The sequence below is a fragment of the Teleopsis dalmanni genome, chromosome 2 (assembly GCF_002237135.1).
Source record: "Teleopsis dalmanni isolate 2A chromosome 2, ASM223713v2, whole genome shotgun sequence".
Classification (NCBI taxonomy): Eukaryota; Metazoa; Arthropoda; class Insecta; order Diptera; family Diopsidae; genus Teleopsis; species Teleopsis dalmanni.
The window spans coordinates 7170186-7242274 of record NC_051847.1 but is presented as its reverse complement, the minus strand read 5'-3'; the positions used below and the strand labels follow the sequence as shown (position 1 = coordinate 7242274).

General features: G+C 30.5%; 4 protein-coding genes across 5 annotated transcripts; all 4 read left to right on the top strand.

Moving 5' to 3' along the window:
* The first annotated feature begins 3640 nt into the window (after positions 1-3640).
* On the top strand, positions 3641-5561 carry LOC119682786 (putative uncharacterized protein DDB_G0292292). Its single transcript, XM_038096298.1, has one exon. It carries the CDS (start codon positions 3694-3696, stop codon positions 5227-5229), a length of 1536 nt encoding a protein of 511 aa, XP_037952226.1. The 5' UTR covers positions 3641-3693; the 3' UTR covers positions 5230-5561.
* Positions 5562-12220: 6659 nt separating this feature from the next.
* On the top strand, positions 12221-18994 carry LOC119686289 (centrosomal protein of 131 kDa). Its single transcript, XM_038100841.1, has 14 exons — positions 12221-12334; positions 12446-12685; positions 13096-13376; positions 13441-15005; positions 15111-15234; positions 15286-15423; positions 15481-15718; positions 15776-15958; positions 16720-16937; positions 17020-17245; positions 17315-17526; positions 17653-17824; positions 18647-18768; positions 18823-18994. The coding sequence occupies exons 1-14, from the start codon at positions 12308-12310 to the stop codon at positions 18953-18955; spliced, it is 3879 nt and encodes a 1292-aa protein (XP_037956769.1). The 5' UTR covers positions 12221-12307; the 3' UTR covers positions 18956-18994.
* Positions 18995-22574: 3580 nt separating this feature from the next.
* Positions 22575-51330, top strand: LOC119686288 (late embryogenesis abundant protein ECP63-like). 2 transcript variants are annotated; one of them, XM_038100839.1, is made up of 5 exons: positions 22575-22764; positions 49779-49961; positions 50093-50283; positions 50341-50550; positions 50633-51330. In XM_038100839.1, the coding sequence occupies exons 1-5, from the start codon at positions 22746-22748 to the stop codon at positions 50717-50719; spliced, it is 690 nt and encodes a 229-aa protein (XP_037956767.1). In that variant the 5' UTR covers positions 22575-22745; the 3' UTR covers positions 50720-51330. The 2 variants fall into 2 exon arrangements, with proteins under 2 accessions (XP_037956767.1, XP_037956768.1); XM_038100840.1 differs by lacking the exon at positions 22575-22764 and adding an exon at positions 47523-47573.
* A 13178-nt stretch (positions 51331-64508) lies between these two features.
* LOC119678771 (alpha-amylase 1-like) lies at positions 64509-69145 on the top strand. The gene is made up of 4 exons (XM_038090822.1): positions 64509-64916; positions 65891-66445; positions 66560-66672; positions 67826-69145. Exons 1-4 carry the CDS (start codon positions 64545-64547, stop codon positions 69051-69053), a joined length of 2268 nt encoding a protein of 755 aa, XP_037946750.1. The 5' UTR covers positions 64509-64544; the 3' UTR covers positions 69054-69145.
* The last annotated feature ends 2944 nt before the right edge of the window (positions 69146-72089 follow it).

Sequence of the window (72089 nt, the reverse complement as noted above, 5' to 3'; positions counted from 1 at the left end):
AAGAACAATAATTAGTGAAGAAAACAAGTGAACAAAAGGGTGCGGATTGGAATTGTATTGAACTGTTTAATTTTTCATGTTTACCCATTTTTAGTGCTGTTAGCTATCACTTTTACCTGTTTTTTCTTTCTTTTCTATTTCTTATTCCATTTATGGTAACTCTGATTTGAACTTGGTTTACTCTTATATATAAGTTGTTCCCTAGAAATGACCCGTAAGTTCCGCATTTGATTTATTGCTTCAAGAGATTAACACAATCGTATAAGAGGAGGAGCCCATTTTCATTATTTTCGAAAACGGGCACTTTTCGCTTTGTGGGAATACCACCAATATCAAAAATGTGGTCAGTCAAATAGTTTAAATTATATATCAGTTTTTAGTCCTTTGAATATTCTTTAGTTCGATATCTAACACATCGTTGGCCAAATGAGCTCGAAAATTATAATTATTAATTTTTTGGAAAATTTTCCATCAGTTCTGTGGAAATCTATAATATTTGTTTATTGTATAAAAATACTTTACAATTGAACTAGCTTTTTTTAACATAATTTATCGTTTATGACGCACTCTGTTTCACTTATCATAATTTAAATCGAGTTTATGAGTTTTTGGTCGAATAAAGTAGTATACGTCTCGCGTGAAAGAACGACTAATGGTAAACGGTGTAAGACAGATTTTCGTCTTCTTTAGAGAACAAAAAGTTGTGACACAATAATGTATTAAATTAAGTGAACCTGATCTTAAAGATACTATTACTTATCCAAGTAAACATGTTTTGATTATAACTTACTAGAGCATCGCATAGGGTCTGAATAAGAGAAGAGTTTGCCAGAGTGCAACAGTCAGAGGACGCCAAAATTATTCGAAATATTTCAATTTACTACTATTTATAGAATTAAAATATTATTTTTTCAGACGATATGGGGTTACTGAGTGTAATTAGAAACATTTCACAAAATAATTCAAATAGTTAAACGAAACCTTTGAAATCATTGTTTCTCTAATAATAATACTGTTTAGTGTATATACTGTATAAGATAATAACTTATTAACTTATCTTTGACAAAAAAAAAAAAATAAATTTAATAAAAGATGCAAGACAGACAAATTTTTAATTTAAACAGTAAAAATATATTCAAAATATTTATTTATATAAGATAGATTAACAGTACAATATTTTACAGAGGAAAGAGCGGATAGTAACTTGAGAACAAGTTCTCAGTCGTATATATAAAATTAAATTCCAAATTCACGATAGTTTTTAGTCTTCTAGAAAAATAAATTATATATATAAAATGATAAATGTCTTTAATTAACCATTTACCAATCTTTTGCAATTAGTGGATATTACAATAGTATATATGTTTGCTGGTATTTTTACGTCCCTGGCAAATATTATGTCCGCTTATTAAAATAATTTATTTTAATTATAATGAAAATTGAAGTGGAATTAATTAAAAACAATTGCGCTGTTATTTTATTTGTCGCTTTAGAATTATCATTTTTTATCAATTCTTCAATTCTCTTCAATTTAATTCACGCCGTATCTTTGAAATATATATGTTCTTAAAGGAATTTTAATTCTAATAGAGACGAAGTGTGAACACAATTGAAATATTTTATTTTAATTTATTTTATTTAAAATATTTTAACTTTAGTGTTATTTTTTTAAAGTTCTCTATTATTATAAATAGAGTATTTATTACAGAATTCAAGGTCAAAACTAAAAGTGCTACCATTTAAAAACGAAATAAAATGAATGTATTTAAATAGCAATTATCGCATTTAAAAATGACTAATTAAGTTATGGTAGTTTGTTTACTTCAGAAAAAATAAAAATAAAAATAAAAATAAATAAATGCACAATACAATTACCGATTTAAGTAGGTCAATGGACTTCAGGCACACATTGTACATTTTAATTATATTTTTAAATTGACTTTAGAGGTTTGTAATTGAATTTAGTTTAATATAAATCATCTCAATTTTGTAATGTAATTTGTAGATGGGGAAATGAACTTTATCTAAAAAATGCTATTATTAATGAGAAGTAATTTTGTTTTTTAATAAAAATTTCAGGTTAATACAATGCTATGGTAGAAGAAAAAAATCACGTGTGCTAATTACTACTACCAGTATTAGCTTCTGCAGTCTGTTTTATAACTATCAGTCATCATAAAATTGAATTCTTCAAGTATTGTGATCTTTAATTTACATTTTAAAAAGTGTCGAAATCCTTTTCCTTTCATCCAAAACAATAGGCGATTGAGATCACATGCTGTGATCTCTAATTTGTATTTTAAAAAATCTCGAAATCCTTTTCCTTTCCTTTCTTTTCCTTTCGCCCGAAACAATAGCCGAGCTACTAGATTTGCAACAATAACGGCAATAGTATTATCATAATGCAAATTAAACCCTAAACTAAGTATTGCAACCTAATTATGTCCAACGCTAAATATGGTACATTTTCCTGAAGCCAATCATTTATATTTGTCTAAAAATAATAATAGTACAACCCCATCCGTTTGTGAAATTTTTTTGTTCTAATATATATATTGAATCCTTTAACTTCTAACTCCTAGTGTAAATCTTTTCTATCAGAATATATTTTAAGTTCTTTTGAGAATTCTTTGGAGGACGCTCGCGATATGCATTTACATAGCTATATTCTAGCTTTCGGTATGAATCTGAAATACTAGTATCATTTGTTATAAATGATTTAATTAATATGTATCACTTTCAAATTTTTATGGACGGATTCGATATGGAATTATGGAACATTTTTTATGAGAATGAAAGAAAATAAAACAAAGAAATTTCAAAAATGTTCTACTTAATCTTTTCAAAATTTAAGTTCTAATCGACTTTAGTCTATGTGAAATGCCTTTTTTCCTCTATCTCAACGTTTATTATCAATTAAGTATTAATAGCTCTAATATAGCTTTGCATTATAGAAAATAAAAACCATATAATTTTAATTTAGAGATCTAAATATTATTCTGACAAAATCCGACTTCATGACTCAGTTTTATTTCTTATACATATGTAGACTTTCACCAAATCCCTTTGATATAAAAAATTGTGCTATTTAAATACTTAAATGCTTTTATTAATTTTTATCATTTTTTATTTTTTCTACGACTTTCTGATAAAAATATTAGACATTATTGTCGCCTTAAGAAAATATTGTAAATTTTTATCATTTTACACATTCCAGTCAGTATTAGAAATATTTAATTTTATCAAACATTGTGTATATTAATATGTATCTAATAAGTTTCGAAAAGATATAAAAAGCAAGATACTTTTATGACATCATAATAAATTATAACAATAATAAAAACTGAGAAAAAATATTTACATTCATTAATTTAATTTTAATTTAGCGACTTTGAGGTGTTTTTTAATTGCTGGAACTATGAGAGAGAATCGCTAATTGCATTTGATAAACAGTTTTGCGACACAAAATATTTATTTTTAATGAAAATAAATATAGAAAATAAATTATAATGTTTAAGATAATAAATTATAATTAAATATATGAAATTATACATAGAAAACACTAATAATAATGACATAAAATCTATAATTAACCATATTTAACTAAAATCTTTTAAATATTGTCTTTATTTGCAGTTTGAATTTAATTGCGGTAACTGTCAAAATCGTTGGAAAAAACTAGAAAGCAAGAAAATGGCTGACACCATTAACAAACCAAAATTGCAATTACGTACCGGCGTTTCAGTAAACGGCGACAAAACACCATCACCGGCGACGAAGCTCTTAATTAATCATGGTAAACCCAATTTCACCATTTCGCGTAGTAACAAGTTGCAACAAAATGGCGACAGCAACGACAGTAACAACAACAATAACAACGAAAATGGGTACACAAATGGCAACAACGTTAGCAACGACTTTATTGTGAAGAGTACCAAATTCAACGGGGTCTTCAAACCTGCCAATGTTACCGTAGAGAAACAAGTGTCCACTGAAAATGAGGGCATCAAAGTAGTGCTTAGGCCGACAAAAGTCACGGAATCTGTAGCAGTGAATAACGGCACACAAGAAAATGAGGCTGCCAAAGTAGTGCTGAGACGAGCCAAAGTTTCAGAACCCGCTCTTAAAGATGGTGAAGATGACTCTGTGCCTGAATTTATACGTAGACAACGCAGAATACAAGAACGTTTGACTAAAGAGAATATTTTGGATTTCGAAAATAGACGTAGCGGTTACTTTACACATGTAATGATATCGCCTACTGCTACTACAGCTAATCGCACATCTTTTGTTGAGACTATGTCAAGTCCAGCTATAGTGCCCGCATTAGAAATACCACCACCAATCCCAAAGGCGCGTATTGACCCATCAACATTGTTAGAAGAGGAAGAAGAGAAGGTTGTAGATCAACGAGCAGAAACAATCGTACCAGTCGCTACAAATGGTTATATCAATGATGAGGAAGAGGTTGCTAAAGCTATAGAGGAAGTTAATAAAGCTGTAGCTGGTGAAGATGATGATAAAATAATTGAACTCGAGCAAGAAACCGGTGAAGTGAAAGAAGAAAGCCATGAAAGGGTATTAGAGATCCAAGCTGAAGAAAAACCTACTGCTCAACCAGTAGTTGATGCAGTAGTTGTTGCTGTCACAACTGCAGCAGTCATCGATGAACCAACCAAGATTGTAGAAAACGAAGATACTGGTAAGCCTGCAGTGATTGAAACAGCAGTGTGCATTGACGAATCGAAGAAAGAAGAAACAACTTACGAAAATGCAACAACAGAAGCGGAAGCAATACGCGCTACTGTAGCAGCCGTGGCCACTTCCTTGCCAATTGAGGAAGTTGCAGTTCAAATTGAAGAAACACATCAAAATGGACATGTTGAAGAAGTCAAACACAGTGTACAAGTCGATGAGCATAAGCAAAACGGTGAGCCAGAGGTAACCATTTTACACACTAATGGCGTCGATGGACCCAGTATACCAACACCGGACCCAAGCGGTGCATTAGGCGTTAATTTTGAACCAAAAACTGTTGTATCCTTTTCCAAAGATTTGTCAAGTGAACCCAATAAATATCCCGATACGGTGAAGGTGGTAAAAGATGGTGAAGTTGTGACTAAAGAAACAAATGAAGATTTGAAAGACCTAGCTAAACTGAAGTTTGATATTCAAGCGGATGAAAAGGATGTACAAGTAACACCTGTTTTAAGAACGGAAGAGAATTAAATGAAAAGGATATGTAAAGTGGCTAGCAGTAGTGTAATTAGTTTATTTAATCTTATTATTCAATGACTTTTTAAAAGTTATTAATTGCAAAAATTTTATTAACTTTTATTCAATATGGTGTGTATATGTTGAATACAGCGCAAGAAAGGGACAACAGTGCAAGACAGTTTAAGCAAAACTAAGGACCTCAAGTTATTTTTCGTTACGCACATCACAATGTATATAAGCAAAACTTCGGCGTAATTGTTTACAACGAACATAGTCCATTTTATCCTATTATATATTACATATTATTTAATTATTATAATTATTACATACTTTAAGTCTAGAGTTGCCAAAATATTAAATTTATTTTAACTATTATAAATTATTCGTGTACATTATGGTATACATACATATATATGTATTTAATATACGCTATATACAGAATATATGCATCTTGTGCAATATAAACAGTATCTAGATGTTGTTTCTAAAATCTTTGTTGATTGCATTGGTATTTGTACATTTTTTTAAACTAAATGTTTCATTTTAATAAAATTAATACATTTTAAAACATTTTATTTTTTTACATAAATTTTGTTATTAAAAATATTAAAATAATATATTTGAAATGGAAATACATAAATAAATATATTTTAATAAATAAATATAGTAATTTAAATATATATTTTATAAAAACAATAAATATATATATAATAAAATATATTATATTAAATTGTTAAAATTTAATTTTAACTATTATACATTTATTCATAAAAACCGTAAATAAAAAGGTATATATAATTAAATATAAATCAGCTTTATCATTTTATTGGATTTTTAAAACATTTGTTTTTTATTGAGATATGAGATTGAGATATTTATTTGAGATATGTTTTATCTCAAAGTATATGTGAGATAATTAAATACAAATAAATAATTTTAATAATAAATATGAAAATAATTTATTTATTAAAAATAATATGTTCTATAATGAAGCTGAATTCTTTTTAATATTTGAACACGTCATCGATATCAGATATGGGTAACTCTTAAATGCGATTAAACAAGCATTACGAAGATATTATTTCATAATGGCAAATGATTCGGCTATAATCGCATAACAACAAACCAACTGATTGGTCTTGACCCTCTCTTGGCCCTCTCTTTGTTTAGGACATATAATTACTGTAAAAATAGCGTATTAATAGATACGTATGCCGATCATATAGGGGTTTTTTTAACGACTATTCTCAAAATTTAAGTCAGAGAAGCGTAAAGGAAAACTGCTCATCTGTTTTGTTTGTTTCGTAGGGCCAAAGTACATTCCGGAATAGAAATATAAAATAATATAAAAAAATTTGATCAAAAAATATAATTGTTTATAGTCTTATAGACAAATAATTATGTATTTATATCATGATTGCATGTGACTTCAACATGCAATCAAATGGAACCAATAATATGAAGTGGTACGCAGAAGCAGCCTATTGGTTATCTCACTTCGATAACTTAAACTGTTCTTAAGCCCCTTTATTATTTTTTTGGCTAAAGGGGATATATAAATATACGAGTATTAACGTAGTTGTAAAGAAATATAGAGTGATAAGTGAAAATAAAATGAAGGAGTGTAAGAACATAAAACGGGAGAGTAAATGGAAAGAATAGAGATTTAATCAGGTTGTTATCAAGTGGAAAATTAAAATTTTTGAACACTTAGAAGTTGCAATGAGTGAGTATTAGAAACGATTAACTCAGTAATGTCCAAATCTAATATAATATTGATGAGATATATATATTTATATATTATGCATTTATATATTTTATCATATCTCTTTTGCTTTGGTAATAGAACTTTTAGTTAATAATTATTTCTGAATTATGATTTGTGTTATTATTAATATAGTAACATAGTTCATTCAATATAAGATTTTGGATCATAGATCAGCACTTCTAGGACTGTAAACTCTATATTGTAGCAATATTAATTTAATATTTAAAAGAGTAGATATGTAAAGGTGTAGGTTAGGTTGGAGTGGCATCCATGTGCTCCAAAGCAATATTAATTTAATATTTTAAATTGTAGATGTGTGAAGATGCATAGTTGGTTAGGTTGGAGTTGCGTCCATGTGCTCCAAAGCTCGCTTAAATATCAATTATGTCCCATAATGTTAACGTAGATCAGATACCTTCCTTCGATTGCTAGACCTAAACAAACAGCTTGAAGGTAGAAGGCTCAAGCATTAAGTTCACGAAAGGGAGTGTCTTTCAGAAAGCTTAACTTCCCTATTTAGCTAGAAGTGAATGAATCTGATAAGAGTATATGGTATACTTAGCTAAAATGCATAGTAACCAAGGAATGAAAATAAACTATGCAGCATCTAATTTAGTGAACGGTTTTGTAATTTTATTTAAAAACATTACGTTTGTTGTCATCTTGGCTGATGAAAAAATTATTTCAAAACTAAGCACTGATTTGTGTTTCAAAAAATTGTTAAATAATGCATTTTACATTAAAATTGAAACTGTGAATGTTAATAATTTATCATTAAATTATTAAATCTGTGGAATATTTTCTTCTTTTGTATTGTTGACGGGCTTCACAGCTTATAATGGAAATAACGTATAACAAAAAGTGAATATTGTTATATCAATTTTAGATAAATAAAAACTTAATGGAATATTAAAAATTTAAATATGTTAAGTCAAAATGTATTTTTTTTTAAATGTGAAATGCAAAATTAAGAAATTTATGGGGATCTTTGTCAATGTGATCATGCAATAGGATTTTGATCATTATAGTATATTGGCAACTTGCAAATTTGTTAAAAAAATTAATATCTTTCACCTTTTTGAATTTATTTCAGTATATCGTATAAATATATTTTATTACATATATGATTTATAAGTATTATTTTATACTGTGTTAGAGTAAATAACTTTTAATGATTGCAGTTCCACTTTTAATCTGCTCTATTATTAAAAATAGTATATTTAAATTTAATTCTTTTTGACTTTCGTTTTGACTTTGTGATTATCTTTAACTTTTTCGAAATAAATTAAAGATGTCGGACACCTTTCCAATTTGTTATATATGTCATATTTCAAAAAAAAATTAATAATTTTTGTTTTATATAGTTTTTTCTGTGTATTCAATAAAACTAATTAACGATGTCTCGTGATTAGGCTATGAATATGTTATTTATCTACGTAATAGATAATACAAAAATGTGAACAATTAAAGAAGAATTATTATAAATTATTTTTGATAGCTTTTCAATAGAAAATTGACCACAAAAATCCCCACTCTTCAAGGTGTTATGAATTGCTTAGAATAATTGAGTGTGCCAATCCCATTTTCCCTAATTGCCTTGGCGTTAAACATGTGAGCTGTCATTAACATTTTGTCATTCTGATATTGTTTGTATAGATGTTTTTCAACTGCTATATCATATTTGATAAAATAACAAGTGGATATAATTGAATAAAATTCAGAAAGAGTGATAAAAATAGTAAATTAAAACATCAAAGACTTCAGTTACAGACGATCAAAGACGAAGCATAGCTTTAACTGCTGAGAGCATATGTTTTCTATTCCTTTATCACTGTTTAATGCTGAGAATACAATCAACGCCAAGCGAAAGTTAGAAAAACGATGATTTGATTGCTAAGGCAGATGCTTTTCTCCCTAACATTCACTTCTCAGATATAGGTGTTCCAATTGCTACAGTTAAACTGGCAATTAAACAAAAATACCTGAGCATAGCCAAGCAATACTGGGCTGATGAACCTCATTGTCAAATACCTAGGTTGACTTGGTCTAATTTGGACAAGAAACGAACTAATCAGTTACTTCAAGTAAGACGGAACCTGCTTAGCACCACGGTATCTGTGCTGACGGGCCAGTGCGAAATAGGAAAACATGCTATTAAACTGGGTCTACCCGACAATGAATTTTGTAGAGGTTATGGCTCTGAGGATGAAGAGGAGACCGTGCCCCATGTCATGTGTCAGTGTCCTTCTTTAGCTAGCAGAAGATCAAAAGAACTGTTAGGTTGGTTTTCTTTTACCTAATGGAGGAGTCGTTACCTTTTTCGGCGTTAGCTGTATACTGACTTAAGTGTATGTAAGTACAAATGCTACTCCTGTGGTACCATAATGGGTGGGCTACCTACACTTTTTATGTCTAATCTCGTAATAATTATATTTTAATCATTATATGTTTACACTTACAATCATTAAATCATAGCACATTATTTGTATGCATTTTGTATGTATTGACTTTTAAATGTATTCAAATGCACTATTAAGTGCTGATTTGACGGTAATTGATATAGTTTTAAGTATTAAGTATTACTTTTGTGTTTTATATTGAATATTTAAGGATAGGAAACTAGCCTTTATTGCTGCACATTTGTCGAGTTATTTGCCATCTTATAAAAGTATTAACTGAATGAAGTGGTAGACCGTTACATACCTATTTATAATGAAAGAGTAAACATGTATTAGCTAATCTATATAACATTTTATATGCAAAAAAGATAAATTATATTTATTATTATAATTTATAATTGGGTAGAGTTGAAAACAATAAAAAATAAAAGTTCAATGTTCAATAGGCATACCTTCAGTGCTCTAATTGAAATGTTGGAATATTTTTATAGCTTCCATATATTTCTGCTAATGCCTCTGATTATTTATTTTGGCAGTATTGTCTAATTTTTTTAATCAGTTACGATTATGGCGCTTATCAAGCCATTCCTTTTTGTTGCAGATAAAAAATATATTTTTTTGACAATTACTGCTGACATTGATAGTGGTTAACACGTATTTTTTCATTTTAAATTTTTGCTCGTGTTTTTATTCTACAATATTTTATTTTTTAAGGTTGTTATAATGGTTCATTGTAGTCTCACTTACCATACATACGAGCATATATCAAATCTTATTTATCTTTGATTTTGAATTGTATCGAGGTTACGAATGCTTTGCTGTTTAACTTTGTCGGCGCCTGACATTTATGATTGATTACAAATAATTTCTTACATAATATAACATATATACGAAAACGAGTAAATATCGGAAGAGGTGCGTTAGAGTTGAGGGTGCACTTTGAAAATTAGAATAGTCTGAAGTTCAAAATAATTAGTAACCAAATCTTGTAATTCCTTATTTACCTGATTTAGTTCGAAATGAATAATTATTAATATGAGTCATATATTTTAATCAAATAAAAAGAAAGTTAGCATAAGATAGCATTACCAATCATTCATGTTGGAACTCATGTTGGAAAATGGATTTTTAACTTATTTTTGTGTGTTGTATTTTGTGCTGATTTTAGACAATAAATGATATTACTTTAGATCCTTTTTTAACTATAAAACATTAATAAAATTTAACATTATTTAAATATATGTTAAGGTTTATATAAGTTGTTGAGTCCTTCACGCAACAACTTGTGAAGTATTAAGCCCTTTCTGGAATCTTAGATATAGTATAACAATTATCTCAGTGTAAAACAAATAAATCTTCTAACAGTTCTTAGTATGATTATTTGCAAATGATTACTTCTTAGCAAAGAATATAGTGTTGAGATTGTTTATATAAATACTGAAAGTCGACTTCAATTTATATTTAAATAATATTATGCTAAGAACAGGATGCTGATATATAACCAAATAATTCGTTCGTCACTTTTATATGGATGTGTAACGTTTAGCAAAGCTTCAAACACTATTATCGCCAGCTAGAAATTGTACAAAGCCAGGCTTTGAGAAGAATTTTCAAGCTATCATGGTACATTAGGACGAATGACATTCTCAGGGATCTCAAGATTGATCCGATCAAAAAATACATAAAGGATAGAGCCCTGAAATTATTTGCGAAAACTGACCTTGCCACAAAAGTACATGAATATCAAATGCAAATCCATTGGACGTAGGGCCTTCGTTTTTATGGAGTGGAATGTTACTTATTAACTTTATATAAATACAAATATGATGTAATCACCTGATCATCATATTCGTCATTTCAGTCTTACGGATGTCATATTCCATGTTTTTCATAGGGAGTAGTTTTGCGTGCTGTTTGCCTGAATGATTTAGATTATGTTCGTTAATGGGTGAATACCATAGAGGTATAAATGTTTTTGAACTTTTAATACTAATATACTTATCGAATAAAGTTACTAAAAAGTTCTTTAAGTTATGTTGTCATAATTGAAATGATACCTTTAGAACTGTATGTGTACTAATTATAGTAAGCATTAATGATCATATAGAATATGCTTGAAAGTTGCAATATTTCTAGGAGCAAACAAGTCGATTCTCGTTTCTGGGTTAAAATATAAAATTCTGTGAACCGGTTTATCTGAAAGAACAATTTTATCTTTACTAAAATAAACAGAAAGTTTTATGGTTAAAGTTTTTCAAACTGCAAACAGAAGACTGCCTAAGTGAGCAAAAAGTTTTTAACCGCATTTTGCATTAATGCGAAGACAAGAAATGGAAATCCTTACAGTAGGTAAAGAGCAGAACTCTCACTATCACGTGAAAAAGTTTTGGACAAAATAGAATGAAAATAAAAAAATTGGAAAAGGTATAGTTAATAAACGAACACCTGTCAACTACTTCACGATATCCTTGGCAACCAATGTTAGCGGACAAAGCACGTGCAACACATGACGCACATTGTTGTTGCATTGAAGTTGGTAAACAAGGGATTTTGTTTACCTACCACACGATGAAATGCATTTTGGGGTTGCAGATGCATTTATGTTAAATTTGCTGTCCAGTGTATGATTTGGCCCACTATAAGGCGCTTAATCGATATAAAACAAGCGGGCGAACCCATGCGTTAGCAACAGAGCAGAAAAGTAGCCACAACAAATGTCCTCAAGAAAGTTTTTATTGCTAAGTTAGCAGTCCAGTTTCAAACGTCAAATTGTAATGATAGTAAAAAGCAAAATTTTATTTCAGAAATTCTGAACATTTATTAGATATTTATTTATTTTGAATATTAAATTTTGACAGCAGACAAGTTTAAAATTTTTTGATATGCAAGTATATAGAGAAGAGCAAGTTATTTTCAATTTGATATGGATTTTTGTCTCAAAGGGTCACAGGTAAATATTAATTTGTGTGCTTAAAAATATTGTCAAATTTTAAAAGTAAAATAATCAAATGGAAATGATATTCACCTTAAGATACCCTTCAGTAATGTCTTGATATTTCAGATAAACCTTGCGAGACGTCAACAACCAAAACCGAAGTATTCACATATTAACGCTCTTCCAGTAAACATTCGTCCACATTCGGCTACTCTATTCTTTAGGCGTAGTCACTCGTCACCATTCTTGAGGCGTCCACAATCAGCTGATCCAAAATTTGGGCGCACAAGCAGGTGCGACAGCGTTTGCGGTGCCTATTGCAATGACAAAAACTATCCTTCGAACTTAAAAAATAATAAAAACAAGGTATGTAGAGCTAAGTATTTATTTGATAAAACATTTGTTCGTAACTAAGTTGATTATTTCTTGAAGATATTTAAGTGAATAAATCTACATAGTTTGCTAGTTTTAATGTAATAAGACTAAATAATTTAATAAGTAAAACAAGTTCATATTTAATATGCACTATGTGAGAATCATGTAGTTCTTTTAGTAGTTACCAAGTTATGAAGAGGGTACTAACCGCTTATTCTCACACAAGATCTATCTAATCCGATTGGTTAAGGAAAAACCGTTCTTAATATAAAAAATATTTAAAAACAAAATCACCTTAAATATAAACCAGTTAATATAATATATCTGCATTATACATATTAAATAATAAAATTACATATGTGCTTCTGCTATTACTTATGAATGTTTTCTTCTGTTGACAGCCAAGGTGTATACATTCACTTTCATCATCAAATCTCTTGAAGCTATTGTTGGAAGAACCAATTAAAAGATCCTGGTTACTTGACAATCCAGTAACAACACGTACGCCTTCAATTGACTGTCAATCGGAATTGAGTACACCTCGAAGAAACTCTAGTTTATACAATATTGATAGAAAATATTTACGAACAACTTCAGTGGATAGTAGCAGTGTGGAAAGCGAGAACTCAGACAAGCACACCAAATCGTTACCCATAGATATACATTTAAAAACTAAACAAAGGTTAGCGTAAAACCGGCTAAAGAAATATATATTATTAAATTTCTAAATAAAAATTTTTTTACAGCTCTGCCTTGGTAATCAACAAAACCATGCACAGCTTTACAAGAGAAAAGTCAACATTAAACACAACTTCCCGTTATAGCCAACAGCATAATGCAGATTATTGGCTGCCAACAAGCAATACGACACAACTCTCTACCACTGCCACTATAATAAATAAATCTACTAAACCCGATCTTCCAGGCCGTGTTTCGTTTTCAAAGCCCAGTTTGCAAAAAGATGTGGACTCAAGTGATTGTGATAACGACAAAGGGGACGCATATCTAAAATATAGCACTGAACTAACAACAACTTCTAATACTCACAGAGATACTATAGATGAAAGTATATCTGCACCAGGGCCTATGAAGTACAATTTTTCTGCTGAACACTTAAATGTAATAGACTTTCGCCCCAAAGAGCGTCCCACTAGTGCAGGTCTTAAGAAATCTGTTCATTTCGGCGGTGCCAATGGTGATGAAGAAGTTTTAGCTGAAACTTATGAATACCCAAAGTGCCCTTCCGAGAATTGTTCGTGCAGTACACGAAGCTCTTCTACGACAAGCACACAGGACGGTTTTGATAATGCCAAATGTGCTTGCGACTCGCCAACCTGCAAATATGCTGTAAACGATAACAGAGCTACTAATTTCTTAAAACTGGATTTGGAAACGAATCAGTCTTTAAGTGTTACTGAAACAAATAATACAAATTCTTTTGCTGGTATTAAAAATTTGGAGGAATCTGAAGTCATACGAGAATACAAAAGTACAATAGCACAAACATTAGTTAACCCTACGACTAGAAATTTAACAGAAGATAGTAAATCAAAACTGAGCAGCTTCTCTAATCTCAACAATATGGAAACCAGCACGTTTCTTAGTAAATATGCTGCACCCCCAAAAGCGGATATTTTACTAGAAAAACAAAATAACTTGTCTGAATCAAGGAATGGTTCAGCCTATAATAGTCTTGCTGGTAGTAAACGTAATTTGATGGTTGGTGCTGACAAGGAGCCCAGTAAGAGTCACAACAACAATAATACTAATTTAGAGAACTTAAAATCGAAAGTAGCCTACACTTCAACTAGTGATTCTGTCATTAATAATTATTTAAAGGTAACTGCAAGTGTGCCTGTCATTACTAAAAAAAAGGAAAATAATAAGAGTGAGTCCTCCGAGTCTAAGTCAGTAGGTGCGTCGGCGAAAAAAAAGAAGTCTTCTATGCCGGGTATATTAAAACCAAAATCAGTGAGTGCTACTACGGATCGTTCGAAATTGCAAAAGGCGACTAGTTTTAATAGTTTGAGCGAAGATAAAAATTTGAATGAGTTCAATTTGGATAAAGTAGATACGTGGATGTCCATGCATGAATCGACATTGCCGAAAAAGACTACTAAACACTCTTCTTTAGAAGTAGGTATAGATAAGTTGAATGATGTTAGCAGTGAACAAGGGAATGACGAAGAAGAATTGGATGATGATAGCAATTCAAACATTTCTCTAAAATCAGACGGAAATTCACAGGATGATTCCACCTATAATGAAATAGTTTCAGTTATAAAAGAAATCGATGAGGAAAAGAAGAAAGGTAAATCTTTAATGTATTCACAAAATTACAATAATACTATATATAATGTACACCGATGTCGCACCAATACTTACATTTATATATTTTGTATAATATTATCGATAGATAACTATGCGGAACGTAGTATAGTTGACATGGAACTCAAAATTGATACCCCCACCGAAATGGGAGATACCCCGCACAGCACAAACGAATTACGCGAAGCAAGAGAAACACCAGATAAATACAAGTATGCCTTCGTTTTTGTCTTCAGATGTTAATACAATGAAATTGTTTTCAGAGATATACTAAATTACTTGGATAATGTGGAAGATAGTTGTGATAAAACGCTAATGGAGACACGTCGATCCATGCCAGAATCTAATCGTTCTGAAGTTGAGTTTATTGTAGAGCCTGACATAGTTGAAGACGTGCCAAAGTAATTAAATACTGAGATTAATTAATAGTTTATATGTTAAAAAATTTTTCTTGCTAGACTATCGGATCTACTCATGTTACCTAATCACCAATTAGCAAGACGTGTGGTTGCTCTGAGTCTGCGGGCTAACGAACTGGCGAATGCAGTTTATCTATCCAAAGAAAATGTTGCTAAACTGCGAGAAGAGAAGCAGAAGAGCTTGCGAATGGAAAAAACAAATGCAACTAATCGTTTGGCGGACCAAAAGAAGCACTACGAGAGCATCGTACAACGTCATCAGACATTCATTGAACAGGTTGTTACTAGTCTGATTGAAGGAAAATTTTTGCATTATTATATTATTTCTTTTTAGTTATTAAAAGATAAAGGTTCTTTGTGCGAAAAAATAGCTGCACTTACTAGACGTTTGGAGAGTCAAAATCAAGCTTGGGAACACAAGCTTGAAACAGAGACAACGAGAGTGAAAGAAACCACTTTAGCGGGTGAAAAAATTAGACGTGAACGTTGGGTGCGGGAAAACACGAAGAAAATCAAGGTATGTAGAACCAGGATGAGAATTTAGGTCAGGAACACAAACAATTGGAGAATTTGTGAGTGTAGCGAAAGAGAGTGAGTCAAGGACATTTTAAAACAGTACAATTCCCATGTAATGAGAGATAAAGGTTAAAACAGAAGTTATATTGAAGAAGTGAGATGAAGTAAGATGAAGTATACTAAGTATGTGAAAATAAGTGCTAGTGTAGAAAGATTAATAGTAGATATTCAAGGATGTATATACGACTACAAGAAGTATTGTAATAACAATGTAATTGTTTAGACTTGGAACGGATGAGAATGTTAACGAATGAGAAGTAATATTAGTCTAAATAATAGAAATCCTTCCAAGAATCGGATAATTGCTGTCGAAATATAATGAGTGGTATTAAGAATACAATATAACGTGAATATGTGAAAAAGTAATGTAAAGGGAAAGAAATGTAAAGGGAAAAATTATTAGCCCATAGAATTATAATTTATAATTACTGCGGAAATAGGAATATAATATATGAAGTATAATAATATAAAGGAATAAATGTAATGTGTACAGTTAGAAAAGAAAGGATAAAATATTATTAAGTGAAAATAAATAAGAAAATGTATGAAAACGGAAGGAAGTAGTATTAAAGGAGATTAAGAAAAGAAAATAGCAACCTCCACATCCTTTTCTTGTGTAATCATTACTTTCAGACAGTGTGACTGAGATACTAAATTTTAAACTGGATATGCGGTTTAATTGTGAATTTAATATCTCCACAGGAACTCACAGTTAAAGGACTGGAGGCCGAAATTAATAAAATGACATGTGAACACCAACGTGAAGTTACTGAATTGAAACGTTTTCATCAACAACAACTATTGGATTCGCTAGAAGAAGCGCGTATAAAACACGAACAGATTGAGAACAGCATACGTGAAACTTGTGCACAGGATCGTGAGTCCATAATTGAAAAAGAACGAACTGCCATACGAGAAAGGTAAGGATATTCTCTTTCTGAATAAGAAGAATACGAATATTTTTTTCATATGATTGCGACTGTAACATCCTTATCCTTTTAGGTTTGACAGACAAATGGAAGAAGAAAGAAAATCATTTGATGAACAAAAACAAAAACTTTTGGACGATTTATCTGCACAACGTGAAATTCATAAAAATGAATTGAAAGCCAAAGAAAAGGACTACCAGAACAAGCTTTTGGATGTACAACGTGAAAGTCATAATGAATTGGAGCAGAATGTGCTTGAATTGCAAGGAAAAATGTCCAAACAGGATGAAAAATATCAGGTTGTTTTAATATGCTATATAAAAGATCGATGAAGTGTGACACATAAGTTTTAAATGTCTCTTTTGTAGAATCGCATAAATACCATTGAAAAGCAATATGAAGCAGATTTTGAGATATGGAAAAGGGATTATGAGAGCAGCTGCAAATTGGCACAAGTGGAGAAAGAAAACGCTGTACGGCAACATTATCGCGCAGAACGTGACAGACAAATCGACGCTATAGTAGTACGTATGGATGCAGAGGCATTAAAAAATGGAGAGGAATTTGATATGAAAATAAAGTGAGTCTATCATATATATTTAAGAATTATATTGAATGATTAATAACAAAGTAGTATGATATCTATTTTAATGTTTTTTTTAATTGTTGCTAATTTACTACTTACTTCATTTTTTCTGAAAAACAGTCGTTTAAAGGAGAAGTACGAAAGGGATATACATGAAATCGAGTCAGTAGAAAAGTCACTGAGGGAAAAATATACAGACACACGGACTAGACTTGCAGAATCTGATGCTCAAGTTCGTAACTTCCAGGCAGAAATTAAGCAATTACAGATCGAATTGGGGCACAGTAAAAAAGTAAGTCACAAATATAAATTGAAAAAGAAAAGCTTAATTTTACAATATACATCAGCGTGATTATACTTCTTTGATTCCTCGTTTGACTTAAGCGACTTTATGTCTTTCCAGTTATTTAACATTTAAGCATGGGGTTAAATTCTATTTCTTTATCGTATGCTACTAAGTTTAGAATTATAATGCCGTAGTTACTAACTCATAGTGTTGTTACAGCTAAAATAATATCATTCAGCTAATGCTATTTCATTCATCTATGTGTTGTAATCCCGAACGCTATATAAAACATCATCATCCAATTAATAATATTTAATGCGTCATATTTCTCTGCCGAGTGCTGTAATGCCGCTGTTAGAAACTTCTGGTTTTCTCAGATCTAAGACAATAATATCTTATCAAAACTATTTCTGTGGTCCATGCTTCTCTGTTGAGTGTTGTAATGCCATAGTTAGAAACTTCTAGTGTTTTTACATCTGGGACATCATCTAGTTAATGGTACTTCAATCGATTAGCATCAATCTAGGCACATTACTCGCTCAAAGTAATAATTACTCTGCAGCAACAAATGACACTCTGCTATAATTTAAAGTTATAAAATATCTGAGAATAAGATTAAAGTATGAGTGAGACATATACTCTTTGGACTTCTACTCTTCTAATTCTACTTTTAGCATTTCATTGCTTTAAACGCTATGTTAAACACTTTCATTGAGAAAAACTTTGGGGTTAACAGCTGTTTCGCTGCATCTTTTCAACAATAATCACAAAAAGCCTATAATTTTTAAATAATAATGTTTTCATTATTTTTATTATCACATCTCACAGATGTGTGACGAGTTTTTAAACGAACGCGATCAAATGCGAGATAATCTACGTAATGAATTGCAATCGGAAGTGACTTCGTTAAAATCGGAACGCGACGGTGAAATTCAAAAAATTCATAAAAGGTTATTTAATATACATTACAATTATTCCAATATCAATTAATAACTTTTCTTTAGAGTACAACAAGCCATCGAGAAAAAGGATGTGACAATAGATATATTACAGAAGGAAAATGGTTGCTTACGCGAACGTTGTCTAAAACTGGAGGCAGTCATTCGACAACAACGGAAGGATTATTGTGTTAAATAAATTTCAATAAAAGAAATAACTTATGAATTAATAAATGTACTTTTAAGCATTATTTTAAGTTATATATTATAAGGGACTTAAGTTTCTTTCTGAGTGAGACAAAATCTATTTCAGTCTAAAGAGAAAAGGAAGAATTACTGAAAGACTATAAGTTGAAGTCTCCTTTTTCTTAATGGAAAATAAACGTTTATCGATTAAGCTTGAATTTAAGTTTAAGTTTAATTAAGTTATAATTATTAATATCTTAGAAATTAATTAATTCATTATTTTACTTTTTTAAAGCTCTTATTCCTTTCCATAAAAGGAGTAATTCATACCTCATATAGTCATAATTTTATAAATAAAAAGCATCCTAAAGGTATGCTTTGAAATTCATACAAGAATAAAAATACAGCCAGAAATAGACTGCAAAAATATTTTAAGATAAAATATTGAATTCCATTGTCATTTTTAATAATACATAAATAAAAATATTTAGAATTTAAAAATATTTAATTTTTGACAAAAGCCATAAGACTACAACTATGAATTTTCTACAATTTTAATAAGTCTTATAATTCAAAAAATTCAAATTTTTATTGTATATTTAAATTCAAATATTTATTCATTCATTTGCAACATTCAACATTACATTCAGGAAAATATATTCATTAGAAGTGAATTGGCGCAGTTAGTCAATTCCACCACATCATCAGAAAACATTTTAAATGGGGTTAAATATATTTGTGTTTATTTTTCAATCGTAATGTTACGTTACTTGAAAAATCTACAGATGAGTCATCTTTATGTGGGTCTTATTGCAACAACAAAGTGTAATCATGTTTCTATACAAAAGAATGTTGCAAACATTTGTTTTATCTTTGTACTACAAAAACCTGTTGATTGCCGTCTGCGTACGTAGATACAAGTGTGGCTAAGAGGTTAACGTTGTCAACATATGTTGGTTTAGATGGTGTTGAAAAGATATACTGCAGCAACATGCTTGTGGGTAAACATGCTGCTATGTTAAGTCGTTTTGTATGAAGAAAAAGACAACAAACAAATGTTACCAAAGCAAACTAAAAACATTAATAATAATTATTATTCAAGTATTTTAGTACTTTTTTTACTTTTTAATACTTTAGTTAATATTTTTACATTTTAATACTTTCATTCATTGCCCATTCTGAATGCATCCAAGTTGTCAATTACTCACACTAATCGATTTGGAAATGATAAAATGAAAAAGTGGTAATGATTTGGACAAGAATGATCCAAGAAGGTCCAGAGATATTCTACCATGATGAAAATATATAGTCATTGCAAACTCACAGACTTCACAATTAGTCCACAAGTATATTATCACCACCATGGTAAATTCTTCTATGCTCATTAATAAAATGACATTTTATACATATAGAAGAAGTTCATATTATATCGATTTCATTTCAATAGTTCCATGAATAGTCCCAAGAACACAGTAAACAGAGACCTTATGATGTTAGTTGTTCAATAGTGTGGTATTACGTTTCATTAGAATATTCAATTTCGCCTTATTGGATTCGATTGTCTTTATAGCTGCCTGATTATCTATGAAAATGGAAGTAATATTCGAAGGACAAATTGTACTAACTTGTATTTATTAGATTGTTTTTTCGATTGCATGTATCTCAGCCAGAAAGACGCTGTAAGTGTCATAGAGTCGGTATGAACACCATATATCTTGCTTCCGTTCCACACTCTATTTTTAAGCCATATGTGTGCATAATTCTAGAGTTACCTATCTCAGATCCTAACTTTTAGTTTTCTCTGCTCAAGAGAGTGTAGGAATTCAAGTTTCGAAATCCCATATTGTTAACATCCAGTTAGCAGCTGATTCCAAATCATTCTTGTCCAAATCAAAATTGTGTAGTACTCGTAGTTGACTGCTTTTTACTTGATGTTACTTGATGTTTCTGGGTTCAACTTCAAGGTCTTGTGCATATCTTAAGAAGAGAATAACAATAGCTTAAATTTTTGTTAATACCATAAGTAGTTTTAGTAGAAAATGTCGTAAGATAAAAATTAAGTGCTAGTGGCTTAGGCTTTTTTTTTGTGGACAATATTGTCACATCACGACAACCAAGTTAATGAACCCAAATTAATGAAACTGATGATTTCTTAAACATATTTTAATTTTGGACAGCCGAGTAATTACTACACTTTCTTAAGAACTTATTTTACTATTTATATAACTACTTATATACGTTTTATTTCTTTTAAATGTGTAATAAACATATCCTACCATACGCATTTGATCTTTAACGAATGTGTTTTACATACAAAATATTCTTAAGTTAAGTTTTCTTTTATAATACTTTTGCATCATGCAGACTGAATCACAAATTAAAAGCATTACTGCCTATTATTTATAAAAATATAATATAATATATTTTATTTTTTTTAAACACAACAGCAGTTCATTTTATTTCTTTAATACTCTAATGTATGTTGATAATGCATTGAGTATGCAAACATATTGATAGTCGTCACAATGTTTATATACATTTGTTGTTAGCAACATTTAAGTCATCAATATAAGATTACAATCCACAATATACATTCACAATACTTAAGTCGTTACTCGTTAAATATTTTTTAATATTAGATTATGTATATCAATTTTATATAATTATTTAGAAAAGTTTTTACGATATTATAAAAAAAATAAGACTTCTTTCATCTTAATTTATTATTAATTAATTATTTATTCTTTTCCATCATTTTATAGTACACGCCGGATATCAAGAAAGATTTAAGACAATAGATTAAATAGGTATTTGAAGAAAAGGACAGACTTCTAAGCAGGGCTTCGAATTGTAAATTTTTCCGTTTCGGTTGAAAAGACAAATAATATATCGGCTTGGTTTCGGTTTTCGTTTCTGCAAAAATATCGACGCTTTTCGGTTAGGTTCCGGTTCGAAGCCTTGGTTCTAAGGATGAAGAGAATGTATACTTACTAATTTTTAATGTAGTAACGGCTTTTTCTTTATTAGTTATTCTGAAAGGTTTTATTCAATAACTGAAACATATAATACAATATTTTTAAATAAGTCGAGCACATTTATTATAGAAAAATATCTTCATAATTCAAATTGAATAACGATTTTCCTTAGCTAAACCTTATCTTACTAAAATTATGAACTATATTCTAATAATTACTATGAATAGTTATAGTAAATAATTGTAGTTAAATAATTATTTTATTGTGTTGAGCCTCTTCCGAGTTAGTGCATCTGGGTAAATTTACTTTTTGATAGCTGGTCTGCGTGCGGTTCATGATTACTCTGAGATTGGATAGTGTTAAGTAAGGCGGCCTGCCGGCTTTCGCATATAGTTTCAGGGCTTTGTCCCATAAATATTTTTTGACCGGATTTATTTTAAGATTTCTTAGCGTGTCATTCGTGCGGATGTATCATGACTCTTGTTTATATTTTAAAATTAGTTTTTAAAAAAGTTCTTCTAGATGAGTTTACACAAACGACTACTCGTTTGGATTGTATTCCCTGCTACAGCACTAAATTGTGAAGTTACAATCCACACACAAACATGATGTCTAGAGAAGACATCACTCATAGTTATTGCGACTTATTCGTGCTTAAACTGTTGACGGTTGTGGGTCGAGATTTGATTGTGCGCGCATTTAGCCAGAGATTTGGTGAACATTCAATTCAAATAAAAAAATAACAAAACGAAGTGTTCATTTTCTAAGTGAAATATTCAAAAAATTAAATTTATTTTGTTTTAATAGCAGAGAATCTTAAGTAACAAAATGTTCAGTTCATTCACAGGTAAAGCAAAAGTTTTTTTTTTAAATAATAAAATTAAAAAAAATAGTTATTAAAAAAAACAAATATGCAAAGAGTAAAAAGTGCTTTTAAAATGAAAGATTAAATTTGCTATAATTGAAGAACTGCAAAACTGTTTAAAGATAAAGAAAAAAATTTTATTTTGTAACCTATTTAAAAAGGATTTTATTGATTATCAAATAGCACGAAAGACCTCATAACATTAGTCATCATCTATGCCAGTATGAGCTTCTCATATGCCACTTATTCATACTTTTATTTTACTGGTTTTCTGTTGTGAATTTACTCGTATTTGTTGTGAGCAGTTCAAGGATTATTATGTCATCCTGCTGTATAGCTATTCCTTACCTCCAACAATTGCCATATCATCACAGTCAACAATAGCGGCAACGGATATTGCTTGGTTGTGTCCATATAATTTTATGCATTACATTTACTTATTGGTTTTTGTGTTCTACAGTAACGATCCTTCGCAATTCCGTCATCATCCAAACAATTTATGTACTTAACCACCCCAATTGGCATACCCACTATTGACGCAGTCCACCGCTCTTCAGTACAGTCCACCACACACTTCATTACATCGTAGCTTGCACAAATTCATGTTCCCAAAATGCAGAACGGCAGATTCTTCATGTTTTCATGTTTCAGTTTCGAAAATATATTTTAAATTTATTTATGGGTTATTTTCGAAAACATTGTTTTTTTTTAATATTTTACATTAATTTATTTTTAGTTTTTGTTGCTTTTGCTGTGTTTTAAAATTGAATAGAAGCACAAAATTTTATTTGACTTTGGAAAACATATGCTTAACATTTCAACTGAACGATTCTAATCGGAGCCGCAAGTGGGACACAGATTTCTGTCAGTTGAGCTAGTGGAAGGGTAGTGTTTATTAATTTATTTTCATGGTTGTCGAAATTACGCATCAGCGAAAAATATTAATTCGAATAGAATTGAATTATGCCATATGCAAGCTGGAAGTGCGGCAGCAGCTCGTCTCACTGCGAATAGCACGTACACACCCTGATTTTCGAATTCCTATGAAGATATTTTTTAATTATTTTTTCGATATAAGAAATTGCTCTGAAGATTAATAAAATGTTCAATTAATTATATTTTGCATTTATTTATATTGTTTCAATATGTGCAACAAGCGTATAAGAAACATTTATGGATCGAAATTTTTCTAAAAAACAGAGGCGTGGCTCTTTTTAGAAAACTAACTAATAATCAGGCAAAGTCTGTTTATCGTATGCTGCTTTAGGCTTTATGGCTGAAGCTTTAATTTTTTAACTGCTTTTAGGATTTAAATATTATTATCTAGAAAAATGAAGATTTAAAAGATAAAATTGCTTACCTGGTTCTCCAATAATCCCTAAGAGCTACGAAAAAATAGAAAAGGTTAGACTTTCTGGCTGATATTTTTGATTTGGAACTATTAGTGAAGTCATATTAATAAAAATACGTATAATATATGTAAGTTATATACATATATAGCAATTTACTCAGGGATTAAATTCTGAAAAATTAAAAACAAATTATTCTGTAATTCTATTACCTAAGCGTGATGTGCTCAGATTTTCTATCTGCTGTCATTGCTTCCATGACTCATCCCTTTACGTGTGAAATAAGTTGAACATTCCAATAGATAAATAATAGTAATTGTTTATATAAAGTCTCAATTATTTCGATGGATCGGATTTTGCAAAAACAAACACGTTTCTAGTGGCAGTAAATAAACAAATACAATTTCAATTTTAAAATAAAATTATCGTAACAATAATTTTACGACGCCTACATTGTAATATGAAATTGTTTATAATTGAATAGAATTTTTAATTTTTATTTTAATTTAGGCGGCATTTGTTTACAAATTTAGTTAAGGTATATGCAGTGGGAGAAAGAGTGACCTATTTTTCTCGTACCGCTTGTTTTCGCGTACATTTAAAAGTGTGCACAACTTTCATATACAAATATAGTTGAAAGTAGTAACTCTTTTACACTTTTGTGATATAAGATAAAATGAAATAAAATTCAAGCATAGTAGGTCTTTTGTCCTATGCCCTATGCTCCATTAGGAGAAGAGAACAGCGGTAAGTAAGTAAGAGCCTTTTGTGATCCAATAACTTAATGGAACAAAAACACTCAACCTTTCGAGACAACGACAGAATAGCCTTCGTTGGTGACTTTCTAAAACGAAACCAGGTCAGGAGCACCCGTAAAAACTTTGTCTTTCCTGGTAGAGTTTAGGTGGGAGCGACACTTCGCATACTTTGTGGTTGTAAGAGCAAAAAAATTTTATTTTGTATTAGCTCATCCAAGTACAGGATAATAATGTTTACTGTGATATAGCGGCTACTGTAGGTTTAAGGGAGACCTATGTAATATAGGTATACTAGCATCAAACCCCTTGTGCAGATACTGCAATAAAAGACTGACTCGAGATAGCAAATACTAAGAAAACACAATGCACTGATGCACTAGGTCAATATACATACTATGAAATTGCAACGAACTAATGTAAAGAGGGTTAGAGAGAATTAGTAATGTTAAGTAACATAAGCGCATGTTTTGAGTTCTTGCAGACAACAGGACTGAATAAGTTTTTTATTTAGATACCTTGTATTACCAGAGCATAGTTTACTGATTCTATTGGTCGCAGTACTTCAAATACCCCATTCTCAAGCATTAACATTAACCCATTTCGTTGAGATAGTAGCGCAGATTAGTAACTCTCGCCAGTTAATCTGCAAATAACCTCAGTACTATCTTATTATTAACAGAGTTGAGATTGCTGGTGGGATATTTAACGGGTCACCATGAATTGCGTTATCATTTTAAGAAAATGGGTTTGTCTGAAGAGATAGATTGTCAACTCTGCTTAGAAGCACACAAGACTTCCAGTCAAATTTTTTGTGACTGACCTTGATCTGGGCCAGGAGGAGGTCACTGCTGTTCGGTTAGGATCTGTTGCAGCACAAAAGATCAATCAAGGTCGTAGTGCTCCGCTCCATTGGGAGCTAGTATCACGTTTATTTCTATTCCTATCTTATTATTATGTCTAGTTAGACAAACCTATCTTGATTAAGTAATGCGGCGTAAAATACCTAAAATACTATAGAGTATGCTAAACACTATAGTATCTTAATTTTTCTAAGGACGAAATTTAATAATAACTACATACTTGTTGTTTTTGTATATTTGTCTTTTAAAAAAATAGCCTTTTGTATGATTATTTGTTTGTTAGTGATAAATTATCAAGATTTCGCACACGATTTTAAGTGATTACGAAATACGAGTACTTTTTCGCAAGCGTTTAGCACAGTACTGCGCATGGGAATAGGCCCACGGCTTGATGTTGTTGTTTTGTGAAGTTACCGTAGCAAATTTGATAGAATATTTCCGTTATTTATTTGAGCTACTTATGCTTATAACATTATTTTTATTAGCATCACGCTTAACATATGTCTCCCACCAAAAGTTTTTCTAAAATTTTCCCCAGAGAAGTATTCAAATCAATTTCACAATATCTTAATCGAAATGAAGCAGTTGGCAACAGCAGCAATTTCTCTCAAAACACAGAGCAAAAAAATAAAAAAAAAAAAATAAATAAATAAAAATCATTTTAGGCTATTAGAAAGTATCTATAAATTAAAATTTGATAGTTTTGCTCTTGGAAATTATTTATGTTTTCTTTTTAGTTTATGTGGAGATTTTCTTAGGAAAGCGCCTATAAATTTTTCTCGCTAGCGTTGCTGGTCTTTGGCTATTCTCGGTTATGGATTTCGGTTTGGAAATGTAAACTATTAAAATATCTGCTTGTAATAATGTTTTCCATTTGCACACTTGCGGTCGTCTTAATATTGTTTTCATTTATTCATTGTTTTTGTTTTTGATTTTTTCATTGATTCGAGATACAAATATACTTAAAATTCCACCACGTAATTTGCACAACTAAATTTAGCAAAATGAAATAATAAAATTTAAGTTTGCTGCCTTTTAGAAAACGTGTTTGGCACAAAATTCAAACTTTTCAAATTTAAACATAAAATTTTTTTAAAAATATTCATATATATATAAATATTGAAAAAAAGTTTATGTTAAAATAGTAAAATAATTTATATGTATAAGTAACGATAATAGCAAAGTTTGAATAAAATAAATTGGCTGCCTTCAAAACTTTTGTTTGGTAAGGTTTTGCTAATTTTATTAATTTTACTAATTTCTAATATATATAGATATACATATATATCTACATATATACATGTGTATATATTTTAGAAGTTTTCTATTAAAATTTTGTATTTTGCGCAACAAAATTTGGCAACAAATTCTGAAACAATAATTTTTTACAATCAGAAATTTACTATATTACGCATTTTATATAAGCTATTAAGAGGCAATTTTTCTACAGTTTTCATTTCTTAAAAGTGATCTATTTAATATCTGAATATGCACTTCCAGACAATTCACTATTTCATTATTGGATAAAGATAAAATGTTAATTAATAAAATTTCAGATAGCTTTTCTTTCGAAGTCTTTAAAATATTTGAAATAATTCACTGAAATAATTCTTGTAGTCTCGACTCATACATATTATATACTGAAATGTATTCCTATAAACTTTTTTTATTAATAGAAAACTTAGAAAATATTGCCATACGTGATTCTAGCACATTGTTCTGATGTTTCAATTTTAATTCCTTCATTTCGCTGTTCAGGTATTTCATTAGCTCTGTTTGCTCTTATTCGAATTGTTTTTAATTTCAAACGTTCATTAGGTTGTTAAACAATATGTTTGTCTTTTATATTTTCCGTCATATTTATTATCACTGCACTTATTTTGCTATATATGTTATCCTCATTTAATGACATTTTTATTTTTATAGACGGAATTTAATAATAAAAATGTTTAATTTTATTAAATCTTGCTTAATATAAAGTGGAATAAAATTTACTTAATTCAATTTTCGATTTGAGTTATTATAACTTTATTTTCAAAACATTGTAACTAATTTTTTTTTTCATTGAAAATATGTATTAAAAAATATATAATGTTAGAATGCTCAGCTCCCACTGGTAACGTAAGGCTGCCGTAATGGGAAATGGGTGTGTTTCAATGGAAATGTTGATATACTTCCCCTCAACTTAACTTAATCTAATCTAATCAAAGCTTTAAATCTTTAATCCCTCTTCAATAATATTCCATTAGTGTGCACCCTCACTACTTTACCTAATCTCAACTTTTATTATATTCTATAACTCTCAATTATCGTTCAATAATAATCCATTAAAATTTTATCAAAGGCAGTTCTAGTCCTATTCATATATACACATATATACATATATATAGATTATTTTAAATATTATTAAAGAAGATTAGAACTTTAGAGGTTCATTTTCATATAAAATTAAAAAAACGATCCTTTTCAAAGAAAAATTTTTTTGTTATAAAGTTGATATTTATATTATTTTATTTAAAATATTGAGATATTAATTTACATTATATCTTTGGTTATTAAGCTAATTATACTGATTCCATATTTCATGCTTTAACTGTAACAAAGTCACGTCATTTAGAAACAATTTTAGGCACACGAAGTTCTCATAAATATTATGAATTATATTTCTTTCATCTTTTAATACATAAATATATATCTATCTTTTAATATGAATTCTTTGCGTAATTAGTTTAATTTATTTGTTTTTATTTTTTGAAAGAAAAACATGAAAGCTCTCACTTTCATTTGGCATGTGAAGGAAAATACCTCATTGCCTCTCAGAAAGTGTCCATGTTTATTTATATTTATGACAAAAATACTATTTAAATCACATTTTTTATAGCTGAATAATATATTTATATATAGTTTCATTATAATTACATAAAATTTTATTAATAAATGTTTTTGTTTAATAAAACAACAAACAAAAAATTGTGTGCAGAGAGCTCCAAATGTAAGTATTTCAACGCTAATTACTTTCACTCTAATTTTAATTAGTTTATTAGCTAGAAATTAGCGTAGTTGGAGCACAAAATTTTAAAATTATTTTAATTATAATACAAAAAATTATACTATATACATTATTTTCAAATTATATCTAAATGGCTCGGAAATAATAACAGCTTATACATTGCTTAGTTTGTCAAGATGTTTTACATTATCTTAAAATTATCTTATAAATACAATATTAATTTAAACTTTAAAATATATATATATAAATATATAATATCGAATTAAAATTTAAAACATAAATTAAAATATTTTATTATTTCGGATATACACATTTCCTATTATATAAAATTTAATTTTTTTTATTAATATTATATGTGATATATAAATAAATTGTGATTTATACACAATATACATAGTCTTCGTTCTTTTAAAATATTTATGTAAAATTAAATCTTAAAAAATCTTCTTAAAAATAAATTATTATTATTATTTTTTTCATATATTAAATTTTTCAAATAAGTTATAATTTTTTAATTAAAATTTTATTACATATATAGATATTTTAGTTAATGTTTAGTTAAATAAAAATCTAAACATAAATAAAACGAATGAAATTTGATTGAGCTAATATATGAACTAGTGTAAATCTAATATCTTCTGTCCACAATAGTAATCGTAGATACAAGTATATGGATTTTGTATTTCTCTCCTTACTATTGTCTTTTCTACAATTCGATTCACAAGCACTTTTGCTACTTATGTTGTATGTATTTAATTGTGATAAGTAAGTAAACTAATAGATTTCCAAAAAGTTAATTATGAATGAGTTAATATTTTAAAGCGGGTTTTAAACCTATAATAGCAGATAGAAATATATGTTTCTTTTGTTTCTCCCATATTACTATCATCTCCTCTATTATGCTGTAGTATGTACAGTAATCCCCCCTATAACGCGGTACCCTTATAACGCGTTTTCATATTACGCGATTTCAAACCCCCGTATAACACGGGCATTCCACCATATAACGGGGGAATTTGTACGGTTTATAATTAGCTTCGCGTACCTTTGCACGTGCAAAAAAATAAAAGATAGCAGCGTAATCTGATAGCGGGTCTAATATAATAGTTCTCTCTCTTCTTACCAATTTCTTATCTACCGTTCCAAGCAGAATTCGTTTCTATTTGTGTTGTATGTGTACTACAATAAAAACATTCCTTTCGTCAATGCGCCTCTTACTGTCAAATTCTGCCTTGATCTGGTAGTTTATCTCTAAACTGTAAGGACAGAATAGTTAATCATGTAATTTGAATTATATATTTTAAAGATTTTTATGAGCGAATATCAACGAATAATTATTTAGTGCAATTACTGGATATAAATAAAACATTCCACTAAAATCTTATCCAAAGAGGTAGTTCGGAATCATCCAATCGTGTGATTCATTATGTGTGGTCTTATATGTTATTTTTTGAAAGAAACTGAATAAGCAATAAAAACCGCTTACAGACATTAATTTTTTATGATTTAACGTACAATTTTTATTAGCGAAGTAGAGTTACTTCACCAAAGGGAAGTAGCCGGTGTACTTAACCAGTGAAACCGTTTTCTGCAACTGCGTCTTTATTAATTCTTCTACTCGGATTCTATCGTAAATATTGTTTATATACCCGTATTTGCTACTGTAACACAAACCGTGCACTGCGAATCGCTGTCGCTAGCAAAATTAACAGATACAAAATTATAAAAAAGGCAAAAAAATAAATATCTACGTAATTTTTATTGATTTTATTCCATAAATGATTCTTGTCTCGTTAAGGCAAAATGCGCATTTCGTATTAATGCCAAGCTCAAGTAAATATCAATACGATAAACTGCAGAAGTTCGCATTGACTGACTTGTATCTTAAGCATACATAGTAGATACGGTTTAACTAAATGCGTTGCTTGCAAATGCATAAATAAATATTGGAAGTATATCTCTGAACACATCTTCGATAATTAATAAAATCTTGTGAATACAAACCTTCTGCTGTCTTTTTTTTTGTTTTTTTGTAGGTAAATATCTTAAATAGTTTAAAACAGATTCATTGTGTAAACGTCACACATTTACCTGCTCGTATTTACAAAAGAAATGGCACTGCCGCTGTTTTATGTACTCGTATGTTTACATGTATCTTACAGATACAAACTGCCAACGCAACGTCAATCCAACGTTAAAAGTGTGAATTTTTTATTTATTTAACATTTGTGTTTTGATTTATTTTTCAATTTATTTTTCTACAATTTATTTTTTTATTTCGTAAATGAATTTTCTTATATACAAATACAATTTTTTATTTCTGGCACAAAAGTGCATTGACCCGCTCTAATGTGCGCTCTACGTGCATCTCTGCTCAGCTTCTTGTGCTGCACCACACATTTTATATCTTTTTGTATCTTTTTCGTTTGTTGGTTGGTTGGTTGATTGGTTGGTTGGTTCAATTGATTTTCTCCGCATCCCATTTGTTGCTCAGTGCTCATTTACTCGGGTTTTGTTAATTATCAAAAGTATGCCACTAAAATTACTATTGCAGTCGCTGCACTCAACTCGGATTTTAACAACTTGTCAATTGCACTTTTTACAGCAAACTTCAATTTCTTCGGATGCAATTTACTTTCGCTTATTTTGTAGTGCGAACATAGATATTCTTTCAATTAATAGTAGAAATTTTTGTTAAAGATTCGGCATGAAAACTAATAATAGTTTCTTTCGGCTTAACTTAAAGAGTGTCTATGATTTTCGCTTTCTTTAGCGGCATCATAGAAGTATCTACTGAGGGCATAACACATAAATTTTATAATCTCCTAAAGTGACTTGTCCCATTTGTAAAGATTTTTAATATTCATATTCATAAGTTTTGGGCTTGAATTTTCATAGAGTAAGTGAAAGGCTGTCTGTATGAACTGCATTATTAATTATATGAGCATAATGCCACGATATACAATGTTAGTGTGTTAACTATAATATTCAATATAACAAGTCTAATGATTATACAGCTTTAATCCAGAAACGAACATTTGTCTACAAAATGTTTATTTCCAGAGAAAGAAGTCAAAATAACTATCTTTCGTCGAGGGTTCTTGCATTGTTGGAAAGTTCTTGAGTTGGAGCGTACGGCTTTGATATCAGTTATTTGTTTAATGATTAAATTCATATAGCATTTTTGAAAATGAAACTCTTTTTAGTATTTTCTATAATGCACATCTAAAGATTATGATGTCAGTAGCGTCATGATAGCTTATGTGTCTCCGGACAAAATTACTTTTTACGCTTTTTACCAGGATTTCGTTTATTATATGATGAGAAGATCAAAAATGAACTGAATCACTATGCATTATGCTTTCGTAGATTAGTGTAAATGTTTTGCTTGGTGTATAAGTCGCTACTTCTATTTTCTTCTGGAACTCGTGCCATCTTTTAGGATGTCGTGCTGAGAATTATCAAACATGAACTGAATCACTATGCATTATGCTTTCGTAGATTAGTGTAAATGCTTAGCTTGGTGTATTAGTCGCTACTTCTATTTTCTTCTGGAACTCGTACCATCTTTTAGGATGTCGTGCTGAGAATTAATTAAATCCCTTATTTTTAATTTGTTTAATTTACTTTCACAGATTTCTTCTAATAACATTTAAACAGATTCAAGTGTCTATTAGTTTCTTCTATTAGAATTATAGGTTCATCGTTCAATTAAGTATAACACTAATAATGTAGAGAATATAATGTTCTATAAGAAAATATAAAACATATATAATATATAAAACAGACATAATATGTTACATAAAAAGACACTAATACAAGTTGTATCTTTTAAAAGTTTTAATTCTCGTGAAACTAGAATACTAACAATCAGATACTAATTATACTGTAGTATACTAAGAATTTGTTTTGGGTGTAGTTTGTTTTATGTACTGAAATATTTCTTTATATTTTTCTTATAAACGTTTCTTTATATACACACATTTAATGTTTAAAACTTTCAAATCATCCCAATTAATTTTATTTTCATTTTTTTATTCTTATTTTTAGTGCAATGAACTTCTATTTAATGAATTTAGAAAATAAATATCAGTAGAGTAGTCAAAAGTTAAATAAAATCTATTCAAAATTTAGACTCAACTTGAACAATACACCATTATGGTTTATTGTTTTAAATGAGTGCCATGCTGTGAGTCTCTTGTGTCTTTGATTAATACCAGTTTTCAATTTAAAGTCCATATTTTGGAAAAGTAACTAAGAAGTGATTAAATGTTGAGAAGAATCGTAGAATGCAGAACAGAGAATGGACAAATAACAAATAGTAGTATGTAAATAGTACGTATATAGGAAATCTGTTAGACACTTCACTCGTTAAAAGCCCTAATTTCGAACCACACTGGTGATTTGTCGAATCAATGTTAAATAGGATGACGAAAAAGGGCTCTTATTATTTATCCCAATTTTATATTAGTTCATCTCATCTTACAAGCATCGGAGTTATTCAAACATTAGATTTCATGATTGCAGAAATATACCAGTAACCATGGTTGTATTTTTCGGGTAGTAAAGATTTTAAGAATCCCTAAATACTATTAAATTTTTCGTCTATTTTTTGTTTTTCGCAAAAGAGCTTATTATTCATACAAATTAAAAGTAAAATGAAGTGAAGATAATGTGTTGCAAAGTTGACCTTTTGACCTTAAGTATAGTAGGTTTTCAGAGCTGTACATTACTCATGGATTACGTAAATTCGAAGATATTTCTATTGATTTTATAAAGAAATTTTGCTGTGGTGGGTTTCATTTATAAATCACGGAAATTAATCTATTTGATTGCTTTACCCGCATTCTGTTGTGTGTTGTATTTTCCATGGATGAAAGGGAAAACTATAGAACAGGAAATGTAAAAAAAATTGTATGTAAAACTTTTACGAGTATTACAATCCATTAAATTTGTGTAAAAAAAATTTAATGATTCTTTGAAGGTTTGCGTGTGCCAAACAATTACCAAACAAATAATTGTTGTTGTCTAAGGTCACTTCAAGAAGTGTGTATAAGTTCCCACAGACATAGATATACGTATGCCAAAAAAACTTTGTGGATGACGAAATACGTCATGAAGGTTATTTCTGAAAAGAGGAAGAGTAGCAGATGATTAAAGTAAAATTAGCAAAAACAAAAAAAATAAAATAAAATTACAATTTAATTAATAATGAATGAAGTCTTTCAGAGACTGAAACAGAAAATTAAAAAAAAATTAATTTATTACGATTTAGTTTAGTTAAACTTTTAATGGATAGTACCTTAGGATAGCATAATGGATAGCATATTTTATAAAATTATTAAAAATTTATAAACTTTAAAAATGTTTTATAGGAAGTCGTTTTTGAAGTTTATATATTCCTATATTATTGTACCTCGATTGAATGGTACTATTATTTCCCTCTGTTTTAATCAGCAGCAGTGCCCGCACGTCTTCCTTCTGTTTCTATTCTTCTCCTGTTGCTTCTCCTGTTGAGTTTCTTGTTATTTTAATATTTGTTGCATGTATGCATAGATACGAATGTGAGTAAATATCAAGTTCAATGAGAAGTTGAACAAATCACTGCTTTAAGTCACTGTTGTGCTGCTGATATATAAATTTATTATTTTATATTAATTTAAAAAATTTTTAAAAATAGCTATTTTTGTTGTTTGTAGTACCTTCTTTTACCTTTATTCAATTAATTATTTATAATTCCAAGTAACTTTCAAAAACATTGATTCTTCCAATATAGATTTAATAAACTAAAATTATGTATTAAAATTAAAATCTCACCCATCCCCAATCCATACTTATTGTTAAATAATGCCCTCCCCTCTCACATTACCATAACCTATCCACATCCAAACCCCTGTTCTGTATTTCCTTTAATTGCTTTAATAAAATCTGCCTTATAGATCCCTACGGGCTACGACGGCAACCACATACAAACGAGAACTACAAAAGTTAGCGATTAATAAGGATATACGATGTTATAAAAAATTAATATTTAAACTGATATAAATATAAGAGTACTATTTTTTAACTATCAGAATATAGTTAAAATAAAAATCAGAATATATTATTATATATTATTTGCGAAATCTGACAGACTTACCAACACCGCGTTATCAAATCTCAGAATGGTTACAGGCTCCTCAGGGAGGTATGCAGATCTGAAGTCAATTCTTGCTTAGTCTGATGAAGTGATAAACAATAATCTAGTCAAGGCGCAAGAGGGGTTTTGAAGAAACCTCACAGTTAATAGAGAGTAAAAGTGCACAGGTGCACTGACTCAACTAGCCTCAACATAAATTATACACTCCATATAATACTGTGTAACCTACATATCCGAATATTTCAATGAACTTTTATTACCCCTTTTAAAAAAAGATGGAAGGACCGACAGTTCTAAGTTCATTTATATTTAATATAGTCTAAATTTATTTTTTTGTTTTTAGAGTGTACAATATATAAATTATTGTAGTCTCAACATATGACTTGATACTTACTTAGCGTTACTATCTCTGGTATATGTGGAATAACATATAATAAATTATATAATTAATATAATATGATTTATACAACATATGATTAATATAATATATAAATTGTGGAAGTCTGAAAGATTTGTATTATGATTAAAGAACAGTGATTATGTTATTATTAAACATTTAATTATTAAATTAAATATTATTTAATTAAAACAAATAGATAATTTGGTATTTATAAATGTGTTAATGTTTATCAAAAAAAATCTAATATGTATAAAATGCTAGTTTCGGTAAATATTTACTCGATGGACTGTGTTGATACATGTATTATATTTTATGCAGCAGTTAAACCCCAGCACTCACTACCTAATCCTGGATGATGTCACTTTCGTGAGTGGCGCCAAGCCAAAAATCAATACAGTCTGCAAATAAAAATTGAGCAGGTTAGGGAAGAGTAAACATTGACCTTTGATATTGTAATATGAAAGTATTTTTATACAAAAAAACAAAAAACAAAACAATTGTGAATTAACAAAAACAAAAAAAAAAATACTATACATAAAATTGTTTTTAAAATTTTCTTTATTGTACACATTTTTGGACCTAAAACATATTTTCAACAAGACCAGCATATCAAAATAAATTCATTTATTATAAATAAACTGAAATCAATTAAAAAGAAAAATAAATTTTCTATACTGACCGCATTTGATGTTAATGTCACAATAAAGTCACCCATTGAAAGACTTATAGACATAAGAAATATTTTCCCAGCGTGACCGGCTATGACTTCTGCTTACAATTTTAATGTCTATTTAATGTGTCAAATATATACTTTTATGTTTTCGGCAGCTATCAAGTGTTCAATTGAATTTTATTAATAAAATGCCTACATTTATTACTGAGTCAGCATCCGAAAAAATTATAGGGCACTACAATTATTTGATCTCCCCCAGACATTTTAATTGGCATCATCACTTTAAGCGCATTCCAACAACACGCAATTATGTAAGGGTAATCGCCATTTGAGCTGTAATTTAATCAGTTGTTTTGTATAGAAACAGTAGCGAAATTAGTACATTGGGGCCTTAAGAAAATGTAATTACGGTTGTCATGATATTCTATTCTTTATAATAGTAAATTTTTTTTCCATATACATAAAACGAGTTATTTGGGAAACATAGTAGAACTTATATTAATAAAATTTTATATTAATAATATTTAATATTTTCTAAATAATACTACGCGTTTCATATACTATAACATAGTACATCATATAAACCGTAATTATACTATTTTAATGTGTCAATGTATTAATTTATATACGTATTTATTGTAACGACATTAAAGATCTATTTCATAGTCGTATCTTAAGTCTCAAAAATGACTTAAGCACGAATTAAGTCAAGAGAACTGATAACTCAAATACGAGTTAATTATTGAGACTTAAGTTAGGATCATGAAATCGGCACTAGAAGTCGTACTTATAAATTTTGTTTTGATTCCGAACGAACTTTATAACTTAAGTATTTTGACGGAAAGATGATATCTTGAACTACGTTGGAAATGTAATTTGTTGTAGTTCATTAGTTAATTAATTGATACCCGTAGATGAGAAGTTGAGTAATCGCGTTTGTTCCAACTTAGTTATTGTTGTAATAGCCTATAGAGATATACATACATATATCGTAGATAACATGGAAGGAATAACAAATATATATACACAGGTTAGGATATAGTTGGATAAAGAAAGTGTGAAAAGGGAGTGGACTGTTTAGGAACTAGAGTGAATTAACGTTAGGTCAGATTTTATTTAAATTAAACTGGACTAAGGTGGAGAAAAATTACTACTTCAATTAGATGGAGTTAAAAGATCAATTGTATCTAAATTGTTGTGAGTATTATGACTTGAAAGCAGACATTACATTAGTGGTTGCTTGACATGCAACATCGAGAACAAATTTTTAATGGATATATGAATGTAAGCAAATATGCATTTATATAATATGTAAATTATTATATAATTATGTATATAATAACTTAGAAATTAAATATTTATAGTCCAAACCTGAAATAAATGTTATTGGCGCCCTTTTTTCCAAATATATAAAAATTAAATTTCTGTTTTGAATTCAGCCATGTACACTTTTAAAAAAATAATGATGGAAAGAAATAAAAAATTATCAAATTACTGAACTTGAATTTGACCCGTAACTGAATTAATCAGCATTGAAATATTTAGATTCTTTACGAAATGGGACTGACTCAGAGGCTCAAATGGTAGTCTATTAATAACATCTGATTATGTAAGCAATATGGGTCTGTTTTCAAGAAACAGTTTAGATTTACAAGGTAACTATAATGAAATATTTACCCAGATATTGGTTTAATAACCACAATTCGAAGAATAAATTTGTTTATATTTTTGTTTTTATATTGCAAGTGCGCTTTTTAAAACATATTTTAAGATTTATTATTTAAAATATATTTATTTTTCGTCTTAATCTTAAAAAATATCCATAAAACGTCCATAAGAATTCAAATCTCTGAAAACAATCCCACTATTGTCTCCGTAGGTATAGGTATAGGTTGGAGTGGCGGCCTTGTGTCCCAAAAAGCCCACTTAAGCACAAATAAAGGCCCGTTGTGGTACCACAGGAGTAACGTTATTTGTATATAGATTTAATCAGTATACATTTAACGCCGAAAAGAAAGGTAACGACTCCCCCATTATGCAAAGGAAAACCAACCTGACAGTTCTATGAACTTGGCTAGGTCCCTAACATTACAGGATGACAACTCAGTCAGGTCAGTTAGAAAAGGAGATCCAAGGATTTTTAATCTTCTTCTGGCTAGGGAAGGGCACTGACACATGAGATGGAGTACAGTCTCCTCCTCATCCTCAGAGCCACAGCCTCTACAAAAGTCATTAAAGGGGAGACCCAGTCTCATAGCATGCCTTCCTATTACGCAGTGTCCCGTCAGCACAGATACCGTAGTGCTGAGCAGGTTCCGTCTTAGTTGAAGTAGCTGACGGGTTCTCTTCTTGTCAAAGTTCGGCCAAGTCAACCTAGAAATCTGACATTGAGGTTCGTCAGCCCAGTATTGCTTGGCTATACTCAGGTATTTTTGTATGATTGCCAGTTTAACTGTAGCAAGAGGGACGCCTATATCAGAGAGGTTAATGTTAGGGAGAAGAGCACCTGCCTTGGCTAAATCGTCTGCCCTACAATTTCCTGTGATATCCCTGTGACCAGGAACCCAAATAAGTTTGACCCTAACAAACCTAGCTAGGTCATTTAGTGAAGCACGGCAATCTTGAGTTGTGATTGACGTGGCTGAGGTGCCCATCAGTGATCTGATGGCAGCTTGGCTATCAGAAAAAATTGAGATTGGTAAATCGGATGTTCGATTGCAAAGAACCCATTTTACAGCTTGGTGAATTGCCATTATTTCGGCTTGAAAGACGCTACAGTGGTTCGGAAGTCGGAGCGAGATGCTGAGACCCAGTCTTTCAGAGAAAATGCCACAGCCGACTCGTTTATCTATTTTGGAGCCGTCCGTGTAAATGTCAACCGTTTGGAGAGGGATCGCTCTTTCAAGGATCCAGTCCTCCCTGCTAGGTATAAGAGATTCGAACCCCCTAATTAGGTCTGGGTAACAACACATGTAGTCAATAGAGACGGGAGTTGGCAGATCCTGATTCAGTATGATCGCGTGGCCTATATCAGTTCTTGACCAGCAGGAAAGGGCGTTGAGCCTAGTTGCAACTATTTTGGCTTGCTGTTTTACCAGAAGCCGAGATGGCAACCAATGAAGCATAGCGAAAAGAGCTTGCGTGGGAGTAGAGCGAAGAGCACCAGTGATTTGTAGTGCGGCTATCCTCCTAGTTTTGTCAATTAATTTGGTGTGGCATGCTTTTTCAGTTGCTTGCCACCAGAAAGCAGCCCCATACAGAAGAATTGGTTCGATAACAGCTGAATAGAGCCAGAGTATAATGCACGGTTTGAGCCCCCAACTACGACCTATAGCTCTTCTGCAACAGTAGGTGGCGCATACCGCTTTGCGGGCTCTCTCAGCCAAGTTGTCTTTCCAGCTGAGTTTAGAGTCCAAAATTATACCCAGATATTTGACGTTCGAACTTAAATTTAGAGTAACGCCCTTTATCTTTGGTAAGGAAAATGTCGGAATTTTGTATTTCCTGGTGAAGAGAATAACCTCTGTCTTTGCAGGGTTAATATCCAGACCGAATTCCCTACACCATTCAGTTACAATGAGGAGCGCAGAGTTAATAACATTGGATAGAACTTCGGGGAATTTGCCAGATGAGGCAATAGCAATGTCGTCCGCATAAGCTATAACACTACATCCGGATTGTTCCAAAAGTTTTAACAACGAATTAACCGCTATGTTCCATAGAAGAGGAGAGAGAACTCCACCTTGTGGCGTTCCCCGACAGACTGCTCTGGAGGATTGAACACTTCCGATGTCGGATGTGATAATCCTAGTTTTGAGAAGGGCCTCTACAAATTTAACCAGACTATTGTCGAGATTTAACTTTGAGAGGGATTTTATGATACCATTGGGGCAGACATTGTTGAAAGCGCCCTCAATATCGAGAAAGGTGGCAAGTGTGTATTCCCTGAGAGAGATGGAATGGTCAACTTGCGAGATGAGTGCATGAAGCGCAGTATCGACAGACTTGCCTTTGTATAAGCATGCTGTGATGGAGATAAGAGCGCTGGGTTTATCTTGTTCCTGATATGCAGATCAAGAACTCTCTCCAGTACTTTCAGAAGAAAAGAAGACAGACTGATTGGTCTATAGTCCTTGGCACTGCAGTGAGTTATTTTTCCTGCTTTGGGAATGAATATTACTCGAGCCACTCTCCAGCAGCTTGGAACATACATAAGCTTAATACAACTGTTGTAAATGCTTAGAAGCCAGGGGAGGATTACGAATTCACCCTGTTGAATATCTGCGGGAATAATTCCGTCCGGACCTGGAGATTTATACGGTTTAAAAGTTTGGATAGCCCACTTTATTTGAGTGTTGGTCACTTGAAACGGATTAGGATTATTTAGAGGGGGTAAGCTGATTTGAGTTGATAAGTCAGCATCAGAGGCTATACTCCCTGGGAAGTGCGAGTCCAGAAGGGTGTCGAGAGTTTCCTTACTGGAGTTGGTCCATTGACCATTTGGAGCCTGGATACAATCGAGTGTCTTATGGGTAGAATTGAGGATTTTGCGCAGTCGGCTTGACTCGGAAGATGATTCTATGTTGCCACAGAAATTTTTCCAAGCTGCCCTTTTGGCCCGCCTAATGGCGTATTTAAATTCTCTTTGTTTCACTTTATATGGAGTCCAGTTACCTGTTGATTTAGCATCGTTATTGTCTCCGTAAGTCTACATCGAATTAGCATAACCAATGACGTAACTGCAGAAAACAATACACCAATAAAAACTTACATACATACATATTTATAAGGAAATATGAAACAACAGACTGAACTCACCATCACATCACATCACATCACATCACATCGCTATCACCATTCACACCTTTCGGCAAGAGACCACAAATTAAATTCCCACCACTTTTTTCCCGAAGATTTTGTGTGGCGATTAAAAGTAAGGAATTTAATTGCAGTAAATGCTATTTGCAATTTGTTTTTGTTGTATTTGTTGTACTTCAGTGCAATTGTACTTGCTGCATGTAACAACAAGGTACATTGAAGCGACCTTGAAGTCGGTCGGTTGACTGCGATATGACATCATCAGTTAAGTTATGAAGTTGTACTTTCAAGCCACACAACATTACAGCCAGCAAAAAAAGAACTTACGCTTTTGTTGCAAAGCTTGTTTGCATGGTTGTTGTTGTTTTTGATGTTGCCATCATAAAGTTTTGTTCGCGTTTAAGTAAATCACATTTTAAAGTCGTTTTAATAAATTATTTGTGCCTGCTGCAATTAACTGATCAGCAAATATAAAAACAACAAAAGTACTAATGACAACTAAAGCAACAATAACAAAAATAGAATAACAAATAACCAAAAAAAAAAATGGAAAAAACTTACTAACACGGAGCACACACTCACTCAAGCGTCGCAAAATAAACCAACCAAAAAAAATGAAGAACGCAAAAAAATGATTTTAATAAAAAGAGCAAAAAATTTAATGAATAATGAAAAAGCAAAGAAGTTTGTTTGTAGAATACACAATGTATAATACATATATGGTATAAACCTATTTATACATGTATACATATGTATATTTATACAAATGTATATATCAATGAATGTGGAAAATATATGTATGTTCCCTCTATGATTTGTTTGAAAAGAGTTAAAAGGTGTAAAAAACAAGCTGCGTGTTGGCAAATGCAGCAAAAACTTTATTGTGTAAATTTAAGTTTTGCTTGTGTTATTACACAAAATTAAACTTTAGCCGAGAATTCAGAAGATGCTGTATGTGAGTACATGTGTATGTAACATACTTGTTTCTAAACAAAAAAACACAATAACAACAATGACTTCAGTTTTGTCGTAAATCAAGACTTGGCATCTTTGAGGCGATTTATTAAACATATGCGCACATTGAGTTCTGTGTTGCTGAGTGGCTTATACACATATTGCAGCAACATTTTAAAATTTTTTGTTGACGTAAACAATGTATACTCGAAAATGTATTTTGTTTATGTTTAGCAACTCCTTAAAGCCGGTTTTTGTTTTTTTTTACTAACTTATAAAAATATATACAGAATACTCTTAATTAAAAAAACGAGATTTTTGTTTAGACTTTATATATTGTATATAAATTCTTTCTTTTTTATTGTACATATGTAAACTATCTGAAATAAGTAGACAGAATAACGAAAAAATGAAAATAAATTTATAATCTAAATTTATGACCTTCGCTATGGTACAATATATGCGTCATCAATATCTAGTTTGAGTATTCTAAGCTTTAATTTAGAACTCAAACATTTGAAATTAATAAAATATGTAAGCCACTCTTCTTGCCCTTCGTCTGTGTAAAAGCGTTTTGAATAATAATTCTGTGGTTTTTGCGTTTTAAAAATTTTTAATTCACAGAAAAAAACCTTCTACGCGCTCTGAACTGTAAGTTTGTTTTTAAATGATGATGCGTAATATCTACTTTTTATATTTAAGAACATATTTAACAAATGTATCTTATTATATAAAAATCTTGTGTCATTATATTCCTACACGCCCATTCTTAAAACCGGTTAACCGATTTTAGGAATATGTATGGTTGGTTCCCACTTCAAAAATGGGATAACGTTGGATCCGGTGGGTGGACAGGTGGTGCTGTTGTTAAGACAACAAAAATTTTTAACGAATTTTTTTTTTATTTTTTTTGTAAATTCCTTATCCAAAAATACATACTATAACAAATTTTGAGTTCCCTGCAAGCTCCGTTCAATATTGTAAAACTGATTTTAAGTGTTTTATATAGAAAAAAATGGTTGAATAAATTAAGAATTAAATTTTGTAGAAATATTTTAATAGGTGAAAAAGTTTTTCCTATAAGAACTTGTGTTGGAACCATAACCGTTCTGGATGAAATTGCACTATTATAAATATTATACACATATAAATCACATACCCAATCTGGACTTAATCGGATTATATACTTTTTATGGTAACGATATGTCCCATTGGTAAACAGAATGTTATCATTTGATAAATATTTATGATCTGTTGATTTAATATAACTTAAAACGTGTTAGACTATTGTACATTTATATTGTCATACTATGTGTAAGGTAGGTATTGCCATGATTGCTTTGTTAGCGGGTTGGCCGTTCTTCGCAAAAAGTTCAAGATATAAAAAGATAAAAAAAGTTAAATCCAAAAGAGTTAAAAGACCTTTCATCTTTATCAATGAACAGTCCGACAAACTGTCAAAAAAATACTTTTGTCAACCTATTTCTTCTGGAAGTCAGAGTCGGGCATTTACAGAGAAAATGCTTAATACTTTCTTTTTCTTGTAAGTATCCACAACTTTTGTAATGAGTATTAAAGAGAATGCGTATAGTTTCTCTGCGTAGTTTCCTATACACCAGTGAACAGAAAAAATCTGCAGTGAGCCTTGCGGTATTTACGCGGTCCTGGTCGAGCAGTAAATCGCTAATACTGAGCACTTGATACGGCCAAGTCAGGTTATTTTAGTGCACGTTTGCGTATTTTATTTACCTATAGGCTTTGACTACAGTATGGTTATAAGTTTCATCATTTATAATGTATATGCATCATTTTATTTGTGGATTATGTTTTCAGTTTCTGCTAAACTAAATATATGATCATATATAAGACTTTGTCTTGATTTTTAATATGACTTCCGCAATCCGATTGTCAAAGCAAACCGGATTCACCCCAATTTTAATGGATCTGAATTAGTGGAAGTCTACTGTAGCTCGAAACTTTTGAAGTCTTGTATTTTTTTGTTATCTTCTTATAAAAGTCTAAAAGTCTAATAGAACTATAAATTCCTAAACTTGACTCTGATACCTGTGACCCTCACATTTATTTATAAATTAACTTAATTTGCAATGTAAAAATTTATAACAGAATTTAAAATATTTAAGCAAATTACTGTGTCTTCTATGGAGAACCTGCTGTCAGCTGTACAGCTGTACACTTCAGTTAATTAATAATGATTACAAAAAATTAAAATATTAAATAATTAAGAAATTCAAGCAAAAAAATTTAATAGAATTTCAAGAATAAATTCTATTTAAAATAACTGCGCCATTGCACTAATGTGGTCATCTCAGCCGCCCCTGCAACGAGCAGTGCCAGTTGACGAGATGCAATTGGCATGCGGTAGACTTCATACTTATTTTAATTGCATTACTTTTTCGCCAAATAGTCGTACTCTCATACGTGTATCTCTGTATGTCGCCGTATGTTTGTAAGTAAACTAATGAATGAATTACTTGAATGCATACTAGACTTAGAGTTAGTACACTTACTGTAGTTTGAACTGATTTTGAATTGTGATTTTGAATGGCATTTGCGTTAGTGGCCATGGCAGTGCGAAGTATCTACACTTACGAAATTTAAAATATCTTTTTTTTTTATTTTGAATTTATTTCATTTCTGCCTTTCTTGTACTTATAATTTCTTTTAATTAAGATGACGTTGTTGTCAGTTGATCTCCTCAACGATAAATTGACAGTTTCTATTTGTTACTTTGAGTGGGGTTTGCTGTTGGAAATTCATTATTAAAATATCTCTTTTGTTCGCGTTTCTATTATTTTTAGTTGTTGTTGGCTATTAATTTTGCTTTATACAATTTACGCTTGAATTTCTCTAAAATGAAAAAATATCTACAATAAACTAGAAATTCTTGGCATGTGATGTCATTAGCGTTTGTTTTGAATTTTGACTGTTAAACACGACATGAGTTTCACTCGTATGCTTTTATAGAAGCACTGAACCCCAGCAGAAAACAAATGAAATTCGAAAAAAGTCTATATTTCAAAATATATTGCAATAAACAAATAACTAAAAGTTATAAAAATTTTAAAAATTTTAAAAATATTTTTTGTACCATTAATTGTAATAAAATAAAGTTGTCTTAAATAAAATTCTTATATTTTTTTTTTAAATTCTTATAAGCAACAAAATTACAGAAATTAGTTTTAGAAGTTTAATTCTGTTGAGTTAGCATTTATTACGATTAGTAGATTAAAACTGGCTGGTTTTATTGTGAAGATGTCGGAAACCACACCACAGCGCAACATTTTTACCAGCTACGTACTAAGAAACAGTAGTAGAGGACATTTACAAAGAGTATGGATGCTTGGAGTAAACAATAATCTTCTGAGAATAGGCAGCAATTATATTGAAAATAAATGCAAAAATCAGCAAGATTGTTAGGAGATCATGTGATAGGCTTAGATCCATTGATAAATATTACACCACGACTGAAAAAAATGATGAACAAATATTAAATAAATCTATTCAGCGTATTATGCACTATGGTTTTTCTTAACTGAATTGTGTAGTTTTTATGCAAAATGTGACTTAAACATACCATAAGTGCTGAGTTACTGTTAAAATGTGTAAAAAACGGAAAAATTCATTAAATGGAATTTCTACCAAATTTTTTTCACAGAATTCGCAAAAGATTTCTGCTATGATATTACAGTGAGGAACTAGAGCAACTGCTCGAGTCTACAGATTTAACTTTTTCGCTCCAGTGTTATTGCTGAATTTCTCTGTTTATACTGTTTTGCTGTGATTTGGAGCCTTTTAGTTTCTTCTGGTCACTGGTATATAGGAGCCCACCTAGAGAAAGTGCGCCTTCCGTTCAACATTAATTGTAGAAGTTGTGGCAACTTGGCCGAGGAAGAGATAAAAACCCTATTTTAGCAATTTTTTAGTTTTGGTTTTGAATAGATTTTTAGTAAAACACTTTCCTACTTTTGGATTTGGTTTACCTATAGAGAAATCCTGAATGAAATATAAAACGATAAATAATTGCTTATTATGAAAGGTAGAATAGTTACTCCCAATGGGTCACTGCAACCAACCTACCATGGCACTCATTGAACTTCCTCACCATGACAAAGCAGCTTTTTCCGAAGGGAATATTTTACAAATTTTTTATTCATAATAATAATACCAAAAACTATTATAATAGTGAGTGTTAGGTTGTATAAACTTCTTGGTAAAAAATTAGTAGTTTGTACAAACTTCGTATTGCGAATAGATTTTTAATTCCATATCTCTCTCTCTTTCTCTCTCGTTTTTTTCAGTATTTGATATTAAGTTTATTTTGTTATATTAAAGTCTTATATATCTTGATGACGTGAATTTGATTTGACCATATAGATATAATTTGACAAACACGACAAAATTAAATTAAAAATTATAGATACTTTTAAATATTTATACGTGTATTTTAAGAACAATCACTTTTATGTTGATTGATGCGAGTTTAGTAAGTAAAAAAAATTAAAAATATTATGTCATTTTTTATTAAAAGTTGTTTATTTAATTAAAATTTGCTGATCATTAGCAATTAACTTGAAGCTATGATATAATGGCCTAAGAAAATCAAGCAAAATTTTATTTATTTTTTTATTATTTTTTTAATATTATTTTATATTACTCTCTTAAGTTCATAATTTTAAAATTATATGAATATATCCGAAAACAATTTTAAGTTTTATACCAAACAATAGCAATAGAAATATTGTTCTATAAAATATGGATCCATTACATCAAAGATGCATTCTTACTATTGAAAGAAACCTTAAATTACTTAACAGTCATCAATGATTCCGGGTTTTTTATTTGTATTTGAGAATAAAAATTGCGATTAAAGTTATTTATGTTCAAATCAATGGATTATTTTAAGACTGAACAAAATTTGGTTGTAAACGGATCAGCGGGTTAGTTACCCGATTCTACTTCATTTTGCTACATGACACATAAGAATGTTTAAGCGATTCTTTTGCTCTGTGGTTCTAGTCTCATGTTCCTGTGTGTGATATTTTCACCTCAGAAGTATTCACGGAAAAATGAATCCAACAACAGTAATTTCAAACCCCCAATAGAGCGTGTCCAGGGCCTAAAATGTTTAATCTTAAATTAAATTTTTGTGATAATTCTTTACTTTCTGTCGACAAGGGTAAAAGGTATAGGTAAATTAAAAAGATCTTTCCATCTTTTCTCCTGCTTTCTTTGACTTGAACTGATTACTTTATTTCTAGCCTTTTTTATCCTCATTTTTCTTTCTATTTTTCTCTCTCTCTCTCCATCTTTACGTTTCCTTTATTTTGCTCCATTTTTTCCTACAATGGTTAGAGATTGGTTCGACAAGAGGCACAGCATAATTTATTTATAATCCCATAAAATTGAAAGAGTCAAATTCATATATCTGTTAATATGTTCAGATGAAAAAAATGTTACAAAATTACTACAATTGTATGCTAATTACTTTTAGAATTTGCATAGAGAAACTACAATACTATCACGGATATTTCATGTTCCAAACCGAAAAAAAAAATAGTGTAAAAGTATTTCAGTTTACGAATATATTTTTTGCCAATTAACCTTTCAGGTTGTGGCTAGCTATACTTTTTTTATATGCGCAAAATAACTAAAATGCTCGAACTATTATAGTAGAGGCAAATAAAAGATACGAAACTGAACACGAAATCAGTTGAGAGTTCTGATGATATTTTCATCATTGAAATCAGTTTTAAACGTGATTTAGTCATTGGCGGTTGATTTTATTAGCGCGAGATAATGTCATTTAGTGGTAAAATTAATATTTTAGCATTTGAGAGAACAAGTGAAAAATAATATAAAATCTGAAAATAATACAATTTTAAATAATAAATAAATTTAAATTTATATATAGATTTATGTAAATTTATTTGCTAAGTTAGAGAAGCTTACGTAGTAGTATTGTTTTGTTAATAGAAGATTACTTCAATCTTGATAATAATAAATTTAATTTAAATGTTACATTAGAAATTATAGTTTCAATGAATTTTTTATAGTTAATAATAATAAAGTAACGTAAGCTTCTCATTTGCGTACGTCATCACTTTTATGTATAAAAGTGGGATTATGTTTAAAAAAAAATTGTGAATGTATGAAAATGCCAATGTATATATACAAATAAATAAAATATAAAATTTGAATAAAAATTTTTTATTTTATATTCATATGTTATTATAATAATACAATACATAATATTCTACAATAATTTCATTAAGTGGAATTAAAAGCAAATATAAACAACAGATTAATACAGTTTATTTAATCTATTTTACCTATGACGCAATACCAAGGGAATGGACTAACGGTATCTTCGTTATTTGTTTCAGATATTTCTATAATTTACTAATTTTTATATGTGGAAAATTAAATTTTTGCCCCTTTTGAATCAAGTGGAAAGATTAATTGCTCAGTAGCAGTATTTCGTATAAGTTTTATTGTTGAATTCTTAACGATCACTTAAATTGCTGGCTATGTTAAAATCAAACTTTAATCATATAGTTTATATATAATCATCGCCAACATATATAGTCATTACATACATGCATACATATATATACTAAATTAAGAACTGAAATAGACACAGGTATGTCTAGATCCTCTTATTAAGTTGAGAATGTGTTTGTTTTTATGATCGCTGATATATTTTTATAACTACATTATAAACGGTATGGTTATAAAATTAGGAATTAAAATAGTTGAATTAAAACTATGTGAAAGGTGAAATATAACTTTCACCTACTTTTTGTCAAAATTAGGAATAATAATAGACAAAATATCTATATATCGCCGCGATGAGTTAAAAATATTTATATTTTTATAATATCAAATATGTTTCATGATTCTGATATCTTGTTTCTTTTGAGTCTTTCTATACATAATTTATAAATATTATTTTTTGTTATATTTGCGTTCTTTTTCTCTTAAAAATTAACTGATTAACTTAGTTTTTCTTTGCAATATATTTCAGTTCAATGCTTCGGTATACTTTATATTGTGTATGTGTGTTATATGGTCTTTGACTTATCCTTCAGTTTGATACAAACGTCTGTCTTTTTTCCCAATAATTAAATACTTCATTAAGAGTTTCATTGCAATTTTGAGTTGAGGGTTTATGCCAATTAGGTCTGACCCGATATTTTTAAATATGTGATGACGGTGGGTTTCACTTTCACAATATGATTATTTAATATGTCGGGTGTTAGTTTATTAAGCCCTGTTATATCCAGATTTTTTTCACCTATGTTCTTTTAAGTTGGGATTCTAAAATGGTAGCTTAATTGATATTAATTCAATTTTGTTGCATACTTTTATGCGCAGTGGAAAGAAACTTAAGTTTATGTATAGATTCTGTTCATATTCGCAACATATTTTATAATGAGGTTTTTTAATATTTTCTCGTCAATCGTTTGTTAATATTAAAAAAAAACCCTTTTGTATATAAAACCTATTTAATGGGTGATCGTGTAAAATATTTTGAGTTGTCTATGTTTTAATGGGAAGGTTTGCAGGTGATCGGTGCAAAATGAGTTTTATGCTGTTTAAATACATTCACACATATGTACTATATGTATGTATATATGTACATTTTCTATTATGTATATACGTATATATATAGTTATATGCAGTTTAGAAAGAACTACACAAAACTAGTGATTAAAAGGTTTACTGTCTTTATATAGGTTATTATCAGAATAAATCTTGTAAGACTCTTACATGATTGTAGCTGCATATATTATATTATATATAATATATTGTATTTAAAATATTTTTTCTTTATCAAATTAATAATATATTTTAATGAAAAATATGTATGTATGTACTTAACTTGCACTTTTAAAATAGTTTTATTTTGTTTGAATTTTAATGGAATGTACTTTTTTATTGATATTTTTTTAAATGCTAGTTATTATTTTGATATTGATAAAAATCAATAACTAACTTTAAATTTATGTTACAGCTTCTCTTAAAAGTTTCGGTGATAAAACCGCTAACCTTTTCAGCAAGAAAAAGGATGAAGCCGAGAAATTGGCTAAGGAAAAGGCCGACAATGCACAAAAGATGGCTGAAGATCAGGCCAAGAAAGTAGGACAAGCAGTGCAACAAACCAAAAGTGAAGCTGAAAATTTGGCTGCTAGTACAGGTAAAAAAAAATTTATAAATTAATAAGTAAAAATATTTGAAAAATATTAAATATGTTTGTCAAACGCTTCAAACGTTTACGCTTCAAAATAAAGTACTTCAATAAATTTTTCTTTCAAAATAATTTAATAGCCAAAGAAGCTGCTGAACTTGCTGCCGGTGAGGCTCAAAAAGCCGGTCAAGCCGTTGATCATGGCGTTAACACTGCTGCTGCCGCTGTAGACAATACTAAGAGACAAATTGATGCAACAGTCCAACATGCCAACACCGTGGCTCAGAATACCAAACAAGCTGCTGCAAATTTGGCTGATCAATCTCAAAAGGTAGGCGTTTGCAAAACTTACAAGTAAACCTTTTTTAAATCTCTTTGAAATAAACAGGCCGCTGCCAATGCTGTTGATCAAACTAAGAAAGCAGCCAATGATGCCATCAACCATAGCGTAAAGGCAGCTGAACAAGTTGTCGATCAAAAAATGAAAGAAGCTGAACACGCGGTTGACGGTGCCATGAAAGCCACCAGTCAAGCTGTCGATCAGAAAATGCATGAAGCCAATCAATATGTTGATCAGAAACGTGAGGGTTTGGAGAAGGTAAGTGCCAGCATTTATAGTATATGAAGTATACGAAGACCTCTTGTTATATACTCAAATTTTGAATTTTTCAATTTGACAGACCATCCATGATTCAGCAACTCACGCACAGGAATCTGCTGGTGCACAGGCTACCCAACTGCTTGGAAAACTTAATTTGGGCAAATAAATTTAATGCAATTATAATATATAAATTTAAATATTTGACAAGCCTGCAACAAAAGTTAGAAATTAAATTGTCCATTATTGAAAATTCAAAACAAAAAAAAAAAACAAAAATTGCGAAAAATATTGTGCTTAAAAAAAATTAATTGAAGGAATTGAGAGATTTGCTTTATAGAGAAGAGTCCTGACAAGTGCCAGTCTTGTGATTGTAAAAGTTTATAAAAATGTTAAAATTCTTATAATATGGGGGTGTGGCATATTTACACTACTTACCAGCTAAGATAAAAACGAACAATTATATTGAAATGAAACAAAGTCAAAGCATATTATACTATTTTTAAACAATATTTATATTAAAAAAGAGAAAAATTATTTTATTTTAATTTCATAAAATCAATTAAAAATTGCCTTGAAAGACATAAAAACCAGAACGTGTCCTTTTTATATTTTTATATGCAATATTACTTTTATATAAAAATCTTTTAAGCACTTGTTTAGAATATTTCAAACTCACTCCCCATCTTTTCTTAGCAATTTCTATTATTGACTATTAGATATATATATATAAAAAAAAAATTAAAAAAAAACTATTTCTACTTTTGTCAAATTGCGGCTTTATAAAACTTTTTTTTTTAATGTGAATTTGTAGTTTGTAATTTATTTTATATGATAATTTTTTAATATATTATATAAAAAAGAGAAATGATGCGAATATTTTATTATTATTATTACAAAACAAATAACAAGAGTCTTAAGCAAATCAATTTAATATTTTAGATGTAACTAATTGTTACGGCAAACAAAAAAAATGTAATTAAAACTTTAAAAATGTAATAAAAAATATAAAAAATAAATTTAAAAATGTAAAAAAATTAATTCTATTACTTTCTATATATATTTTCAATAAAATTAATAATTAATATTAATTTGAAAGAAAGTCTTATAATATAGAATAGATATATATATATATATATATATATATAATGCAGATCTGAGGTAAATTATTGCTTAGTCTGATGAAGTGATAAACAATAATCCAGTCAAGGCGCAAAGAGGGGTTTTGAAGAAACCTCGCAGTTAAGAGAAAGTAAAAGTGTTCAGGTGCACTGACTCAACTTGCCGCAACATAATAAAAAAAAAACAAAATTTAAAAATTAAACTAAAAAAGAATAAAAACATAGATTATTAAAAAAATAATTAAAAATAATTAAAAAGAAAATAAAATTTATTAGTTGAGCAGAAAACTGTTTCGGAAACTTTTCAAATATCTATTATTAGCTGATCTAACTATATATATATTTGTTGTGTTATTTATTGAGAGATACCCTACCTTTCTACCTATCAGCCCTATCTATTTTCTATAGATACCACTGAAGATGAACTAATACTGTCTTTATAAATACCACTGAAGATGTTGTCCAAACCCAACAAAACGTTAGACTAAAGGATAAAATAAATTATGACGTTTATTTGTATTTAAACTAAAATACAGAATAGTCTAAATAAGACTCATCGAAACAGCATTTGAAAAAAGTCAAAAATAATATAAATATTTTTGCTTAATTGTTCAGATATCAACATTTTAAAGCTTGAATATAAATAGCTAAAAATATAAGATTTTGTTATATGAACTCTAAGTCAGTATTCTGCCCGTTAGACGTATTTAGTTGTATGTATACCTTTATTCGAAAATGCATTCTGCCCACTTATGTAGTTTAATACTTTCCAAACTATGTAACTTCTGAAGAACTTTTACTTACTTCTGGAACCAGGAACTAATACAGCATAAATCTGTAAAATGACATAAATTTGCTTAATTACATAGAACTGTAAGAAGAAAATACATACTGATATATATATTAAAAATAATTAATATGAAATACTTTATTTTCTTGATTCTTTCTACTGCTACATTTATTAATTGCGTTTTAGAAAGAAAATTGTTAAAACCAAAATGTCCTTCTTGGGATAATGATACATATATTATAATATCATACAAGTAAAGAAGTTTCTGAAACCCTTTAATTGAATTCTTTTTAAAAAAGCATTCACCAAATAGTAACTTTAAGATAATCTTTCACATTTCCAGACGTACACTTAAAATGATAGAATGCTTTTAAAAGGTCTTCATGTTAAAAATCGTAAGGAAGTTTTACTAGGTCAAACTTATCAGGAAAATCTGGATATTTGTTATGTATACGATGGTCGCATTAACAGCTTCAATCAGCTTATAGTTTTATAACAACTAATTCTTTATTACTTATATTAAAATATAACTTCAGGTAATTAATCCAGAAACTGCAGCTGGAACATCATTCAAAATTGTGTACTTCCACATGTGATAATAGATTATCACCATTTCAAAAAACTTTCAACAAGTCATAAATCTGTATAAAATGTTCTGTAAGCAAAAAGTTCTTGTATACACCATCACTCGTTTGTGCATAAAACAGTTTAATATAATTATTCGGGTTATTGATTTTTCGAAGTGCCCTTAAATATATTTTCTTAGAAATATCGACCATCAAACACGATTATCGGTTACTTGGATGTCTGAAAGGAACATGGTCTCCAATAATCTTATCTCATTAAACTCATAATTCTTTAAAATGCACAACAACCCTGTAGGAAATGTTGAGAATAATTTTTATTCCGAACTATATTCTTCGGGGGGCTCTAATGAGAGTTCATAGGGATTATAATATTCACCCTTATATTTCACAATGAGTCCTTTATTAAGGCAACTTTGTATTGCGTTATAAACCGCTCGCTTGACTTCACGAAAGCTCCGATTGTACTTCTTAGAGACATATTTCGTAATAGTGTAGAGAGATCCGACATCTTCCATCTCATCTATATATCTCAACATTTCCTCATCGGATATGTGCATTTTGATGAGATTGTCTTTCTATTAGCAGCAAAAATAGAAAATTTTTAAATTTCGTTTTATGTCGACATATTGTTTAAAAAAAATTGATTTTTTTTTGTAAAAATATTTTTTAAATTTTAAAAAGTCACTAGTTTCGTCGCCTATTAAACAATACGTAAAAAATTGTGATAATTATAGGAAGTGTGGAATGAGAAGGATAAAGAACGATTACATGTTATCCTCATATATAAGTTGCTAAAATTATGCTAAATTAATGTAACTTGAGTATAATTTCATATCACATATAATAGGGAGTAAACTAGATAAAGTTGGCCTCATAGTACGTTACATCGAAATGGTCCGTACTGATGCGAACATAACACTTACATTGGTGACAAACATTGTTGTTCAAATTGGCAGGAGCGAGTTCTACTAACAGTTGTTATAGAAATGTGTCCACTTGCTAACTCAGCTAGTTCAGCGAAGAAGCGGTATTCTAGACTTTGAGGTTTTGACTCTGGCATTTTATATCAAGAAACCATGATGTACGAAAAAGATAATAGTAGACATTTTTTGAATTTATCTAATGCTATAGTATTGAGTACTTTGTTATTAATGGCTGTCGTTGACGGCATCTTATCAGCAACTCGAACATTTTGTTCTTATATATAATAAAAGTTTCACTCTTGTGATAAATATGATCAAAGTATTGCTGTAGAATTTGAAATCTATATAGCTATTAATACATAGTAAAATCAATATGTCTGAATGTTTGATTCATATTATACTAAATAAAACATGAAAATACCGATAAGGTAGCTAAGATGTTAATGTATAATATGACATTGTATAGTGATGTCTATGTAAATTATGCCGTCAACTTATTCACATAAATATTAAGTCAAGAGCATATAATGACTTATGGGATAAGTAAATCGAAAAACGCCCACCTAATTTGGATTATGGGTCACACCAATATTGTCAAAAATTGTGTATCTGATGTTCTGCACAGTTATGGTACTACTTATTCGGATAACAATAATACTATAACAGAGATATAACAGTAAAATAACTGCAGAGATGAAGTAAAATGGGAGTGATGAACAAATCACCCCATATCAAGACAACTTTTGCAAGAAGTGGTGTATTAATGTGTATTTACGGGACTAGATTGGATGCTAGTTGATTGAATCCAGACGAGATTTCTATAGATACTGAAGTATTTTAATTTATTTTTTAATTGCTCAAAAATAATTATTTATTTTTTATTAATTATTAAAAGAGCATTCCGACAATTTTTTACAACAGCAGGAAGTAATAATTATAATATTGATTTATGGGATTTAATAGTTGATATTGTTGATATAAAAGCTTCTCATAATGTTAAAATAAAATTGCCATTTATTAAAAAAATAAAGAAATGTAGTAAAAGAATCAGATGAATCTTTGATTCTATTTCAGAATTTATTGTGTGGTTGGATAAATAATATTTTTAAACAAAATGTTCGAATTATTCACTTTTTTATAGTTTAAGGTGTAATGAAACGGTAGCTACATTCTTTAATAATGTTTTCTTAAAGCAATCCAGTCGTTTACCTCAGAGTCTAAGCTATAGTATAAGGCAAGTGAAGGTTTTGTTTGCCACAACACATGCAAAGGTGCAAATGGTCAGCAGCATTAGACTGTTCGTTCAATAATGGGTTCCTATTATAACGTTTTAAGATTAATTTAATCGGTTTTCTTGGCGTTGGATTTTCGACTTTAATTGAACGGTTATCAGTTTTCTTAGATATAGACTCGTCCGGCTCCTTTACACTCACTGTCTCTGTTTTTAATGACACTGATTTTGATTTGTGTGTTGAGACAGGTTTTTGTACTTTGGCTGATGTTTTTGATCTCTTACCTTTAACCTCTGTGTTAACCTTTGCACTGGTCTTGGCTGTCAGATCACTGGGCATATATGGAGTGAAATACGAATTTTTGTGCTTGAAAATTATGCCACATTTCACACACCTTTCCAAAGCTGCAAAAAGTTCTGTGATCACTTCGAACTGTACCATCTTATATTTCCGGCAGTAATGCTTAGAAATAGTATCCAGAGTACTCGGAACCTTCAGCTGTTCCAGACAAGATAAAATCTTAGCATTCGAAATTGACATTTTGTATTGTTTAATATTGTTTTTAATATTTAATATGCAAAATGTTGACTTTAAAATTTTGAATAGTCTTTCGAACCATAATTTTGAAGATTTGGAATAAATTAAAATTTTATCAAATTTTATTTAGAAACTCTTAATTTAAATATCGCCTACTATTGTAACCAAAACAATATGTCACATTTATAAAACAATTATTTTTATAACATTAGTAGGCTATATGACACTCAAAATTCTTCTTTCAAATCTAAATTATAATTTAGTCATATAGAATTTTTCAGTTCTAGTGCAAACACACATTTGGAAAATAATTCAAAATTAATATTCCTATTTTTCGGCATCAAATTTGAAATTCTATTTAACAAAATGTATGTCTCAGATGAGAACATACTAGAGTATCTTACTCAACTTGAAATGCCTAGTAGTCTGAATACAATTACTGAATATGTCTCCCAGTTGTATAAGTTGCCGGAGAAGAATTTAACTTCAGACCTGTTAGTAGCTCTAGAGAGTTGTGTAGATCGAGGCGTAGTTCTCAAACACAACAACGCATATTTTCGTCCAGTCGTCAATATTAAATCGTTTTTGTATTTAAATGACTCAGGTTGTGTGAAGAAGTCTGCATCGAAACGGATTACAAAATCAAATTCGCAACGGGAACTTGAGGTGTCATCATCGAAAACAGGAAGTTTAACTTCAAAGAAAAGTAAACAGTCTCCATCAAATACAGTCAATTATATTGCTATAAATCCAGTTTGTCAAACTTGTGGGAAGAAGCAACTGAAGTTTAACTTCAGTTAAGCGAAAGCGTTTGCTGTGGGGCTTTATTTGGCTTGCGCTATCCATTTTAGATGGGAGCTAAGGCTGGTGTGTGATTTGCTGACTGAGGAATAGTCAAGATGGTGATATGTTGGAGTTAGCCTACTTAAGGACTACATGAGTTTCTATTGTTAAGATAACATTTAGTATGCTTATAAAATAAATATATTGGAAGAACTGAAATTGAAGTTTAATATTTTATTTTCATTTATGAAGCATTTTTGCTAATTGTAATTCTTTTTGATTAGTATTATAAATTGATATTAATACCTTATGTCTCTCATCACAACAATTTTTACGATAAAGTACAATATTTGATTGGTTGTAATAGCGGAAGAGCAATATTTGGTAGTCTTATATGAATGAATTAAATGATACCATAGTCTCATGTGAATATTACAACCTATTTTTGAATTTCTGTCTGACCTAATACACGTCCAGTTACCTTTTTTCACAAATTACGCACAAGTATTATTATTTACGAAAACTAACAGGCTTACCAACACCGCGTTATCGAATCTCAGAATGGTTACAGGCTCCTCGGAGAGGTATGTAGATTTTAGGTCAATTATTGCATAGTCAGATGAAGTGATAAACAATAATCCAGTTAAAGCGTAGAGAGGGGTTATGAAGAAACTTCGTAGTTAATAGAGAGTAAAAGTGCACAAGTGCATTGGCTCAACTGGCCTCAACATAATAAAATATTTCTCATTGCCAACTTAATAAATATAGTATATTCACTTCAAAAATTCTTCTGTTAAATTAAATGAGATAGAGACATCACACAACGCTGCACCAGGAAAAGTTGTGACTGGTATTCGATAAATTGCCGAAAAAGAAAAAATATTGATGTGTATGTATCGATGTGACAATATTATAAAACCTGTGTCATTTGTTATACTATTTGCTTAACTCTAATCTTTGCAATTCTAATGGAACGGGAATGAGTTCATCTTAACACGAATATTGAAGTTTGGGTATTAAAATTTTGTCAAATTACCTGTCAACTCATACAAATTTTTTGAATTCGTTTGCAATATTTGCTTAGAATGCAAATATTTTTTAACTTACTTGAAAAATTTTATTTTAACGTCCTTAAAACTGACAAGTATAATTTGAGAAAAGTAACGAATTTGCAATTCAAGTTGTCAATAAAATCACGTTTTTCTAATTAAATTTAAAATATATTTCTTAAGTTTTCATAAAGCAATAACTTTCAGTAGATATATGAGATATATAAAGAATTGATATCGAAGCATTAGTTTTCTATTAAGCTGATAGAGGTTGATTACTGACACTGGCAGTGTGTGTGTAAATGGAGAAATTCATTTAAAATCTTTTAAATGGAGGATCAGTGACGGCGAGGATTTTGCAGCATCCATACCACTTACACCATTACACAGTGACTCTAAGATTGCGTTGAAATCATTATAAAATTGTTCAAAAAAAACATTCTAGTTTAATCTTTGAGTCGCATAATTTCTTACCTGCACATCACAATAAATGGATAAAGGTCAGTTTATTCCACTACTTCGCATACATAAATTTGCTGATATATTGTGAAAATAAAACTTAACTTTATTATTGGCCATACAAAATATTCTGTATTGCCTACGAAAGTCTCCTTCAGCAAATATGAAGTGTATGCGTTATTATCCTTTTTATGATTTAATGCACTTCATCGTTGAACTTTGACGCTATTTCGCAAATCATAAAGCTTTGAAAGCAGTTGTATTGACACTTTTTAATGGAAAATAGTAGAGCCACAACCATAAAAATCCGGGAGTTTTAGTTTATGCTGCTGCGGACTACACACTGAAAACTACCAAGAAGTTTGACCAGCTCCGAAGGAAAAAGCATTAAATTAATGCGCACACACAGCGAATATTGCTTATCTTGGAATCCATTTGCTATTATTTTGTTTATATTTTCTTTTATTGAAATGGAAACTAGGAATAAAGAACTGTCGTAAAAACATCGTTAAATGATTTTAATTTTAGATTAAAATGTAAACAAATTTCATTTTACAAATTTGTCATTTATTTTTAGCTGAAACTTCTATTCAAAAAATATATTTTTAATTTTGAACGCAAGCGCCGAAAAATATGCAACGATTTGAGTATTTTTGGATTTGATAGAAATATACTTAGGACGTGAAAAAGGATAATAATAATGTATTTTTTATAATTGTTTCTTTGAGATATGTACTAAAATACTGTTAGTATCCTGATGATGACTATATATATCGGTTAAAATAAAATCTTTTAAAAACAAATAAAAATTTTATAAAAAGTTTATTATTTAACTATTGACCCATTAGCCCGTAAAAAATAAAATTATTATTATAATAAGGTTCGTAATAATATTTTCGTTATCAAACCTGAAACTAAAGATATTCTTTAAGTACACAAGTATTTAAAGTGCGTTCAACATATGTCAATAATATATCGATATATAAATATTAAAAAACATTTCAGATATACGTTAAAAATAACAAAATTAAACATCAGTTGTTCTCCATTAACATTTTACATACTTCTTCTATTCCTGCCAATTACTCACCGAACTTCCAGCGGTGCATTTCAATAATATTTTTAAATCATATATCGCTTAATATTTCACGGCATATATCGCTTACATATCTTCCCCACAATCAATACTGCTACGCCTCACTGGTTCTTTGAAGCGTCAGGCGTCCGAATCGCTATCGATTCCAATGTGATACATGTCCTTCTAAGTAGCTTCGCTGTAAATATAGTAAGTGGTTAATTCATGACTACAATTCTTTTCTTTTATTTTTGAATTTCATGATTTTATCTTTAAAATTCTGTGCACTTTTAGAAATCTATAGGAGTATATTTGCAGAGATCGCAGCAAATCATAATATGACGGTGTAACGGCATTACTATATTGTAACTATATCAAAGTCCCCTACTCGAGTTCTGTCAATATTTGCTGGTTCATTACTGATATTTGTGGTTTAAAGTTGTAATGATGAAATACAACAACTTCCCTCTTCAATAATTCCTTTTTTTTTTATCAATTTTTAGTTCAACTGCTTTAATTGCTAACAGAAAAGACTCGTATCAATCGTTTGTTAAATCGTTTGTACCTGATAATGGATGATTACTTTACAGTCCCCACCTTACACTATATGCTTTGTCACTGTTTATGGAGTTTAAAAATCATGGTCGAACGTCGATTGTATGGAATTCCCTTTTCTTTACTTATTATCGTATGTTTGAAAAATGTTACTATTTCACTGATTGCACCAGCGACTCCCAGATGGAAATTCGTTCCAATAATATTTTTTTGCACTTAGCTCATGAGGAATCAAACCAAAATCCTCTTTTGTAACTTTTCTATTGAAAGCTTTTGGATTAAAAATATTCCTTTCGAAGTAGTTCTTTAGTGATAAGTAAATACTCACATGCTGCTCATCTGGAACTTCAATGATACTATATGAAATTTCATAGACAAATTTTTAGATAGTTCGGGTAGAGTAAGAGGTAAACTATTGTAGTAAAATTGAATAATGTATAGACTATTGCATATGACGACATTGTTTATATTAAAAATTATATTCTTACCCAATTAACGTTTCAAATGATGAATGATAATTTTTAAATTCTACTACTTAAAGATACTTAAACGTTTCCCAGAAAAAAGTTTCAATTAAAGTTGTTACTTATTTTCATTATATGTGTAAAGTTCGGTCAAAACCATATTCGGTTGCAGCTAAAGTTTGCCACTTAAAAGTTGGTCGCATGCATATCCTTAACTCTTCCTCTTTGACCGAGAACTTTTTTTGTGACAAGATAATTTTTTCATTTTTTGGTATTTGTACTTAAGCCGGTCTTTTTAGTTTGTTTAGTATTATTTAATTACTTAGGTTAGAGATTTTTTTCGAAATAACAATGTGATCTACAATATTTTAATCTTCATCATTCTTGATAAATTATTTAGAGTTGACATTAGTACGGAGTCCTTATGATTGAAGGTGCGAAACTATCAAAGCAAAATCAAAGATTACTAGGGACCTGAAAGGATTTTTCAGTAATCTGTAACAGTCATATCGAAGTCCTATGTTCCACAAGGACATAAAGAAATGAATAAGAAGTACCAACAATTTGATTAGAAAGGATTGAAATAAGGTCTTACGCCTTTTTTACTCCTTTTAGAACTTCCAAAATGATTAGATTATGAACATTAAGTTTTTCTTTTAATATTTTTCTGAGATTCATTAATCTCAGCAAATTACCATAAACACATTTGACTGGATTTAATAAGGACATTCATTTTTCGATTTTATTTATGAAACTGCCTTTATGTGCATTTCACTTTTAATTATTGCAAATGTCCAAAAAATTACGTCATTTAAATAAAAAAAAACTTAATCACAGTTATTTACGGTGGATAAACGACTAATCATTTTATCTTGCCGCAACGTATTTGATTGCCGTACAAGCTTTAAACCCATTAATTGCCGCCATTTTGTTTTTATCTGATAATTTTATTAAAATGGCAAACGGTTATTTAAATTTTTTGTGGCTGAAGGCATTGAGGCGTGTATTGGAATATGTGTAAAATATTGTAATTATACTAAATACTTGATTACGTAGTACTTAAATTTATTCCTGTGCAAGACCTAATCATGCAAAACAGAGACTTCGAAAAGCGACAAATACAATGGCGGAGAGGATTAATAGTAGGGTACATAAGAAAAATATTTTAGCTTATATAGTATATAACTTAGCCATTATAAAATACTTTATTTTTAACTTTCTTTATTTGTTTGAACGAGACAAAAACTAATGACTGTATATTCTCTACTTGACCTTAAATAGAGTCGGGTACCCTGCGAAAGAGTGGCTTAAATATTAATTCACTTGGAGACACTATAGATATTCTATTATATTACACCAATCTATTTTGTCAAAGTAGCTCGGACTGATGTGAGTCATCTAAAAATAAACTAACTTGTTAGTCTTACGGTATTTATTTATTGATATTTACGTAAACATTAGTCATTAGTCCACATGGTTGGTTTAATTGATTCTTGGTTCGATTATCTACAGCTTGATTAGTACGAATTCTAAGACAAACCAACTAACAAGTACCATTTCTACAGATGAATAAAGTGCTGTGAGTGTAAAGACTTTCCCGACTTCGATATTATGTTTTTTATTGGTTAGATTCCATATCATTGGCTGTTTCACGTGCTTCACTTGGGGCTGTCAAACTCTATGCACAACTCAAACCTAAAATTCTGGAGGACTCACTGTACTTATTACCCAGCGTCAGTTTGGAATTCCGAAGAAGAATTATAATTGCCAATAGTTGGTACTATGGGCTCAATAGGCAATTGAGATGCAGTGGTCTCTCTCAACCTATTACTGAACAGGTCGCTTATTTTACTTGTATTATGACGTAAAAGTATGGATAGTAGAAAGGAAAATTTTTTGTAAGAGGACAAAAGCCTTTACGAATTGGCGATAACTACCGCTGCCGAATGAGTTTTATTTCAAACCGCTTCGCTGGGTTGGTCATGTTATGAGAACGGATGACGATCGTCTAGCGAAAAAAGTGTTTGAATCGGCAGTTGGAGCAAGAACATGTGTAAGTGGGCCGTGTCACCGATGGAGGGATGAAGTTAAGTATGCACTAACCGATGTATGAGGCTGGAGAAGGCAGGCACGCAGCAGAAAGTTACTGCAAAGGAATGCTGTGTCACGTCAAAATCTTATAACGGGTTGTTAAAGCCAATTGAGTAAGTAAATAAGTAATGATTGCGATTTCTTTGAAAAAAATTTGAAGTAAGACGTGTTACACTAATGATTTCTCTCTGAATGCTGGATATTTACGTGTAGTACCTCTTATGAGTTATATGAAGTTCTTTGAAATGAACTGAACTTTGCAATGGCTACACTTGCACTACTGTAGTCTGATACTTTGGTATCAGACTTTATATTTGCTTTACATTTTTTTAAATGTCTAATATTAGATCCAAAAGTATCTTACAGAAATGATCTAAAAATAAACATTTATTTCGAAAAAATTCCGTTGTGAAATATATTAAATTTGTTTAAATTAAAAACAAATAAATTCCAATCGGGACAACTAATCAAAACTAACCCATGCGGAGGGGCGTTTTTGTGCATGACCGAACCGACGATGTCAACAACACCTAAGGATTAATTAAAATTGCTGTTTATCAGGAGGAAAAATCGCATAACATGGATTTTATTGTAGCTGAGCAGTGGCTGGAAATACTTGGCGGTCTGCGGTGTGCAGCGTATGATGTGCGGTTCGTTCGACTTTTCAGTTTAACACAAACAAACAAACACAATAGCACGACAACACAACGTAACAATAACTGCAACAACAGTGCTGTGGATGTGATGTGGATGGCATGTTCGTAATGCGCCGTAAATTGGAGCTGCAACAGGCGTCAATCTTTGATTTAACAGTTGACCTGGCAATTGCGTGGCGAAGTAATTTGTTGTACCACTCACATTGTCAACTGTGTAGTTTCTATGTCTGGAATGGGGCATGGCATGTACTTAGCGAGGTGGTACGATGGTATTGCTTCTGTGAGCCATTAGCAGTTCTCTTCAAAATATTATTATTAAAGTCGTGCCGCCTGTTTAATGTGAACCAAACATGTAATCCCATTTTCCAGTTCGTTAATGCTTCCAGTTTACAGCACGAACTTTGGTTAACTATGCAATGCTTTTTAACTGACCTTACCATTTACTAAAGGCAATTAAACGTGTGAACGTTGCAGCTCGAATACAAAATTCAACTTGAGGTAACATATTGCCCCAATCCAAATATGGTTGAATCGATAAGCACTGAAAAATGGTTCCTTATGTTAAAGTGGATTGAGAGGAAGATGTGTATATATAGGAATTTTACTCGGTTAGTACGACAATTCATTTAGAATAAATGTTTCATTGATTGGAATTAGATATTAAATCATATTGTAACCATGCAGTTGGATTGTAGTTTAAATAATAATCTTAAAATGAGCGAGAAAACTAATTAATTAAAAAATGAGCGAGAAACCTAAACAGAGTAAAAATGAGAGAGAGAGAGAAAAGAAAAGAGAAAAAGAAAAGAAAAGAGAAAAAGAAGAAAGAAAAAAGTTGAGAAAGAAATGGAAAGAAAATAATTGGGAAAGGAAAAAGTTGAAACAAAAAAGGAGAGAAAAATATTGTTCTCCTGCTCTGTGACTGTCCCAGACTGAGTAGAACGGGAAATGTTTATCGGACAATTAAGATGTGTGTATTCAAGAGTTGTGTGCTTCATTAAAACAGTTAAGTTCTAGTCTAGAATGAAGGTATCTCCATTCAAAATTATTAAAGTCTTCCTGACTGTACCGTAACCAAATTCTTAAGCACACCAAAGTGTCTAGAGTTTCTAGAGTCTAACAGACCCCTCTTTCTTCAGGTGGATATCTACTGCCAGTGATATAAAACTTTATATTAAACTGACTTTATAAATTAATCGTAGGCTGTAATGTGAAGTCGGCTACACCGGCAGTCATCTAAAAATATTGTAATAATAAAGTTACAATGAGTTTGTGACATAATAATATAAATTAATTTAATTCAAAAACTAAAAGCATATGTAAATATTTGATAAAATTAAAAAAGTTTGTAAAAGTAACAAGATTTCGTATCATTTTGCGTGTTTTAAGTGAACTGCACGCGACCCACCGCAGCAATGACATTTCCAAATGAAGTCCAATGAAATGCGGAAAAACTATGAATAGTTCGGAGCAACTGAATCGGATTTTGGAATTAGTTTGGAGTTGAAAGTGCGTGTATGTGGACTGTACGAAATCATTTCAATTGCAAAAAAAAAATAAAAAGTTATTCAAAATATCTTAAAGAGTTTTTCATAATAATTCATCTTTTTCATTATCGCTTTTTTCATTAAGCAGGATTTTAGGATAACGTATTTTAACAGGGATTCTAAATATGTGCAAACATTTTGTTGCTCTGGGTTGGGCTTCGGTATGTCTTCAATGGCTTTTAGTGTTGCCTAATGCAGCAGCTGAAAGCGGCAACAATGAAATGAGCAACACCACTATCAAGAGCGACACAAATTCGGTTCAAAATATTGCTGCTACTCAAGTTGACAATACCAGCACTAATGCTAACGATAACAATAGCACTGGCAACATCAGCAGAAGCAACAATAATAATAACAACAACGACAACCACAACCACAGTAATCCGCACTTCAAATCAAATCGAACGACAATTGTGCATTTATTTGAATGGAAATTTTTGGATGTTGCTGAGGAATGCATAAATTTTCTGGGTCCGAATGGATATGCCGGCGTACAAGTAAATAACGCACGATAGTCGCATAAGCACATAAAAGACAAGAAACATGCAGTTCAGTTTAGTTTCCATTTCTATCGAAATTGCAATGATTTCTCATTGCGATTTTCCATAATTTTCCAAATTTTGAAATTAGTAGAGGAAAATAGAAGAATGAAATATAAATTTTTCTTAAAATTTCAAGAGTGGAACACAGTGAACCCCAAAAAAAAATGGTTTTAATTATTGACAGTAATTGAGAAGATAAGATGATAAGAGGATTGCACACGGCATATAGTGCTAAGATTATTTAAACCAAAGAGACTCAGAGTCAGAGATTTTTAATTATCAGAGATAATTGATTACACATTCGTATAAATCGATTCCATTCATAATTAATAGATATAATAGAATGTGTTCTATATTGATGTAGTAGCAGTCTATCTAACTGAATTGAATCAAAAATTGATTAAAGAGAAAATCTATGAAGATTTTCGACTTTGCTTCACATAGAGTCTATTAGTTCCTTTATTTGGAAGTACAGATACATTTTTTGACATACTCTGTATTGAATATGGCAATACGATGACGATGTGTCTGAGTTTTTGCCGGTGCAGCATAGAATTTAAAGCAATTTCGAATCGAAAAATATCAAATGAAACTTATTAACAATCGAAACATTATTATTCTTCCAATTATTTATCTTCATCATTCCTTATGATGTAAAAATACATTTTACAATTTTTAAATAATTCGCCATAATAAAGGAGTACCATATTCGAAGGCACTCGTTTTTTGAGGTACCAGAAATGCCAATTCAATAGTCCACTCATAAAACGTAATGCCTGATGAATTTTCAGCAATATATCAATTTTGTTTATTTTTATGATTTTGCAATTTATTATTCCATGACTGTCACATACACGTATTCATCCGTGGCTCTGTTGCTCTGTTGTACTAACTGTTGTTTCTGTTGTTATTCCATGCACTTGCAACAGTTGTCACCCGTCACGGAGCATTTGGTTGTGCGTACTGCAAGGTATAGTCATCCCTGGTGGGAGCGCTATCAACCTATTTCATACAAGATAGCAACACGTTCCGGTAGTGAAGATGAATTCCTGAAAATGACGCGTGCCTGCAATGCAGTCGGTGTACGTATCTACGTGGATGTAGTGCTGAATCATATGGCTGCAAATAAATACAACCCCACCGACAGTAGTCACAGGAATACGAGTAACACTAAAGATAAAACAAACGAGTCCAATGGCACCTTTCCATTGTTGGGAAATGCCGGCAGTAAGGCAAATGCCAACACTTTTGACTATCCAAGTGTACCATATAAAGTTAAGGATTTTCACAAAGCATGCATGCTAGAAAATTATCAGGATGCACATGAGGTGCGTAATTGTCAGTTGGATGGACAACCGGATTTGGATCATTCAATTGCTAATGTGCAAGTTCGTATTGTTGAATTCTTAAATAAATTGGTGGACTTGGGTGTGGCAGGATTTCGTGTTGATGCAGCAAAACATATGTGGCCAATTGATATAAAGGTGACTGCCACTTGAGTTTGTATTGAGATTTTATGCAGTTTCATGCACAATTACTTTGTATTGGTGACAGTTTATTATTTTTAAATTAAATATTTTTTTTTTGTTTTTATCCAGCATATGGTCAATAATGTAAAAAATTTAAATAGTGAAGACTTTGATTTTGCAATGGGAGCAAGACCATTCTTTTATCTCGATGTTGCTGATGTTGGTCTTGATGCAGTATCGAAGTAAGTAAGCTATTAATTTTGATTTTTTTACAAGAACTTTAGATATGATTAAATTTGTTAAAATAAATGTACCACAGAATAATTATTAGTACATCACATTGCTATCTTTCTTCTTCAGGTACTAAGTAATTATATAAACATAATAATACGAACGCATGTGCTTATTTTAGTAGCCAAGTTAAAAGTGTACAAGCTCTTTTATAAAGTTAAGAGCTACGAAGGCCAAACGGGACTTTTCCAGACAAACAAGTTGATGACCCATTTGGTAGCAATCAGACGATCGAATAAGATCGCATGATTATAACATCAATGAAATTAAGCGCAGTGGGTGGATTTGAGAAAATTTCTTAGGACTAACCTTTCAAACACGTGCTATCATTAATCATTCTTATCTTCCTTGCAAAAGCCATAATTATTTAGCCGTAAGAATAGGCAACTCATAGTCCTCTTCTCAGCCTTCACGTCAAACCGTTGTGTAAATACAATAGAGCTTTTCAAGATCTTGAGTAATGAGCTATAAAGTACCAACAACACTATGCTTCGATATTCGAAATATGTTTTGCTGTTGTCACTCGGCTATAATATCTCTCGATTACCGATCTCGTTTCACAAAATGGTGATAATCCCAAGTATGTGATATAATACATACACCGCTTTTATTTGGAGACGAGGAAATCTTCTGTTGTACATTTTTCTAATTGTCAGACATTATATATAGTTTACTTCCTTAATAATCACTTACTACTGACTTCATATCACCAACATTTTATTAGTGTGATAAATTTATTAATTAAAAGAAAACATTCTTATAGAAAAGATTGAAACACTTTATGTTAGTTTACCTGTAGTTATTAAATTTATATATTCCTAATAATTAATTGTTATTAGGACCTACTTATCAATAAGTTCTTAATTTTTACAGAGCATAAGGTCAGTTCTTTAACACTTAAAATGATAATAAAACACTTATGAATATATTTCTTAATGTTAAAGTTTTCAATATATTTGAACACAAATTAATAAGTGTTTTATTATCATTTTTAAGTGTTAAATAGATGACATAAAGCCCGGTAAAAATTAAAAAGTTTACTTATATATTCCTATATTTCGTGACATCGTTTGGCTGGAAATAATGATAACGTTTTTGTTTCAGAACTGAGTACACCTCTTATGGTGTCGTTTCAGAGTATTTATATCCGTTTGAGCTATCGCAAATCCTAAATCATAGATCAACGTTAAGTGCTCTCATCAATTGGGGTCCCGCTATGGGATTTCTATCGCATCAACATGCTCTAGTCTTTGTTGACAGCCACGATACACAACGCGGATTATGTGATTTCGGCCACAAACATGTATTGACATATAAACAGAAACGCAGTTATGTTATGGCTAATTTATTTATGTTAGCACATCCTTATGGTTACATTAAGCGGATTATGAGCTCATATCGTTATGATAGCGGCGAACTCGATCAAGGACCGCCAAGCATGCAGCCGCGCACAAATGACGACAACATACAAACGCCGAAGTTTGATAGAAATGCACAATGCACGCCAGAGTCAGGTTGGATATGTGAACATCGCTGGCCTGCAATAGTTAACATGATTGCATTAGTGAATAGCTTAAATGCCATACAGGACATTATCATTAATTTTCAGACAGACGGACCGAATCATGTAGCCTTTTGTCGTGGCCATAAAGCATTCATAGCCATCAATAATGATCCCGTTCTGGCATATGAACGTGACGTGTACACCTGTCTGCAGCCAGGCATTTACTGCGATGTTATTAGTGGCGGCGTGAGTGAGGGAAAGTGTGGTGGTAAACAAATTGTGGTCAATGCGGAGGGTATAGCTAACATAATGTTGCCAGCCATTGTAGTAAATGAAAATGCGACCTCAAATGCTAGCGATGCAGCAAATGATGCAAATGAAGTTGCTGATTATGGCGTGATTGCAATTTATGTCGGTTCAAAATTGCCACAGACTGATGAAAATGCAAGCATAGCAACAAGCACAAGTGGAAATGTTGCAACAAAGAGCGGCTACAATGCAATTGAATTAAATCAAGTAACAACCGTTTCAACTCAAACCAATGATATCACAACCACTAAGTTACCCACTGAAGTAAGTACTCAGAAGAGCAGCTCACCTAGTTCACCTATAGCAGACACAGCCACAGACACAGCAACAACAACACATTCGTCCAGTGATGTTGAAGATGACGACTCCGTTGTGAATGCACACTCAGATGTAGAAATTCAGACCACAAGTTCATTATTTGATGATATAAAGGAAAGTACTAGTAGCCCCACTGACACGGAAAAGAGATCAACTACGTGGCATGAGGAAAAGCAAGTCAAACACCATTGGGAAAAGTGAAACGAAGAATGGTACAAGTCTTGATTCAACAGGGATTTAGTAAATAACAGTTAAAAGTAGCTTGTATTTTTAAGTATTTATGATTTATTCAATTTGGTACCACTTTTTAAATAAAATTCAGAATATTTAAAAAATGTATTAGCAATATTAAATAGTTGATGACAAGTCATAGGTTCTTTCACAATTCTAATTAAATTTGTAATTATATTGTTCACATTATCCAAAAATATTACTAAATAGATGAAAGTAAGTACGTTTATTTTTTGCCGTACGTTAAACTCTTTTTCTAACACGATCCATAAAACTGAATATAACATTGCAGAGGACAGTCAACTGGAATCCTTGAGGCAGCAAATTGAACAATGACTAGAAAATCCATACAAAAAGAAGGTGGCAACTAAAGTTAGAATTGCTGGAATATAAAGTTTTGAGTTGGAAGCTGATAGAAATATACACAATTTTCTCTGAGGTTAAGAATCCTTAGCCAATAACAGCTATTGACACGTAAGCCAACTTTGTAATATACCGTTACCTACACCAGCGATAAAGTAGAACAGATTTAGTTCTGGTTAAATAGATGGCGCTGGTTCATACTGATATTTCATCTAAATTTGAAGTTGTTTAGAATAAGAGAACAATGTTAAATTGAAGACCCCCTCTGGAGAATTATGCTTTTCTAGAACAGTTAATAGCACAGGTCGCTCACTCATATTATTGTTTTAAAACATGTTTAATATATCTGTAATAATGTTAATATAATTGTTTATGCACTACAATGTACAAATGCATAAATAGTAAGTTACCTCATAATAATTAAAAAACTATAGATTTGATATATTTGGAGTTAAATTAGCATTTAGTCCAGTTCAAAATTAGGCAGCCACAATAACTTCTGGATCGCTGCTTAAGAACCTGGAAGTTACTCGCCATTTCCATTTGAGCTAGAATTTCCCATCAGTCACTATTATAGCTCACTATTTGAAGCAAATTGTGAGTGAAGTTTCTTTTTACCACAATGATTACAAAGCAAAGGATTTCCCGAAAAGAGTTCTTCGTTTGACGATACGCGGTCCTCCATATACTTAAGAATTGATTTTTGGGCATTTGTTGATGTTGGCTTCAGTGACATCTTAGCCTTTTCAAGTGTTTGCTTCTGTAAATCATCCAGAATTATTATATTATCGTTAAACAAGGTTTGTTTTTCCATTGCCTTAGTAGCTTTCTGTGCCTTTTCAGATGTGCACTTCTCAGATCCCTTTAAAACTATTATGCTATCTTTTGATGGAATTGCTCTTTCCAAACGTTTAAACATTTTTCTAGTTTTCTCAACTGTGTGATTCTCTGCACCTTTCATAACTACTATACCATCTTTTGATGTTATTGGCTGTTCCAAAGGTTTTAACATTCTTTTAGGTTTCTCATCTGTATATTTCGCCATACCTTTCACATATATTATACTATCTTTTGATGAAGTTGATCTTTCCAAAGGCTTTAAGGCTTTTTTAGTTTTCTCAGCCGTATACTTTTCTACACCTTTCAAATCCATTCTGCTATCTTTTGGTGGTATTGGCTTTTCCAAAGATTTTAATATTCTCTTAGTTTTCTTAACTGAGCATTTCTCCATACCTTTCACATATATTATACTATCTTTTGATGATGTTGACCTTTCCAAAGGTATTGAGACTCTTTTAGTTTTCTCGCCAGTATATTTCTCTGCGTCATTCCAAATTTTTATACCATCTTTTGATGATACTGGATTTTCCAAAGACATTGATATTCCTTTAGGTTTCACAGGAATGTACTGCTCTACATTTTTCCAAACTTTTATACTATCTTTGGATGGTATTGGCTTTTCCAAAGATTTTAATATTCTTTTAGTTTTCTTAAGTGAACATTTTTCCATACCTTTCACATATATTATACTATCTTTTGATGATGTTGACCTTTCCAAAGGTTCTGAGCCGCTTTTAGTTTTCTCACCTGTATATTTCTCTGCACTCTTCCAAACTTTTATACCATCTTTTGATGGCACTGGATTTTCCAAGGACATTGATATTCCTTTGGGTTTCACAGGAGTGCACTGCTCTACATCCTTCCAAACTTTTATGCTATCTTTGGATGGTATTCGCTTTTCCAAAGGTTTTAATAGTCTTTTAGGTTTCTTAACTGAAAATTTTTCCATACCCTTCACATATATTATACTCTCTTTTGATGAAGTTTTCTCACCTGTATACTTCTCTGCACCTTTCAAAATTTTTATACCATCTTTTGATGGTATTGGCTTTTCCGAAGGCATTGACACAGATGTGTGCTGTTCTGCAATATTCGAGACTTTTATATTTTCTTTTGATGATATTGGCATTCCCAAAGGCATTGATATTCCTTTAGGTTTCACAGGTGTGTACTGTTCTGCACTTTTCAAAACTATTCTGCTATCTTTTGTAAAAATTGACTTTTCCAAAGATTTTAATATGGTTTTAGGTTTCTTAACTAAATATTTCTCCATACCTTTCACATATATTATACTATCTTTTGATGAAGACTTCTCCATAGGTTTAAAGGTGCTTTTAGTTTTCTCACCTGTATACTTTTCTGCACCATCCCAAAATTTCATATCATCATTTGATAGCATTGGCTTTTCCAAAGACATTGATATTCGTTTAGGTTTTACAGGTGTGTACTGCTCTGCACCTTTCCAAACTTTTATACTGTCTTTTGATGGTATTGGCTTTTCTAAAGGTTTTAATATTCTTTTAGGTTTCTTAACTGAACATTTCTCCATACCTTTCACGTATATTATACTATCTTTTGATGAAGTTGACCTTTCCAAAGGTATTGAGACTCTTTTAGTTCTCTCGTCAGTGTATTTCTCTGCACCATTCCAAATTTTTATATCATCTTTTGATGGTATTGACATTCCCAGAGACTTTAATAATCCTCTAGGTTTTATAGGTGTGTACTGCTCTGCACCTTTCCAAATTTTTATACTGTCTTTTGATGGTGTTGGCTTTTCTAAAGGTTTTGATATTTTTTTGG

What these genes read in the sequence shown, in the direction of transcription:
- LOC119686288 (XM_038100839.1), top strand. An exon ending in TGGCTGATCAATCTCAAAAG is followed by an intron (nt 50,284 to 50,340) that starts GTAGGCGTTTGC and finishes TGAAATAAACAG; the next exon opens with GCCGCTGCCAATGCTGTTGA. An exon ending in AACGTGAGGGTTTGGAGAAG is followed by an intron (nt 50,551 to 50,632) that starts GTAAGTGCCAGC and finishes TCAATTTGACAG; the next exon opens with ACCATCCATGATTCAGCAAC.
- LOC119686289 (XM_038100841.1), top strand. Translation starts at nt 12,308, where the DNA reads ATGGATTTTTGTCTCAAAGGGTCACAG. An exon ending in GAAACACCAGATAAATACAA is followed by an intron (nt 15,235 to 15,285) that starts GTATGCCTTCGT and finishes AATTGTTTTCAG; the next exon opens with AGATATACTAAATTACTTGG. An exon ending in ATTCAAAAAATTCATAAAAG is followed by an intron (nt 18,769 to 18,822) that starts GTTATTTAATAT and finishes ACTTTTCTTTAG; the next exon opens with AGTACAACAAGCCATCGAGA.
- LOC119682786 (XM_038096298.1), top strand. Translation starts at nt 3,694, where the DNA reads ATGGCTGACACCATTAACAAACCAAAATTGCAATTACGTACCGGCGTT.
- LOC119678771 (XM_038090822.1), top strand. Translation starts at nt 64,545, where the DNA reads ATGTGCAAACATTTTGTTGCTCTGGGTTGGGCTTCGGTATGTCTTCAA. An exon ending in TGTGGCCAATTGATATAAAG is followed by an intron (nt 66,446 to 66,559) that starts GTGACTGCCACT and finishes GTTTTTATCCAG; the next exon opens with CATATGGTCAATAATGTAAA. An exon ending in GGTCTTGATGCAGTATCGAA is followed by an intron (nt 66,673 to 67,825) that starts GTAAGTAAGCTA and finishes TTTTTGTTTCAG; the next exon opens with AACTGAGTACACCTCTTATG.